This window comes from Populus alba, chromosome 5 (assembly GCF_005239225.2).
Source record: "Populus alba chromosome 5, ASM523922v2, whole genome shotgun sequence".
NCBI classification, from domain to species: Eukaryota; Viridiplantae; Streptophyta; class Magnoliopsida; order Malpighiales; family Salicaceae; genus Populus; species Populus alba.
In genome coordinates this window covers 14,293,074-14,365,162 of record NC_133288.1, presented here as the reverse complement: position 1 = coordinate 14,365,162, position 72,089 = coordinate 14,293,074, and the positions used below count along the sequence as shown (strand labels likewise).

Here is a 72,089-nt window from a genome sequence, read left to right as displayed (position 1 = left end):
CTAGTTGAGAGAGGAGAAAGGGGTTGTCACATTGTTAATGATTATTTATTTATTTATTAGCGCACATAACTCTTAATTTATTTGATTATATATATGCATAAACCGGCAAACCTAATTGAGAAGGGAAAAAAAAAAACAAGAAATTTAAGATAACAGTAACAGAAAATTAAAAAAAAGTCTGATCCTAAAAAACTTCTTGTTGTTAAAAAATTTCTAGACGAAGGAGATGGTAGCTGAGCTTTTTATTTTTTATTTACAGTTTTCTTTTAATTTGGGAATTTTAAATATGATTCTTAACCTATTTATTTACAGTACTTATAATTCATATTAACTTTATTTTTTACAGCATAAACATTTGATATTATAACATAATTTATGAGACTCTTGGGTTTGGTTTTTAGTATTTATAAAGCTCGACTGAAGCCTTGAAAGGGGAATGGTGAGAGGGTTTGATCAGTAAATGTTGATTTGGCTTCTCACGGTAAAAGTTAATGGCATGGGATTTTTTAATATATATATATATATATATATATATATATAGAGAGAGAGAGAGAGAGAGAGAGAGAGAGAGTCATAGACACAACACTTGTGTATTGGAGATTGTAATAATAAAATTACAATTTTGAGTGACTCAAAAGACTCTTGTTATTTGAAAATTATTCGAGAGTTTTATTGTATTTTTATGATATTGATACGTAGTAAAATGTTATTGATATTTAACATTTAACTTTATAACAATGAAATTAATGTTAAGCATGTTTACATATTAAGAATTTTGTATAAAAGATTGAAGTACAAGAAAGTTATCTTAGAATTTATAAATGGGCATAAGATTTATGTTATGAAAAATATGTGAGAAGAAAATAAATTAGAAATCCCATTTAAGTTGAGGTTTGATATAACCTAAAAATGAAAATAAAAGAACATGGATAATTAATTTAATAAAATTAAAAGTATGTGTGGAGAATGTATTTGAATGTTGGTAGTGTTAGGATTATACATGAAAATTTAGGAATTTGAGAACTAGTATTTAAATATATAGGTTAGTGTTTAGTAAATAAATAGTAAAATAAGAAATGAATAAAGGATGACAAAAAAATTAATAAGAAGTAAATGTTTCCTATGGAAAATAATAGGATTCATAAATTAAGAAATTATATAGTTTGATTCATATTGATGTAATAATGTGTCAAATGAAAGCAAATAATAATAATAAATAATGATGATGATTTGTATAAGTGAGATTAAAGTAATGTGAAAATTTATATGATGAAAGTACTATGATACTGATAATGGTATCTTTTTGAATATTAGTAGAGGCATCGAGAATAGGATCGACCATTAGTGAATTATGTGGATTGAAAAAGACAAATAGGTACTTATACACTTTATTCTTCAATTTTACTGCATTTATTCCTTTTCAATTGAATTATGTGTAAAGTGTGATATATGTGAATAAAGAGAAACATGAAAGGATATGTTAAAATGAGAGAGAAATGGCATAATAATTAAGTAATAAGATGAAATGTTGAGAAATGATATGCATGGTGACCAATGATTGAGTAGTTTGTCAATGCAGATGGAAACCAATGATTGAGCAATCTACTATTGTAAATGGAGACCAATGATTGAGTAGTCTACCGCCTTGGATGGAAATGTTGGATATGAATAGTCCTTGTATATTGGATATGAATGGTCCTTATTTTTTAACATGTAAATATATCTACGAATATTTGGGTGTGAGTATCTTTAGTAAGGACATGAATATGATTAGATTGAGAATTATAGCAAGTCTATGAAGATTTAAAGAATCAGAAGTTATGTACAAATACAAATAGTAAAGAGATATAAAATTATCCTAAGAATAAGTAAGTATTATTCATTAAGATTTTGATTATAAATTATCTTAATATATTTATTGTTGTACATGTTGCAGGTCCATCGTGTTCAGATGGACAATGTTCATATAGTCTTTAGTAATATTTAGTTATCTAGGTGTTTTGTTATTTATATACACTTTTTTACGTATATTTGGTTTGACTCACTTATTTTGATCCGCAATTAATCATTTTATAATCACTTAAATTTAGTTCTTTTATGTTTTGTTTTCCTTATCCTTGTATATATTTGTAAGCCACATGATCTACGCAATTAGATAAACAAAGAATTTCATATGTCATTTTAGAATGTTGAAATTTTTTTTACCTAGAAATGATGAGAAAACAATTAATGAAATGGGGTATGCCTGAGGCTACAATGTGATCCCTGTTGGGTAGAGTTTTTATATAGGCTTAGTGGGACAAGATTTTGGATAAAGCCCAAATATAAACAAAACTTTAGCTTTTTTTTTTAAACAAAACATTATTGATCATATAATAGGTTGATAGTAGAAAATACAACAAGGATATCACCAAGAAACAAAATTATAGAATGGAAATATATAACATCATTATGGATAAAAGATCAAGTACTGCGAACATAAATTAAAACATGTTGAAAATACTACACATTGGTTTGATTCTTATTTAGTATTGAATACATTAGAAGTTGTTATGAGAAAAATATTAGTATATAAAAATAATAAAATGTAATAAGAAAATAAAGAATTACAAAGGTTATATATAAAATAAAAAAAAATCCCAACTTTTTATATCTACATGATAAGTGTTTGTATTGTTATGTTTCAAATTTCCAGGATGTTACAAGGAGGGTTGATATAATTTTCTCGAAAATAAATTTCAAATTCATTCATGTTTACACATAATAAGTAAAAAGCCAATAGATATTTGATAGGTATCGTAATTCATGAAATTATACTTTTTTAGTAAATTACTGGATTATTGGCTTTGCGCTACACTGCTGGTCAGATCAATTTTATTTTTAAATAAAAAATATTCAAATATTGTTGACATGTTTTCTAATAAAAAAAAAAACATTAATCATGAGCTCAAAAATATGATACATATTAGATGACATCTTTTAAAATATTGATATGATGACGTATTGGATGACACTCATTTTTAAATATTAAAATAACAATATATTGAATCGACATGGGTTAACATGTCAAATTTGCAACTTGGTCATGAAATTGTGATAACTTTATAGAAAGCAAATCAAAATAAATTATGAAGATTAATTCCTAATTAACCCAATATTAAAGGATGTAATTGAAAAAAAAATATTAAATTAAAAAAAAAAAAAAAAAACTACTCGATAAACCTGATTAACTTGTCAAACTTGTAACCCGGGTTATGAGATTAAGATAATTCCATAGAAAGCAAAAAAAATAAAAAATAAAAAGTTCAGTTTCTAACCAACTACTATTAAAGGATGAAATAAAAAATAATGAAAAAAAAAAAAACCCAAGTCAACATAGGCTAACATGTTAGTCCTACCACCTAGCTTATGAGACCATAATAATTTCATAAAAAGAAAATAATGTTTTTTTATTTATGAAACTTTATTTTCAACAAATCAAATATTGAAGTGATGTGAAATTGGATGGTAAGAGCCCTGGAACTCACAAAAAAAAGACTCAAGAAGGATAAAACCAAATTTTATTGATAATTAGATGATATAACAATTTCCTAAATTGAAATATCAAAACTACTGGAATGAAACCCCTATCTAATAATTTATAAAGAATCACTAATGAGAAAAACAAAACACCATAAAAATAGTTATTTTTTCAGAAGTCAAGATAATTTAATAAAAAACTAAAAGTACAGAAATCTCTCTCACGCAAGCATAAAATAAGTTATAATAATAATAAATATTAATCTGATATGTCTTTTTAACCCTAAAAAAAAAAGTATTTATAATTTATAAATAAAATAAATTTTAATGGACTTAATGGACTAATAGCTGACATCAAACCCCATTTAAAGAGAACCTTAAGTATGTAAATTAAATAATAAAGATTTAAAACTGAAATAATTAAACAAACTGTCATGTATCCCTAAAAAAATCTCGGCCGAAATAATCTCTCTTGCATAAGATAAGATAGTTGAACTTTGTACCCTTTGGAAAGTCTCAACCGACTTGCTGCCTTGGTGTACTTGGGCTATAAGGAATCCAAAACTTGCTGATTATGCAGAAATAATTAATGTAGAAATCCAAAACCTGCCGACTATGAAATTAATTATACCCATGTCGCCTATGTGTTGTCCTTTGCCAGCATGTAGACCTTCTCAATTAATTAATTAATCTCAGGTTCTCGTACGAATCCTTAACAATTACTTAACTCCATGGGTCGCCTTTATTGTCCAACCCAAACAAGGAATCCTTGCCATAATTAATTCTGGTTTCCAACATGAAATCCTTTCCAAAATAATCCTAATTATTTCCATTTATATTATTTTCGTAAAAAATAAATTCTTACTAAATAAAAAGTACACAAATTATATGGAAACAAATAGTAAAACTGCATAGCAATTTCTAACCCGTATTGCAATGTCTTTTGTTCGCCCACACCTTTACGGAACTTCCTAAAATGCGTCTTACTAGTCAAGGTGAGCATGCACTTATAAGGCCCTGGCTCTGGACACTCGTTTCCGATGTGGGATCTTACATAATCTTTAAAAACTTTTGATAAAACTGCAAACTGATCTAATAACTTAATTCAGAGTTATGCTTCTATAAAACTATACATTGTGAAACATTAAGCAAAAAAATAAAATTTGATTGTCCAATCCTTGCAAAATTAGAATCAAGAAAAGAAAAAAACTATATCTATATGATTAAAATAACTCCACAAAAAAGCAAATTAAATAAAATTATAAAGCTTAATTCTCAAGCAACCTAATATTAAAAGATAAAATTAAAAAAAAAAACTAAATAAAAAAAAAGATTGAGATGTTGTAGGGTGAAATTGAAAAAAAAAAATTAATTAAAAAATGATAAAATAAAATAAACAGAGTCAACTTTTTAAACTTGCAACTCGAGTGAACCCGATCAGATAATCCCATGGAAAGAAAATAAAAAAAAATTACGAAGTCCAATTAAAAAAAAACTCAAATTATGTATAGAGTCAACTTGGATCAACTTATCAAACTCACAACCTGGACTAAGAGATCTAAATAAAAACAATAGAAAGAAAAAAAAAAAAAACTTTATGAAGCCTGCGTTCCCAGCAAACCCATTGTCCAATGAATAATGTATGTTCCTAGGATGTTGGACAATGTATGATAAGAAGGTAAAAAATGTGGACTCAAAATACTTGGTGGTCCAAGTAGATTGGTATCCTTCTGGAGAATTTTGTGCTTCCACCCCTTTTCTGCTGAGCAGATAGATGAGTCATCTAAGGATATCATAAATGTAAGTTTGGTGTAAAGTGGACCTTGCATGAATCATCATTCACCTGTTTTAATCAAGCATACGAAAGACCAATTCATGCTTGCTGTTTCATCTTCTGCCTTACCTCTATAGCTGCAGAAATGGGATCGGTTACCGGTGACAGTTCTTAGAACTAATAGAGTGTTTTCTCATCTTAATAGTTGAGGAGCTTTCTAGATGAGTGCAATTAGATTGCTTCGGAGTCATGGCCTGAAAACTCAATCAATATATTCCACTGTCCCTTCTGGAGTAATGTTGCAGTCTATTTAGCTCCGTGGGAAAGCTACTTATTTTATTTCGTGAGTTCTATGAACATGTTCAGTTCTTTGTTCAGAGGTCAATGATTATCCACTCTGCTGGTTTTACTTTGCTTGCCATGAGATTGCCTGCGTAATTAACTATGGCTTGATGTCTGTTTTACTGTCTTGGTTTTATATTCTGTTCTGTATTTGTGCATTGCATTGGGATCTTTCTTCTGACCATTACATTGCTCCTCCAGCTTAGGAACAACCCTGCAGCTTTGCTAGCTTTATGTTGGTATTGGGCTTTTCTGATGGAGTGGGATCTAAGGTACGGATTCCTTTTCCATATTAAAAGCTAGCTTGGCACTATTTAAGTTCTCAGAAATTCAAAACCAGTCACGAATATCAATATTTTTTGCTTGTTCACATTCGACAGGACATGGCTGTGCTTCCATACAAGGACAGCCTATTACTATTTAGCAGGTATTTGCAACAGCTGGTGATGGAATCACTCGGGAAGGAATTTGATCTTGATGGTAATCTGGTATGTGCAATCAGTAAAAAACAAAAAAAAAATCATTTTTAATTATCATGTTGTGTTTTGTTCACAAAGTTTTTCACCTTGAAGATTGCTGTTAGATCAATTTGCTTTATGATTTTCAAGATTAAAGCATGTAAGAATATTGCCGAAGTTGTTACCACTTTTGTGAGGACTCGCAGATGCATCCCCTCTGCAAACAGGATTGTCACTTGAGGTCTATGCACTCTTTCTTGCGCCCTTTACCCATTGAATCACCCAGAAGAATGTTTTAGGTGATCAGGAGACTTGCTGTCTATGGAAATAAAGGGAGCACGAGCCAGTATATAAACACCGACAGTGGTTTTAGTTCTAGACCATGGAGATGCCATTTCAGTTCCGTTGATTTTCTATTAATAAATGCTCAACATGTTCTCTTCTACATCTGTTGGGCCTCTTATTGGGCTTTATGCCTCAATTGTCAACACTAATGCTTATAATCAACCTGGTAAATACGAACTGTTATCTGTTGCCTCTAAATTGCATTTGGTTCTGGAAATGATTGTGGTTGCTTTTGCTTGTCCATCTAGTCCATGTGATGTTTCTATTCATTCAAGCGTATTTGATATCTAAATTTAATTGTCATCTCAGGTGTGGAAGCTGGTAAGAAAGCAGCAGGAGAAGTCCTAGCTCTTCAGAAGCAAGGCAAGTAGATTCTACTCCGATCTGCACTTTTTATCTGATTTGCTAGTGCTATTGCCAAATCTGCATGCATGGCTTTGTCTGACTACTCCCTGCCCCAACCCACAAATAGCATGTGCTCAGACTGACCTCGTTTATTGTAAACTGCTTTTCACAAACAAACTGAGGTCCATCCTCAGTATTTTAGTGGACTCACGTGTAATAAAAATATGGTTAATATTAACCAAACATTTTAATACCTGTTTATTTGCTGGAAAATATTTTTTTTAAAAAATAAATTTTTAAAAAATAAATTATTTTTTAATATTTAGTAGTGTAATGAAAAATAAGTTAGAAAACAATTTCCAGTGTTTAGTTATGTCATGGAAAATGAGCTGGAAAATAACTTATTAATATTTTATTTTTCTCAAGTTTATTAAAATAATGAGAAACAAATCTTACAAATTAAAAAATTAAATGAAAATGAAATTAAAATATATATATATATATATATATATATATATAATTTCATAAATTATCTCAAATAAAATAAATAATGATCAAAATAATAGAGATCAAATCTAAAAAATAAAAGATGAAGAAATTAAAATAATAATAATCCACATTTCATAAATTATTTCAAATAAAATAAGTAATTATCAAAAAGAATGAGGACCAAATTTAATAGATAAAAAAATTCAATAAAAAAATGATAAGGAAAAAGCAAATAACAATTATAAAAATAAAGATCAAAATTAATATAAAAATTAAATTTTAAAGAGATAAAATTTAAAAATAAATATTTAAAACAAAATATATATAGCAATAAAAAATTTGAGGATTAAATTTGATATAATCAGCAAATAATATAACATTTCTAAATTTTTCATAACTTCTAGAAAGTGTTTTCTGCTTAAATTTTCTAGGAAAACACTTTCCTGAAAACCAAGCCAAATTTTTCCTTTAACTGTAAAGTGTTTTTTGTTGACCAACTTTTCTAATAACAAACAAACACAAAAAAATTTAAAAAATTATTTTTTAAAAATTATTTTCTGAGAAACAAACATGGCCTAAACCAACATGGCATAACAGATGACGACCTCAGTTGCAGCGCCAAACATCCACTAAGTAGCTTTGACTTCTAGATCTTAAAAAGGCCTTTTTTCAACCTTTTTATTTTTAAATTAATTTTTTTAAAATAATTTTGATGGGTTATATATATATATATATATATATATATATATATTACTTAAAAAAAACAATATGCACCGCAAACAATACAAGCCCCTTCATCTGTTGCTCATACGCAAAACTATAGGAGCTATACCCAAAAAGATAAAGGATGATTGTAGAGGTTTTCACCAATTGCTTATGAAATGGGCTTCTTAGTAATGGGTTGGCAGGAGCAAGAGCTACAAATTTTCTTCAATAGAACTCTGAATTAGATTCCACGTAAAATGGTTCTGCTAGGAAGACGCCAACATTTACTTAGTTGTGTGACCAAACCAATTTTGTACGTCCAAAACATTCCTTTTTACCACCAAGCAAACCCATCACGCCAGAAAATATGGAAAATGAAAATTCATTATTTCCAACTGAAACAACGTAAGATACATTTCTGTTCATTAAAGCCAATTGTGCAGTTTGGAAGGGGAGTCCAGGGGGACAACTAACGAGATTTCATCTTACCAATGAATTTGAATTGGCACTCGCAAATACTTGAGAAGGAAGAATATTTACAGATTAAATGATGTCAGGGAAATCAATTCGTCTGTAGCATGAAAAGAATGGCTCACAGGTGAAACTCCAAGCTGCAATGGCAGCACAAGCATGACTACAACAGTGGATCCCAATATGTACCAAGGACATCAGAGAAGCTTGGATATAACATGACAGGAAGTCCAGAAGGCTTTTGAGGCAGCCCCGAAGAGTACAGGGTTTTGATATAACCTGTTAAGTAGAGAAACCAGAATCATCGGGAGAATGTCAGCAAAAATTTTCTTTCCAGTTATAGTTGAATGATAATATGCATATCAAAATATCATTCGAGGAAAATGTAGACTTGATGGATATTGTGTACAAGAAAACCAAACATAAAGATAATCGGATGACCAATGCAAGAAGAAAAACCACTAAATTAATAACAATTTAAATTAGATAGCCTACCCAATGGCAGTTGCTCCCCAAGATGCTACATTATAAATGACTTTGCTTCCATCCCAGGCCTTCCGAAGCTTTCCTTTTTTCTTTTTTACTGAGAATGTCTTGCTAAGGGCTAAAAGAAATATAACAGGAAATGTCAGAATTCTTTCGCATTAAGTGCTGAAAAGGAAGCTTATTTCAGCTGAAGAATAAAATGTGCTCGGAACAGGACTAGAAGTTATTATAAAAGCTTTGAACTGACCTTCCTGGAGTTGCGTAGGGGCCAAATCCTGCAAGTAGAAAGTACCCATATAAGAATCTCGGACAAAATGTCTTTGTTAGCACTAAAGACACCGAAAAATTTCCTTGCAGCCCACATGCAGCGGATTAAAAGCCAACTCATTGTGGTGATACAACAAACACAGTTCAGTACTCAAAACATCTTGCATCAAGCAATAAAACAGCTGCAAACTATGGTCAAACAGGATATTTCATTCCAATGATATCCATTGGTTGCATGGACACATGTTATAAGGTTTTCCTCCAAAAAAGATGTAAATTGTACATTCCAACAGCTCCTATTCACTAATATGATTACCCCTCGATGTTCTGTATTTATAAGTGTATCCATGTGTGCAGCAGTGCCTCTGTGCATATGCACATACATCCATGTATTTTATTGTGCTGATATACAAGCAATAGATGAGACTAATTTTATAAATTCTTCGGAATCAACCAGCCTGGAGAATTCGCCTAACAGTTGTGGATCACAGATATAACAGGTAGGGCATAGGATTGATGGCACAAACACCAAAGAAGATCACAATGATTAGCACAATTTATTACTTCAACAATTATGGAAAAGGTACTATGAACTAATAACATCACATACCTTTGTCTGCTTAAGAGACAACAAATAGGCAGCCATGAAGCACGCGATACCCTCTACTATATCTTCTTCCCGGACAAGGACATAATCTTCCTGATCTGATTCATCAATTTCAGCTTCCCAGAGATCATTCTCACTGATCATGTCCCAAGAACTACCTTCTTCTGCCACCATACAAGAGCTCATTAACATCTAGGCTATATAATGAGGAAACTACCATCCTAAATATCCAAGCACTGATGTTCTACATATAAACTTCAACATACAAATAAATCTGCATGCAATTGGTAACAGCAGATCAGCTATATTATGGCAAGAAGCATCTCTCAGCACTTACCAGTAATGTTTTGTGAAACAGAGAGTTGTGCACACTCAAGCTTCTCAAGGAAGTCAGGGCATTCAACTCTCGATTTGAGGAGGTCGCATAACTGCATCAGGGAAAAAAAAACGAAGTGATTGCCGTCTTATTGAACCACAGATAGCTTAAATAACACTCAATTTTGCAAATTAACCAAATAAAACAGCCAAACAAATTCCATCCAGAAAATACTAAATTCTAGCTTCTTCCACATTATCAATTATGTCCATATTATCCAAATAAATTAGTTGTCTATGAAATACTAACCGTATCCTTGAATTATGCAGTTTAAGAAAGAGAGATAGAGATAAAAGAAAAAAGACAACATCTCAGGAGCAAACTTCAACACTCTCTCTTCTACATTTTATTTGTTTAACTCCAATAATTCACAGCATCCAGTTCGTTCTCCTTCTTTTTCCTTCTAAATTCATCCAGATATTAATTATCTAAGGATAGTTATTAGCTAAATAAAGTTTTCTTGTAATCGAAAACCTATAACATCAATTAGAAAACAAGGCCATTAGCCAAAAACTCTACCTCATCGGCTTCTTGATCGCCAAGGGGAGTTGATGAGCTGTCTCGGCTCGGCGACGACTCCACTTCCTTGGATTCCTCTCCGCTGGTATCCTCGTCATCGTCAACCCCGTCAGCGTTATTTAGCAATTCAAGAGCTCTCTGGCACTGCTCCAGCACTACCTTCAAGGTTTTTCTCCTCACGCGCACCTGATCCTTGTTTCTCTCTTCGAAATCCACAGTTGACGTCCGTATCGAACTCGAAACCTCGATTTCCATGCCGTGTAATGTCTTCTTAAGGTTTGTATAATCGTTTGTTGTCTCTCGAAGTCAAAACTCCAAAAGAAATTAAAAAGGTAATTCGTGTTCCATAAGGATCCGAGAAACAGTTTCCGAGGAAGAATTAGTAGTGTTTGGATTCGACATCCTATTGATTGATGTCTGCGGAGGAAAGGGGAAGCCGAGGAAGGGGATTGTAGCTCTCGCTGGAGCCGCCGTGTAGGGTAGCTCTTCCTTTCCTTTTATAGATTTATTTAATATATATAAAAATAGTGAGGTAACGTTAGGTTTTTTGTTCCGTAGAATGGAGTTTTGGTCCCCAATTGCACGGCTCAGTGATATTCTTATTTTATTCCAACATATATATTATATATATAAAAAAACTTATAGCGCGTAAATTTTTCTATAGCAGGTGATATTCTCATTTTTATTCCAACATATATATTATGCAAAAACTTACTGGCCATGATTTTTTTTACTATAACACTAGATACATTTTATTCTAAATTATTATAATAAAATCATCATTTTTTTTTTCTAAAACAAACTGGGTGTCTTTGTATGGGAGATAAATCAATATTTTTAATAACTTATTCGTCATTAAAAAATTATCATGAGTTATATCCATCTTTTTTAACTTTGTTACCTTTATATTAGTGATAATTTGATTTTTTTTCAATGACTCATTGCTCATTAAAAAATTATCATAGAATATATTTATTTTTTTTAAAAAAAATAAATAGTAAAATAACTAATTTACTCTTGTAAAAAATTTATAATTATTGACCAAAGGTATTTTAATCTTTTTATTATTTATAAAAACAGTGAAAATATATATTTACCCTTAAAATCATAAACACAATATGCCCAAGTACATTTTCATCCTTTCAAGGAGATTTTTTTTTCTTAATTCCAAATTCATGGCAGAATTTTTGGTCCTGTAATGTTGATTAATAATTTTTAAATTCAAAAGGTTACTAGTGCATACTCTCCACGCGCTAGAGGATGAGAGGCATCAACACCATTTGAGCAATGCGTGCTATCATAATCCAATTTTGGATTTCAAAAATCATTTTATAAAAAATATATTTTAAAAAATAAAATATTTAAAATCTAAAAATATTTTCGAGACACAAGGAAATAAATCCTCAAGCTACAACAGACCAAAATAACTAGACTGAGATATTTTGACTCGATGGGCTAAATAAAAACTTTAAAGAAAGGAAGTGGAGGTTGAAATCCAACTTGACTAAAATTAAAAGAATTAATTAAGTTTAATGACTTAATTAAACTTTTAATGGTTTAATTGGCTTAATGAAAGACTAATTGAAGACAAATTAAATTTAAAAGTCAATTTGACCAAAATTGAAAGAACTAATTAAGTTTAAGTACTTAATTTACTTCTTTTATGGATTCAATCAAGGACTGAATTGAAGAAAGATCAAGTTTGGAGACCTAATTCGGATTAATTTGCAAAGATTGAAAGATTAAGGACACAATTAAAACTTTAAAAGGTTAAATTGGTGCAATGAATGGTTGAATTGAAAGAAATTTAAAGATTGAAGGCTTATTGAGGGTTATATTGAAGAATTTCAAAAACCAAGAACAAAAATGCATAAATCGAGTGAGTTCGGGGACTAAAATTAATCAAATTAGAGGTCTACTTGAAAGAAATTAAAAGTTTAATGGTTGATAAGGGTGAAATTGAATAACCTGGAAGATAAGGACCAAAGGGAAATGGTCAATCAAATTAAAGGATTTAAATCAAGGTTTCTAGGTGTGTAATTGCTAAAATTGAAATGTTTTAGGGTCAATTGAGGATTCATATGCTTAAGTTAGAAAGACATGGACTCAATTGAAATTTTCTTAAAATGCTATTTAAAAACCCTAATTTTTAGGATTTAAATGAACAATGCATCACTCAGACTTTAATGAAGAAATAAGTGACATGTTATCTGACCATCTTATCATCTCCTTCAGCCTAAAAGGTTGATTGAGTTGTTACTTTCAAGCAAGTGAATGTTGCATCTCTGACCACCTCACAAGCTCCGACCACCACTACATGACTTGAAAACATCTTCTTTATAAGGATCGGTTATTCTCATCACATGTTTGTACCTCATTCGTTTCAATGAGCTCGATAACATTTTGTCCTTGATCAACCACCTCTATATTGACAAATTCAAGTTGATTGAGAGCTCACCTTCCCATCAATGAATGTTGAGTTTTAGACCTCTAAATCCAATATTGTTTGTTTCTAATGACATATCTACATCCCTTATATAAGGTTCAGGTCAATAAATGATACTTTTATGGCTCAATCTTCACAATGATCTTGACAAAATACCCAACCTAATCATTTATGATTAAAGAAAAATTCACCATGATAGAAAAGACTCCAACGTTGTTTTCTCATATGTGATTTTGGTTTACAAAAAGGAAAAAGGAAAGGGATCATGCACCACCTATTTCAAAGAGGAATATTCCCCAACAACCTATAAGAAAAAACCACCGTGGTTTTGAAATTTTTGGTTTTGGTTTGCTTATAAAAGGTCATCTGCTATTGAGTAAAGTTGATGTGGTTTAAGTTCAGCCTTGTATTCATTATAGTAAGGATTCAGTTACATGTTTGAGATTAATTGTTGATATAATTTAGTATAAGGTTTAGCCTTGTTTTTGCATGATGGGTTTTTACTTAGGGATATATTTGATCAAATTGATGTTCTTATAAATGATGGGTACAATCCAATTCTTTTGGTGGGTAATTCAGCTAAATCAGGACAGGCTATGCATGATAATTTTTTAGCAGCAAAGAGAGTTTATTTATAATTTATTTTGGGTCTGGTTTGGTCCCTATTAATGAATATAAGTTTAGGCCATATGGAATCCAAAGTTGGCTTAAGTTAATTAATCAAATCAGAATTGTTTGATGTTGATTTTCTAATTCTATACGGATTTAAATCAACAAAATATTCTTCTAAAATTCAAGGAAATTTTGCTCATCCCCCCCCTTATTATTTAGGATAATATTTATCAACAAAAGAGAAAGTTTCCTAGTCAACAACAGATGCTGGGGGTTGCCAAATTTGATTTCCTAAGCTATGACAGATTAATTAATAATTTTTTTATTCTAGGAAGGAAACTAAATTGACAAGTATAAAAGAGGAAGATTTTCTTAATTAATTTTCTATGTAAAACAAGGAAACTAAGCACAAGAAGACTTCAAAATTAATTCCACATTTAGATCAGATTTTGTAGTTTATTTGAGACTTTTTAGGGGTGACAAATCTGATTTTAGCATGTCTAGGATATTAATTTTGGATTTTTATTATTTTTATCATTTTCTTCTTACTCTTTGGTTTATTTTTATTTATTTGGGTCAATTTTGTAAGTGGGCTCAAATCAACCCATGCATAGGGATCCATTAGGGTTATTTAAAGCATTATATAAGTGTTTTGTATGCTAAAAAGCATGAAGCCATGGATTTATAAAATAAATTTGTGTTTTGCATGATGTAAAATGTTATCTTTGCAGGGACAAAGATCAAATCTGACTTGTCAAGGTATAATTGACCTTGTGGCGTTTTTCGTTTCAATTCCAATAGTGTTGATGCATTGGGACAGGTTTCCATTATGTCACGCTTCTCAAACCTAATTTTTAGCTTTTTTTCTTAGGGAAGTATCATCTATCAAGAGATTTGTATAAATTGGTATTAGAGCTAGGCTCCAGAATCAAGTTATATCCTTCTTGTTTTCGTTATCTATTTGTTTCACGTTAGTTTTTCTTCGTTTGTCTTCATTTTATTTCAGGTTAGTAGTTGTTTTCTTTGTTGTGTTTATTCTTGTTATTTTGTGTTTATTGTGTACTAATTAAAGTTAAAAAAAAAAAAAAAAAAGCAATCAAAAAATGTTATTTGGGTTAAGACACTTCTGCAACACATTTGTAAAGCAGAAGCATTTTCAAAACTTATTTCAATTAACTCAAAATTGATATTCTGGTTATTTAGTGTGAAATCATGCTAAATATCACACTTCACGTCATTTGGACATCGTTAGGCCTAGGTGCTAAATTCAGGTTTTAAAGAGGCTATTTCTTATCCATATGAAATCAACTCGTAATTAGCTTAAAATTTATATTTTGTTTACTGGGGTCCTAATCGCAAAATATATTAAATTTGAGATCATTTGGATATAGTTTTCTTTAGGTTCTTCAATCGGGTTTTGTCTTGTCATGACAGGTCTATTTTGCGTTAGCTTTCAAAACTTATTTTGTTTTTGTTGATTCCGTTTCTACCATTATATTATCATTATATTTGGGATATTTGGCTGTTGTTTGAGTCATTTTTGAATATGTTTCTTTTCGATCAATTTTGGTCCAAACAAAAGTCAGATTTGCAATTTCAAGTCTAAATCAATGTTCTTCTTGTCATAAACTATATTGTTATTGTGTCTTTGTCTTTGTCTTCTTCTTCTTCTTCTTCTTCTTTCCTATTTGTTTCATGTATTCAGCAAGGGAGAGGGAACACATGAGGATTCTAGCTCAAGGATACGAAAAACTAAGTCATGATTTGAGGGTTTTAGAACAAGAAGTTGATAATTGTAGAAGATTATTCTATGAATTTCAAGCTTCATAGGAAAATAAGGTACAATCCCAAAAGAATAAAAGATGAAGGAGAGCCATTATTGTATTAATTTAAAAGTATATACGCAAGTGGTTAGTATGACGTGTTTATTTGAAATTCTTATCAGTCACTACTTCCATTCAATGTTGTTAGAGAAAGGTGTTAACAATAACAAAAGTCAGATTTGCAATTTCAAGTCTAAATCAATGTTCTTCTTGTCATAAACTATATTGTTATTGTGTCTTTGTCTTTGTCTTTGTCTTCTTCTTCTTCTGCTGCTGCTTTCCTATTTGTTTCATGTATTCAGCAAGGGAGAGGGAACACATGAGGATTCTAGCTCAAGGATACGAAAAACTAAGTCATGATTTGAGGGTTTTAGAACAAGAAGTTGATAATTGTAGAAGATTATTCTATGAATTTCAAGCTTCATAGGAAAATAAGGTACAATCCCAAAAGAATAAAAGATGAAGGAAAGCCATTATGGTATTAATTTAAAAGTATATACGCAAGTGGTTAGTATGACGTGTTTATTTGAAATTCTTATCAGTCACTACTTTCATTCAATGTTGTTAGAGAAAGGTGTTAACAATAAGAGAATTCCAAAGGTTTAAACAAGAGGCTAATGAAGTTGTTATTGATCCAATTCAAGACTCGAGGGCAAATCTTCTTGAAGAAGAAGGGAATGATACGGTTCAAGTTCAGCCTTCGATTCCTTATAGTAAGCATTCAATTGTGTGTTTGAGATTGGTTATTGATATAATTTAGTATATGGATCAACCTTGGTTTTTTCATAATGGGTTCTTACCTATGGATGTATTCAGTCAGATTGATGTGTCTTATGGATGATGGGTTTGACCCAATTCTTTTAGTAGGTAGTTCAACTAGATTAGGACAAGTTATACATAGGATGTTTTTAGGTAGCAAAAAAAGTTTATTTAGAGTGTATTTTAGGTCTAGTTTGGTCCTTCTTAACAAATATAGATTTAGGCCATATGAGGTCCAAAGTTGGTTTGGGTTAATTAATCATATCAGATTTGTTTGGGGTTGATTTTCTAATTCTATAAGGATTTAAATCAACAAAATATTCTCTTAAAATTCAAGGAAATTTTATTTATTATTTTTCCTATTATTTAGGATAATATTTATCAATAAAAAAGGAAGTTTCATAGTCAACAAAGGATGTTATAGGGGCTGTCATATTTGATTTCCTAAGCTAGGATAAATTAATTGATGATGCTCTTAGTCTAGGAAGGAAACTAAATTAACAATTATAAAATAGAGAGATTTTCTTCATTAATTGTGCATGTAAAACAAGCAAACTAAGCACATGAATGTAAGAAGACTTCATAATTAGTTCCACATTCGGATAAGATTTCCTAGCTTATTTAGGATTTTTTAGGGGTGACAAATCTGATTCTAACATATCTAGGATATTAATTTTGAATTTTTATTATTTTCTTCTCAGTATTTGGTTTATTCTTAATTATTTGGGTCAATTTTGTAAGTGAGCTCAAATCAGCTCATATATAAGGATCCATTAGGGTTGTTTAAAGCATTATATAAATGTTTTGCATGCTGAAAAGTAGAAAGTCATGGATTTATAAAATAAACTCGTGTTTTATGTGATGTAACACATTATCTTTGCCTTAACAAAGATCAAATCTGACTTATCAAGGTATAATTGATATTATGGCGTTGTTCGATTTAATTTCATTAGTGTTGGTGTCTTATGATAAATTTCCATTATGTCACACTTTTTAAAGCTGATTTTCAGCTTTTTGGGGGAAGTATCATCTTCGTTGGGGGTTATTTGACTACGTAATGAAGATCTTCGTATAAAAAAGAAGAGATAATTTTTTTAAAAGAAATTACAAAGAGAAAAGAGAGGAGACACATAAGGATTGAGAGAAAAACCTTAGAGTTGATTATGAGAGAAAATACAATAATTGTGTGCCAATTCAAGAAAGAAGGAAGAAAGAGAATCAAGGTCAATATCATATCAAAAACAAGCTGAAAATAAAACAACATTCTCAGCAAATAATCTAGAAAACAAAACAACATTCTCTTTACATAGTGAACTCTCAAATTTTGATAGATGCATACCCTCTCTCCTTCTTTCAATGCTCTATTAAACTATTATTTGATTATTGGTTCATACATTATGCTTTGGTTATTAATTTTTTTTTCATTACTATAGTGATTAGGTGCATTTGTTCATATTTAAACTAATATGCATATGTATGTTGAAGTTTGGTTTTGAGGCATAAATTATTGTTTTAAGGTTGTAAATTGATGTTATTAATGATGTTTAAATGGTCGTTCGGGGTGTGAGGAAATGTCAAGTAATCATTTTCATGCAAGTTTTGTCAAATTTGGTGAAGGGTAGACGAATTAAATGCATCTGCAAAATAGTTTTCTAAGCAGTTTTTTTAGAGAAATTAAAGAAGATGAATAGTAACCAAAACAACGTCATTTTGGTAAAGTTCAATTTAGCCCTTTAATTTCTGATTTCTCTTAAATACATATCTGATTGGCTTCAAACTTTAATTTTATGCAATGTCATCTTTGAAAACACTTCAATTTCAACCCCAGATTTACACGCCTTTTTCATTATAGTCCTTAGTTTCATATTTCTGTAATTTGACCCTCAATTGACCATTAAACTTTTAAATTTCTTCAATTTCACTCCTAATTTCAATCAATTAAGCTCCTATAGTTCGACATCTTTTACGGATTTGGCTATGAATTTTTTTCAATTTAACCCCTAATTAACCAAAACAATTTGATTTTTTTGCAATCATGCCTCTAATTTCAATCAATTGACCTGGTAAAAATTAAATTTAGTCTCTTAAAATTTCAATCTTCTTAATTAAGCCCAAATTAGGCTCCTAAACTTATGTTTTCACCAATAAAGCCCCTAATAAAATTAATTTGACTAATTTAAAATATAATTAAGTCCTGCACCTAATTAAAGCCTTTAATTGGACCTAAATTAATTCTTAGACATAATTAATTTTCAATTTGGCTCATGATTAAATCAAATTGTCCTATTAAAAATCTAATTATTTCTTTAGGCTTAATTTTTAAGCAGATTCGTTTGATAATAATTTAATTTATCCTGAAATCTGCATTGTCTCTCTAGTTTTTGGTAAAATGGGATACAATGAGGCTCCAAAATTACAGCTTTATTTGAAACCCTCCTAGGTTGTATTTTTTTTTTTTTTGCTAAAATATCAGTCCTTATTTTTTTTTTGAAAAAAAAAATAAATTTAAGGAATAACCCAAAAATCGGTTATGACATGCCTCTTTACGTTTCATTCCCTTTTTTTTAGCTATTTATGGAAAGGGCAAGGGTTGTTGAGGTCTTAATGGAGACCTCTTTAGTTGTAGATGAGGTTGCACTATAACTTCTTAGAGGTTCCATTTTGCTCATAATACATGATAGAAGGCCAATTGTGGGAAGTTGGAGTTGTTCAATGGCTAGAGGATCATTACTTGAGCTTTGTTCTAATCCATAATCATTTATCTCTAGGTGTTCAGCAAGAAGTTGCTTGGGAGGGCAGGGGGTTGGTGTGTGTGGTTTTATGAGAGTATTGAGGGTTTGAGGCGTGGTTAGCTAGAGTTTTCGTTGGTTGTGAAGGGAGGGCTTATGATTATATGAAATGGGGTTCAACTATGGTAAAAGAGGAGGGATCTAAAGGAGGGAAGATATGAGAAGATTTTCTATTTGGAATGGGACTTGAGACAAGGTAGCGTCTGTACTAGTTTGGCCCTTGCCTGTGGAATGAGGAGCTAACTTTGAGGGGACAAGAATGTCCAAACAACTTATATTGGTCATAACTAGGAGGCTTCCATTCATAATCAACCTCGATGGTGATTGGTTATATGGAAAGGGGGTTTTCAATCGTAAACTTGTAGATAGAGAGGAAGGAAGCTGCAATCTCTACACACACTCTAGCACACTTTAATCTTATGCACCTGTATATTTATTCATCGCAGGATAATGGTTTGCCAACCATGCTTACTGCCAAGCTCAGACCCTGCTTGGACCATAATGGAAATGGCAATCCATGGAGATGAAAGTAGATTGGGAGTGTGGAGATCTTGTTTTTATCAAACTAGAGCGGGGGTGCCATTACTGCAAGATGATGTTTTTTCCTCAAAACATCCATGGTCCTTTCTCCATCACAGCCTATGTGAAAACCAGCTAAATTATAATCTGAGTAAAATAAATAAAGTACCGAATAGATTAAATAAAAGGATTTTAAGTATTGTAATTAGATACAATAGAATAAAATATAAGATGCTATGGTGTGAATTAAGTAAAAAGAAGAGTTGAGTGATAAAAAATAGAAATGAGAAGAAATGAGGGCCAATGTGTAAATAGGTAAAAGTTAGACTATAAATGCTCCATTTTTTTCTCTTTTAGCCGTGAGCTGGAAACAAAAAGAAGGGGAAGAATTGTGTGATTTTTCTACTTAAATTCTCATTGATTACACTAATTAAAGTGAGTATTAAAGTGATTAACTTAATTAAACACCAAAAGGGGGTTGATTTTAATGTGGTGAGTGCATTGGAGGAAGGATTTCAAGCTAGAGTTTGAAGAGGAAGAAGAAGAAAACTTGATTTTTCTTGCATTCTTTTCTTAAATCCTTATCAAAGTGAGGTAAATAACATGCTCCAAATGATTAATTCCTTTAATTTTATGTGTTGATGAAGGATTATGCAAAATTATGATTATGTGAAGTTGTGGATTTATGTTATAATTTATAGGGATAATGCAAATTATGTTTGAACCATGTTAGAAAGCATGAATTATGATTGGGTAAGTGTTTAATTTTAAAAAAAAGAAGCAAAAATTATTTTTCCCCATTTTAATTGAATATTTGGCCAAAAGAGGAATAATTTAGGGGATTTGAGGTTTAATACAATTGTTTGGAAAATATGGGAAGATGAAAGTTTATAAGTGTTATTAGATGAATGGAGTAAGAATTTTTCAAAGAGAAAAGAAAAATCTTCACTTCCTTCCCTAGGTTGTTTTTGGCTAAATAGAGAAGAAAAATTTGAGAATAGAGTGAAATGATATTATTGAGGAGTTTTGGCTAAATAGAGAAGAAAAATTAGAGAATAGAGTTTAAATAATATTACTGAGGAATCTTACTAAATTGAAGACAATTGATGTTGATAGGTTAAATTGAATAGAGACTTTTGTGAAAATAAATAAATAAATGTTTCGAAAGGAGGGGTTTTATCCTCCTTGAATTAAAAGTCAATTAAACTTAATTAAGGTTGTTGGTTTTAATCAGAGAATATGTAATGCGTATTAGAATTTTTCCGGTTCAAATGAATGAACAATGACAAAGTAAATTTTGTTGATACAGAGGAGGCCGTAAGACCTAATCAGTAACAATGAACCTCTTCACACGCATAGACACCAGGTAGGTGTTCGACAGCTTGGAGTAATTAATTAGTTTATATTTTTTTTTTTGTAAAAGGAATTTTATAGATTGTAAATTATAGTGTTGGTTAGTGGAAATAATGCCCTGGTAAATGGGTGAACCTTGAAAATATTTTTCCTAGTTACTGAAAATAATGCCCTGATGAATGGGCAAGCCTTGGAGATCATTTCCTAATAACTTGAATTTATGCCTAGTTGAATGGCCATGTTAAGAAAATTAATTTACAAATTAATAGGATAATCACTTGATGTAAAATGTATTAATTGTAAAAGTTTGAAGTTAAATATGCTGGTTTGTGGGAGGCACTCTTGATTTTTTTTTTTTTTAGTAGATTTATCCCTATGTCTAGAAGAGAATTTATGAAATTAGAAATTTTCAAAAAAGAAAATAAGAAAATTAATTCTATGGTATGAAAGTCACTTTAATGTATATGAATAATTAGTCCTTAATCAATTACTTATTGAAATATGAATTTGTTTTACTCATGTTTATTGCGATTATGTTTTTAGGTACATCGCACCCTTGATCTGGAAAGTAAATGCTTAAATAAATAATTTTGTTATGTGATTAATGGAATTGGAAAAAACTAATATTTTGTTGTGATATACTTCCATGTCTAAAATTGTAATGTTTAATTTATTATCTTGTGTATGATGTAATTTATAATGTTATTATTATTAAGTTGAATTATGGTTGGTCGTATATATATTTACGTACAAATACTTAAAAAAAAAAACAGAGATGATGCATGTTAAGAATTTATTAGTTTTATTATAATTTTCTATAGAAAATGGAATTGAGATATTGAAATATGCTTAAGTTTTTAAAGTCCTAAATGATGGGAATGAATATTATGATTGATATTACAGGTTGAGAAATGATTGAGTCAATAACTTGGTATCTAAAGAATACAAATGAAACTCTGCTGAAATTTCAAGAATATATATATATATATATATATATATATATATATATATATATATATATATATATTGAGTTTTTAAGTTGAGACTGTTACAGTACATCTCTACACTAGTTTTAAAGTGAAAAATCATGAAGCCATTTGATGTGGTCATGACATCTTCTAGACCACATTGCTTCTAAGCTCTTATGCTTTAGTGTTAATCGAATGGTAAAGCATCTTGTAATGTGGGAAGAAGCCTATCATATATCTATTTCATTGCTAAACATTGTTTATTAATATTTCTTCAAAGATCTTAAGTTGGTTTCTAGCTGATTGTCGAGGTAATGGATTATGCAACCATATTATTTGATAATTTTACCCATATTTACCTAGCTTTTGGCCTATGTTATATATATAAAATGCCTTGATTTCTTTGTTTTATGTTTTGAAGGTACTTTTGGTTGTAAGATTCAAATGGAAGTTAATTGGAGATAATTGACAGATTTGACCTCCAATCGATGTTTTGTGTAAAGCTTGAGCTCTAGAGGTCAAAATGAAGTGATTCCAATGGTATTAGAAAATTAACATCCATACCTTTCTATAAATATATGGTAAGAAAAAATAAAAAAATAAAAAGCATGGAAATTACAGCTTTCAAAGACAAACCTCGCATTCTGCTAGTGTTGCCTTCGACCATTTCGACTTGAATATATTGAGCTAGAGAAATCCATTAGATGCAAACTCAATGGTTTTGGCTTCCTAACTCAAAGACCTATCAACCTACCAAATTTTAGCAGAAAAGAAGCTCATATGAGAGATATATGATTTTTCTAAGATGACATATAAATTTAGCCAACAAACAGGTTTTGTGAATAAACAAATCCAAAGTACTTCTCAAAGCATCCAAACCGACATCCAAGTCTTTATTTTGACAATTTAGCTCTTCCAAGTCAAAAGTCAAAGCTTGAAGATTTTATACAAGGCTATTTCTTTTTCTTTTTTGAAAGATAGTTATTAAAATACTTAAATGTAAATTGTCTACTTAGAAAATGATTATTTTATAGGAAAGGGGGATTATGGCTCCCTATCAAATAAAAAGAAAGAGAGAAAGGAAAGAAGGAGGCTATAAAAGAGAAGAAAACACACCCTTTCCTCCAAAAACCCAAAATCATTCATTTTTATTTATTTTTTTGATTAGTTGTTTAATAGATATGCAAGGCTAAGCTCTTTTTTCTTGGTTGCAAGGATAAAGAAACCTTTGGATTTCAAGAACTATAAGATTTATTTCACCTTTTCTTTCCAGTTTATTTGATGAATATGCTTGTTTTCCTATGCTTATTTCTTATGCTTATTTATTTTAATTATTAAGTGGACTCTAAGTTATTATTGTAACAATATATTGCTATGTTTGCTATCAAAATCAGAATTGTGGTATATAAATGTAACAACCCAATTTTTCAAGCCCAAAACAATGATAATTTTATTTTTTTATACATACTTGTCACACATCATATTGGTAATTGGCAAAGCTATTTCCTCACATCATCAAGATACAATCTATACTCCAACAACAATCACATTTCATTCAAAAATGAATCTTATATAAACACATTATTATATTTGTATGATTAGAAGTTCACATTAAAAATATACATGGATAGACATGAGTTTGCATTCATGTCCTACTAATAGTCATCACGAATTTAAACAAAAAGGATCTAATAATAATTATACGTTTGGATGCCATTAGCCGAAGCTAATCAATAATTATACACCATTAGCTAAAACTAATCAACCATTTGTTTTGGTCATTCATTCGGATACCATTAATCAAAGCTAATCAATCATTTGTCAACATTTATGCATTTGACAATCTGATATCTGTACTAACAAAATACAATAACATTCATGATAAAGTATTTCATAATTCAACGTTATGAAAAAGAAAGTTGAAAGTTACCTACCTGCTTCACTTGCAGGTTGTCCTTGTCCTGACGATGGTCCAATTTTGACTGCACCACCTAAGACATCATCGATCACAAATCAGTGCATTTTTATTTTTTTTATCACATTAATCACCATACTTATTTCAAGAGTTCATATGTTCACATTCAAGTGTTTCACATTTTACACCATCATACAATGAAATTGTCACAAGCATTTGAGTCATTTATGCCCTAGAGGCTTATTGTAGAAGTCGGTAACAAAATTGATTCGCAGTTGGCCACACAATTCGGCAGTGAAAACTGATTTGCTGAGGCCATGCAATTCAGCAGTGAAAACTGGTTCGCTATAAACTGTATAATTTGACAATGAATTTTTTTTCACTATAGGCTACATAATTCAGCAACAAAAACTATTTCACTGAAGACACCTCAATTTCGATGGCAAATCATAATTTCATTACAAACAATACTACTTCGACAGCGAATCATAAATTCACTACAGACAACACCATTTCAATAATGAATCACAAATTCACTGCAGCACACACACTTTCAGCAGCAAATGCTAATTCACTGTAGACAACTCAGTTTTGGCAGTGAATCATAATTTCGTTATAGATCATGAATTTCGGCGGCAAATACTAATTCATTGTAGGCAACACAACTTTGACAGCAAATGTTAATTCATTGTACACAACTCAATTTCAGCAGCGAATGCTGATTCACTGTACACAACTCAATTTCAGCAGCGAATCACAAATTCACTATAGAACATACATCTTCAGTAGTAAATGTTAATTTGCTACAAACAACTTAATTTTGGCAGCGAATCACAAATTCACTGCAGAACACACATCTTCAGCCGCGAATGTTAATTCACTGCAGATAAGGTAGCAAATCACAAATTTACTGCAAAACACACATCTTCAGCAGTAAATGTTAATTGGCTGCAGACAACTCAATTTCAATAATGAATCACAAATTTGCTACAAGAAACTCACTTTTGGCAGCAAATCACAAATTCAATGCAAAACACATTTTCGGCAACAAATTCTAATTCGTTGCAAGCAACTCAATTTGGGCAGCAAATCATAAATTTATTGCAAAACACACACATGCATTTTCAATTCTAGCACATAATATATCATCAAATCCCAGCAGAGTTAAGTGGCTTTAACATGAGCACGAACATGCATTCTCAATTACAGAACATAATATATCATCAAATCCTAGCAGAGTTACATGGTTTTAACATGAACACACACATGCATTCTTAATTCCAGTACATATCTGTCATCAAATCCCAATAGAGTTTCATGATTTTAACATGAACACACATATGTATTTTCAATTCCAACACACATTTGTCATCAAATCCCATCAGAGTCACATGATTTTAACATGAACATACACATGCATCTTCTTACACAATGCATTATGGCTAGCCCCATTCCTGTGGCCGGTCCTCTACCAAGTTTTATTCTTTCCATTTTATTCATTATCCTTAGTTAGATACTTTAGAAAGTGGCCTTATTTCATCTTTGTTGCTTATCCTCTTAGTTGTTTTTAGTTTCCTTTATAGTTAGCCTAGGGGGTTGAGGTTAATTTTTCTCAGGGATCCTTCATCATTTTTAGTTACTGGTTTGAAGAACAAGGGGGTAAAAGGAGACTAAATGACCCATACCTTTCAAATCTAAGTAGGTTTGGATATTTTGATAATATTTCCCCTAATTGCATATCATATAACATAAAAAATCTGAACTAAACCTTCCTCATAAGATCGACCCCTTACCTGCTCTATACTATCTTGTTTATTTAAGCTAAGGTAATTAATTTGTGTGACCGCGACATTGCAACAAATTTTGACGTCATTGCTAGGAAAGTGATTTTAGTTTATTATTGTGCTGTGCTTATTATTTGTTATATGATTGTTATTTATTTTTTTGGAAAAAAAACAGTGTTGCTTACATATTGTTTGGTGGAATTAGGCCCTAGCCTCTTCTTTCTTGAAGGAAAACAATGTTCTGAACAAAACTAGTCTCCTTTGGTCACTAGCCCCACCCTCTCGAGGCTAAATTCTGATGTTTTTTAGGGTAATTAATTTATATGGCTGCGATATCGCAACATGGATCTAAAGTGAATCTTATTCTAAAGTCGCTAACTCTAACTCTTTTAGCCCATGTGCTAACAGGGGTGCAATATGGTTACTTGCTTTTATTTAGGTTGTGTAAAGGGTTTGAGGTGGTCTGTGAAATGTAGCTAATGATAGTTTATGGTGAGATATGATGTTTGTTATGTTAGGTGTTTCATGTTACTTAGGAGATAACACTAACTTACTAACTTAGTTGGGAGTAGTGCTATTTTGGATGGTTGATATGAACATTGCTGCAAAGGAAATGGTGTCTTGCATGGAAAAGGGAAAAGAGGGAGAAAAACTAGTTGATTGTAAGGTGGTGAAAAGTTATCTAGTTCACATTTCTAGAGAGAAAAACATTCGGTCAAGATATGAAGGGAGTGGAAGAGATCAAGTTGATAGAGAGTGTGAGGGGTTAGGTTGCTCTAGTAGCTTATTCTCTCTCTAAGTTACCTCCATTTACCAATGTTGTTGTGCTTGTGACTTTTCTTATGTTAATGTTTACTTTAAATATCATTTTTTTTATCCTTTTCTTCATCATTAACGAGCCACTAAATTCTCATGTTTGCCCAATTTCTCTTACTTTTTACTTGTTTCTTGTATTTTAATTTACATAGACACCTTTTAGTGGTAGCATAAAAATTTTTGTTTGTATTAATACCTCAAAATTGTCAGCTAAGCCACATCACCCCGTACTATGAGTTGATCTAGACCTTTATTATTTCTCATGCAAAATTTCCAGCAATGCTTTAATAGGAATATTGTTATTGTAAAGTTGGGATTCCAAAAATGTCATTTGTTGGGTATACCTATTACTAATCTTCTAGGCATAAATACTCTTTCTATATTATTGCCTATTTTCAACATCATTTTGCTTTATATTTTTTTTTTTATGTTTTCTTCTTTGTATAAGTCACTTAATTTTTGTGAAAAGATAATGCTATAGGTGCTTATTTACTATGTGATATACAACTCCACATCTTCAAACACATTTAATCTATTATTAATTAGCTCCCAACATCAAGTACTTTGTTGGAGGAACAACGCAATGAAAATAGGGTGACCATCAATCAAATACTGTGTATGCTTTCGAACACCAAGTACCTTATTCTTTTTTCCTTTTTTCAAAAATATATCATTGTACAATCACTAAGCACCATTTTTCCAAATCATGCGCTAAAAAATTTACTTGTCAAGCACCAGTTATAAACTAAGATTTATTTTGGGGATGATGGCATAATAGTTGTTCGATCCTAAACTACAACAAAGATGGTCAAAACTATTATTCTGCTTAGTTGTTAGTAGCGCCATCGAGCCATCTTTCTTATGGTGTGGTGTGTGTCAATAATAGTGGGGCAATTTGTCTTCAATGAGCTTTTTTTTTTCCCTTTATTTTCTCTCTCCTTCCTAAAAAATTATAAGTTGACCCTATCTGTTTTTGGTATTTTAATTTTAGTCTTTACTTTTTTATTTATATTTTTTATTTTTGACCCTTTTATAAAATTTTTTTTTTTTTTAATTTTTTCATTCAATTTCAATTTGTCATATATTGTTTTTTCAATTTAGTCCTTATTCCCGTGATTTTTAATTTTTTTCCTTAGCCATTTTGTAAAAGTTCTATTGGTTTTTAATTCCATCATTCAATCCAAGTTTATGGTGTATTATTTCTTTCAATTTAATCCTCATTTTTTTTTTCTTTTGTTCAAGTTATTTTTCTTTTCAATTCAACTCTAGTTTTAAAAAGATTGGCTTTGTAGTTTTCTTCAATTTCTTTTCTATCATGTTATTCCAATCTTAAGATTTAGAACACATGTTTTGCTGATAAACCCGGTTCGGCTCGTCCTTTATTACCTATGTTAAATATCTATCACACTACCTCAGGTCGACTCGAACCCTTATTTTTTTACATGTTCGTTTTCTATTACTGTCTATTTTTCTATCATCTGATTAAAACAAAAACCAGCTTATTAAATCCAATTGAAGTTATAACCTGAGTTGATTTTTTTTTTTTTGAAATATGCTTGCGGTACCTGAACTATCATTTCTTTTTTCTTATGTTTTACTCTAATTTTGATTTTATTTTAATCAATACTTCTTTTAATATGTCTTTTTACGTAATTTTTAAATTTATGTTTCAATTAATATCCCTCATCGATGACTTTTTATTTTTCTTATTTAACATTTTTTGAATATTTTTTGAATTATTTTATATGTATTTAAATTTTGAAAATATTGTTCAAATTCATTTATAGTTTTTTTATATTTTATATAGAAAAAAAATATTTTTAAAAATAGAAAGAATTTATTCTTAGATAATATTTTTGATATGTGTAGTCTTGAATACTTTTTTTTTTTATGTAATGAATTTTATGTATATTTATTTTTATTATCATTTGATTAAATAAAAAATTAATTTGAATAAATAAATTCAGTAAACACAACTGGATAAATATCTTATGTTGTGAGATTAAATATCTTGATCTTTATTTATCTCTTATTTTTTAAAATTTTGTTATTAGTTATCGTTAATAATTTTATTTATTTAATTAGATGTTTACATAAAAATTTTAATTTTTACTTAAAATCTTTTTATTTAAGAAAATGCATCAGCCTACATGTCCAGGTTTTTTTAAAAAGAAAATGCACAACCGGTGGCAAGTGCTGATGAGCTCGTTTGGAGGTGTAATTGTAGTTTTTTTTCGAAATATTTTTTATTTAAAAATGCATTAAAATGATATTTTTTTATTTTTTAAAAAATTATTTTTGATATCAACAGATTAAAATAATCTGAAAACACTAAAAAATATTAATTAAAAATAAAAAAATATAAAATTTAATTTTTTTAAAAAAACATTTTTAAACATAAAAATAAAGGAGCAATTATTTCAAGGGGAGGAAGGTGACAAAATTCCTTAATCAAAGGGTGACATGAAAATGATGTTATTCAGGCTTTAGGTGCTCGCTAGTCAATGGGCCATCTATGATGGACGGTTCAGGCTTTTAGCTGGGGGGAACAGGGACATGCTACACATGTGGCGTGACTGTTGCTGCTCTTCAATTGGGAGGCTACTGATTCCAGCAAATATCAACGCCACCAATTATTACACTTCATTCTCCCATGTCCATCGTGGAGGGTTTTTTTTTTTTTTTTTCTTCAGATAATTATATAAAATTTTTGTTTGTTTTAAAAATATTTTAATTTTTTTAAATTAATTTTTTTAGTATTTTAAGATATTTTGATGTATTAATATCAAAAATAAATTTAAAAAAATAAAAATAATATTATTTTAATATATTTATAAATAAAAAATATTTTAAAAAATAATATAATTACGATATATACTAAAAATATTTGAAATAATTTATTGATTGTATATGCAAATCACTGGCATAAGTCAGAAATTTAGAAGTTTTGCAAATCATAAAGTCATAGTATTCAAAATACTTTCGTTGACATCTCAAATGCATTCTTTATTATTTTATAAAATATGCGGGTAAATTTAATTGTAAGATTGCAAATATTATCAATATTCTTTTTAACAGGCACTCGTAAACAAATATTAGATAATTAAGATTTTCTTTTCAAACGGGGCTGTCAGTACTATATACTAGCACCTATATCTTAGGGAAAAAAATAATTACAGGAGGGGCGACCGCTCTCCTCCTTTTTCAGCATGCGTTTGTTATTGGGTTGAAAATGTTAATTTTAAAAAAGATTGTTTTTTTAAAATTATTTTTTATATATTTTAAAATTATTTTAATATATTAATATCAAAAATAAAATTTAAAAATATCTTTTGAATTATAAGAAAGGATGAATTTCCTTGTAAGAAACTAGACAGTCACATTAAAAAAAATCCAAAGTATAATAATAAAAGATCAAAGAGGGTGATCATGTCCTTTCTGATTTTCCATAATTTCCCTCCAACACGTTTCGATGAAAGAGAGGGTGAGAAGAAGAGGGGTGACGTGTACAAGCGGAGCATATTAAGAGGCTCCACTCGCTTTCTTTCTCTTGGACAAGCGGACCTCCTCCCTTTATGCTTGACCACCGGGTTTCCGTTGGAATTTTTTCATCTCTTCCCAAAAAAAATTGCGAGAGAAAAAAAAGAAAGAAAAAGAAATCAGCTTCACCACCATCACAGCACCGTGGGCGACGAAAGATCCCTGCTCCCTTCTCCTTCTCTCTCTCGCTCGCTCGCTCCACATCTTGTATCCTTTCCCTTTCCTTTTTCATTTAATTGATAACAAGGTACATTATGTGATTTCGTGATTCTTGGATGATTAAGTGATGACTACCAACAAACACACAGAGTCTTCTAAGGTATGTATATTTACAAAATTATTTTTGCGTTCTTTCATTTTCTGGTTCACAATGTGATTTAAAATAACGTACTTATTTGTATGATGCTATGAAGGGAGATGGCGGTCCTCCGCCTCCGCCTCCACCTCCAGCACCAGGACAGCTTGAAAATTTGCGTTTTCACGGTGGCAATGCGGTGATTTTTCTTTCCTTTTTTTCACGCTTTTATTTTTCACATGATTAAGATTATAATGATGATGATCAATTACTAGATCATCGTCACCATTACTGATCAGGTCTGTTATTCAGACCATATCAGTTTGTAGTTTGATTTCATGGATCAGACCCTGTTGCTTCTTTTGTTGTAACAATCTGTGTTGCAGATTTTCAAGAGCGGGCCGCTTTTTATTTCATCCAAAGGTATGCCTGTCTTTACGGTTTTTCTTATGCTTAATGAAAAATTAGCGAGATATAATAAAATATTGTTGACTTGTAATGGCCATGTGTTTAAGGTGATCGTCCTTTTCTGATTCTAGTATTATCCCAGTAGGAGTTGGTTTGTTTTTGGTCTACGCTAGAAAGAAATAATAATGCACACAGAGAGAGAAGGTTGGGTTGGAGTTGTTTTTATCTAAGAGGCATTTCTTAACATACTTGATTAGGCTAATCACTGCAGATAATAAAATTGCCACTTTTTTTGATGATCCAGTCAAGAAAACGAAGTATCTGTTTCGTGAGCATTTAAATACGCGTTTCTCTCTGATATTGTTAGGAATTGGATGGACATCCTGGAAGAAAAGGTGGTTTATTCTGACACGGACATCGCTGGTTTTCTTCAGAAGCGATCCGGTTGGTAGTTTTGCTTATGATAGATGTTGTTTCTTGTAATTTGTGTTGGTGGTAAATACCACAATTAAGGAACTTTAGCCCCCACCCTCCCAGCATAGTTGCGCCTTTGTTTACCATGTAAACTTCACACTCTGTATTTTTTACTTTATCAGAGTGCTATTCCTCAAAAAGGGAGTGAAGTGAACCTGACCCTTGGTGGTATTGACCTCAACAATTCAGGCAGGTTGGCTTGCTTTTTCGAATTAGACATTTGTTAATCTGGCTGTCTTCTCATTGTTGTTCAAAACCGGAAGTAATTTACTAACTTTGTAGTACTTCTTTTGGAATTTTATAGTGTGGTTGTCAAAGCAGAGAAAAAGCTCTTGACTGTTCTCTTTCCTGATGGCCGTGATGGACGGGCATTCACTCTCAAGGTGATTTTTCATTTTTCTTGCTTTGTTGCGGTCCCTTTGACATTTCTTTTGCTTGCATTTTTGCATATTTTTCACGTATAATTTCTCCAGGCTGCAAAAGAGTTAAGCTTAAGGGTATTAGCTTGGTCGGAGCTTGACCTAGGCTGTGACTTGGAAAAGAAGTTCAAGCTCTGCAGCTTAGTGTCTAGCTTATTTTTCATTTAATTATTCATTCTTTTTTCACTATTAATTTGAGAATGCATCAAGCTATTTCACCACGCATGATCTCAAAACACAAGCAGGTTTGATCGGTCATTTCTGTAGGTCACAATTGTAATTTTATCAGATGTCCCTAGGTGACAAGGTCACAATTCCAATGCCTTTTGTAAGCTCTATCCATCCCTCTACTACCTCATCCTAAGCATCCTTATTTTTCCACAGTGGCTGTAACCTATATCTTTTCTCAACTTGAAAATCCTATGGCTTCAGTGAGAAGTGGGTGCTCTTTTCTGTGTTCTGTTTTGGTCTCCTTTTGCAATCTTGATAGCATATTTGTGGTTTCTTTGAATTGATGCCACAGGCTGAATCTTCTGAAGATTTATATGAATGGAAGACTGCTCTTGAGAATGCCCTGGCACAGGCACCAAGTGCTTCTCTTGTGATGGGGCAAAATGGTTTCTTCCAGAATGACCAGGCTGATGGAGCTGATGGTTCCTTGGAACAGTGTTAGTATACGTCCTTTTTGGTTGACATCAGTATTTTGTGTTTATTCGGTGTAGTTCTTTAGAACAGTGTCAGAAACTTTGTTTTCATTTTTCAGTTCCTTTTGACGTTTGACTGTTTTCCCTGCAGTGAAGGATAAGCAGCCAGTAAAATCCCTGGCCATTGGCAGACCAATTTTACTTGCTTTAGAAGATGTTGATGGATCTCCATCTTTTCTGGAGAAGGCTTTAAGGTTTATAGAAGACCATGGTGGGTTTCCTTTTCCATTACTGTCATTATTTCCTTTTCGTTGTCCACATCTCTGAAGTACTTTTCCTATTTCATCAATGAATTCCCTTATCTTGAGGTTGAGAGTTGAGAGTTGAGAGAGAATAGTGGCAATACCTAGGACAGCATAGTTCCTGATTTTTTTTCTCTAGTACACGAGGATATGATTGTTTACCTTACCAATAGTGAATTAATTTGCATATGCTTATGGATGTGATTTAAAGATGTTTGTTTTATTTATAGTGAACTAATTTACATGTGCATACGAATATGGATATGGTACTATACCACAGTTCATAGTCTGCCCATTTTCTGGTGCAACTATAAAGAAAGGGTCTGACTACCATCTATACTTCACACGGTGCATTTGGAGTGTTGTAATAGGGATTTCTGATGCGGAGTATAAGGTGGATAAATGGCTCTCAAGCGGTTACATACTTAAACTTAGAGAAATTTAGAGAATAATCTCTAGTATTTAATAAAATCTAAATGATAATCTGATTCTTCGCAAAATAAACTAGATATCTCTATTTATATTAGTTCTAAAATTCTTTAGTAAATAATTTCTAATTAAAACTTATCACTAATAGAATTTCTAACTAGGGTTAGGATTTCTAACTAGTAAAATGCTTATAATTAGAAGTCATAATCTAAATAGAAAAAAGAACCCAAATACAACAAGTTAAATAAAGACAATTTCGTAATAAATAAAGACAATCCCGCATAGTAACTTCTGTCTCTTATTTGAAGACCTTTCTGATATCTTATCACTATAAAATTTTAACGGTAGTGTTGTCAAAGGAGAAAGATGATAAAAAACACCAAGCATGGAAAATACTCGAGGCGCTAGGTGCACGTCTAGGTGCTTGCCCGAATGAACCAAGACACTCAACCTGTATGATAAAAAAAATTTACATGTACAATATTATAAATGATATAACTTAGAAGAAATTCAGCAGCATAATAGAAGAGAGAGAATGAATAACATGCAGAGAGAAAAAAAATTAAAAAGAGAAATTATGAGATAACTTGTTTTAAATATCATAAATCTAATTTCAACAAAGATATATTCATGTAGAATTTTTTAATCTAGACAACTTCTCAAGACCCAAAAAATCAACCTCGCATAAAACCATCTTTTGTGATGATGACAACTTTATTTGACGAGTTTGGTCATTCCTAACAACAATGTCTTGACCCCAGTTGAATGAGTAATTTTAGAAGATTGATCCAACATAGATATGTTTGGTTTGGACAACACATCCACATGCAAGTCCTTTTTGATGTTAACTTTAGCCTCATCAACAATTCGAACAACTTCCGACTTTTCTTTTAGGTCTTCAAGACCTTGAGATTCGCTACATAATACTAATTTAGGATCTTTGATTTCTTCTTCACTATTAGTATATGAAACGTCAACAAGTAGAGCAGTATTTGCAGCAATATTGTTGTTGTTGTCACTATTGTGATGTTGAGACTGTCTACTTTGAGGAGATAACACCTTCTCCATATTTTTCTTCCTTGCTATTCGAGAAGGTTAAAAAAAGGCAAATAATAACAATCTATTCACTTATCTACCTAATGTAAAACATCTTCATAATTATTTTGTATAAATTTCAAAATTAATGATTGTCTCAAATCTTTCTATTATAGAGTTGAAGGCTTACCTATACATGTTCTATATTCTAGAACTCCAAACCACCATTCTCTGACACCACACAAAAGTTTTTATACGACAAACCATAGTTTTTTATAACAAGGAATCTTGTTGAAATAATAGTAAGCTTCCAACTTTGTCAACCAGTTAATAAATCTTTTTTTAGAAAATCTTTCATCATAGGAAGGATTTTCATCGAATTCAGGAATAGGTCTGAGTTAGGTTTGCCCTGAGGTAAGTCTCTATGCAAGTTCCTTTTCTCTTCATGATCCCTATTTGCATCTTTCATTAGTCAAGCTAGACCTGCTATGTTTTGCTCCAATCGATCAAACCTTTGTTCCCAAAGATCTAGTTTCTACTTTTGAGCCTGCATCGTGTCCCAAAGGCCCTCCATTCCTGTATCGCGGAATGAGTTGCTACCGTTTCCATTCATCAAAGAGGTTAACTTGCTCTGATATCGATTGACATGGCTATAACATTGATAAAAGCTAGGGTTCTTAAACCCTAAGATTACAAAACTAAGCTGTAGAGAAATTTAGAAAATAATCTCAAATATTTTATAAAATCTGAATAATAGTCTAAATCTTCTTATGATAAAACATCCTTATTTATAGAAGTTCTAGACCTAAAATCCTTTATAGGAAAGGATTCCTAATTAAAATTTACCTAATTAATAAAATCCATCTAGCATTAGGTGTACTAACTAGTAAAATACTAATTAAATTAAAAGTTCTAATTTAAATAGGGAAAAAAAAAAAAATACAACAAAATAAATAAAGACAATTCTGCACAATAACTTACTTATTTGAAGACCTTTTCAATATCTGATCGTCATGAAATTTTAACCTAGTGTGAAACTTGGCCTTCAGAATATGGTCGGATTAAAAGTTATGTTTGAATTACTAAACTACGTCTTGGATTTTCTTAAACTCCTCAAAATCTAAAAACCTTAACTATTAATCATTAATAGTTTAATGCAATAAACATTATTATGACAAGAATAATGAAGAAAGTTCCCCACGTCAACTTCAATTAGCTATGAGCACTGTAATGAATGAGGGAAGTTCTGTTCTGGCTGACTGGTTGAAATGTGCCCTTTTCAAATCTCAGCTCTTATGTTTTCTCGGTGCCCCTTTATGAATATAGTATTTTCCCATCATATATAATGGTGGTGATCTCTAGGTCACTGGATATCCCATAACCAGGACCAAAAATGGAAAAAATAGCTTGCTTTGCAAGTTGTAAGTACTTTCCTGGGTTATCTGCTTTTAAACTGTCTCATAAGACATACACATGATTTGTTAGTTGTGGAGCGACTAAAGATTACTTTCTTCAAGTGTTATAGGCTATTATGACTTTGAAATGCCCTATCTTAGACAAATGTAATATCTCTTCTACTCTTTCTCTCCCACACAAATAACAAAAGAAATATTTTTGTTAATCCACATGAGTTTTAGAGTTTGGAAGACTTCCATTAACATGGATTGATGCATTCATCATTTTCGCTTTTCTTCTCAAACTGTTTTACCGTAATAATGGTCTCCTATATAGAACTTCTGTTGATCTACATGAGTTTTAGAGTTTGGAAGACATATTCAATTTTTGTTTAAATATGTACTGATATTTTTGTTTTTTCAAACTTGTCTGAATCTGATTGACTGAAATTGGTTAACAGGAATAAAGGTGGAAGGCATCTTGCGGCAAGCTGCAGATGTTGATGATGTTGAGCATCGAATTAAGGAATTTGAACAGGGTTAGTTTATTGAGATATATTATGTCCTTAGTAAACCTCTGTACTTTTTATTTACTGTGGAATTCAGGTCCGGATGGTTGTCTTTTCTAATTTTTCACATTTTAGCGCAAACACAGTTTTAAAGCTCAGATATCCATTTCTTTGACTTCACTTTTAACAGTTGCTCACGAAAAATCAAATTGTCAAGAAAATATAAGAGTTGAGACCCTCTTTACTAATAAAGCAGTATAGACTAGGAAACCAGTTGCATTGAAGTTTCTTAGTTATGTTTTCATTTTTTGAGTTACTCAAAATAATGGTTTTTGGTGTGCCTTAGGAAAAACTGAGTTCTCTCCGAAGGAGGATGCACATGTCATTGCTGATTGTGTCAAGGTATTTATCTTTCCTGCTGCAATAAAGTTTTGATTCCTGTGAATAACAAATTTCACAAGCAATCTTTATGTTTCTTTATTAAATGTCCTTGCAATATGACAGTATTTCCTTCGAGAGTTGCCATCATCTCCAGTCCCCACATCATGCTGCAATGCACTGCTAGAAGCATGTCGTAAGTTTGTTCCTGGATTGTGTGTTTTATTATATTCATCTATTCCTGTGCTGCCTTACACTATAGTTACAAAATTTATACTGAACTGGACGAGTGCATTAAATATTGTGTTAATGCCCAACCATTATCTTTCATATAAAATTCATCACGCACAATTTTTACATCCAATTACACAGCTTGCTCCACAAATTGTTTTTCCATTACCATGTTTGCAGAGTTTTTGAAAACTAAAAAGGTACCGTGACGTTGCTTGTCTGTTGAATTAAATGGAAACCAAGTATACATGTGTAAAGTATGAGCATATATATTCCAATTTCATTCCAACCATGTACTTTCCTAGTTGTCAGCACTATCTTTTGCATGTACATGTTCTAGGTATGCACGTTGCAAGTGTTGATTATTTAGTTTCCTTTATGTTTACCACTTCATTAATCTGGTTATGCTTTTTTCACAAATGGGTTTCTTGTTCTACTTCAGAAATTTTATGCCTGGATGTTAAATATTGGTAATGATGGTGACTGGTAGATGCAGTTTTAAATCCATTAGAAGCTTTATTTACTGTTTGTTATTAATAAACTGGTCTGCTTTAAGGTTAATAAACAATTTTGTGGATTAATGGCTATGTTACTGACTTGGGTCCAAGATCGAGTCTTTTCCCAATTCCATGGCATCTTTAAGTATCTGTAGATATGCTGTAAATGATGAAATTAGAAAAATTAATGGTAATCGTTCCTGTGGAATTATGTTCAACATTTTTTTTTGTACCATAAAATTTCCATAATTCATTAGGTTTCTGATTTTCCATTATTTGATGATGTAATAATGTTTAGGAACTGATCGTGGCAGTAGGGTAAATGCCATGCGGGCTGCAATATGCGAAACATTCCCGGAGCCAAATCGTCACTTATTGCAGAGGTAGATGATTCTCTCTTCTGACTTGAATGTTGGAATTTGACACTCGGTAAAAAGGATTATTAGGATTTGAAGATGTAACAGAATATAAATGAGATTTGTTGACTGAACTTTTTTAAGTCTTGTTGATTTGGAGCATCAAACTATCTTGTTTGTGTTTTCTGTACTTATTATCTTTCTGACCGGAGGACTAAATGTTACCCATCTGCTCAGCACTTCTTGCATTGTTTTGTATCACTTTGCTTCATTTCCCTTTTTTGTTCAGAATTCTTTTAATGATGCAAACTGTGGCTTCTCACAAAGCTGCAAACCGAATGAGCACATCTGCTGTGGCTGCTTGTATGGCTCCCTTACTTCTTCGGCCCCTTCTGGCTGGTGACTGTGAAATTGAATCCAATTTTAATGTGGGTGGTGATGGTTCCATCCAGCTTCTGAAAGCAGCTGCTGCAGCTAATCATGCACAAGCCATTGTTATTACATTATTGGAAGAGTATGAAAAAATATTCAGTGTAAGCTGCAAGTCTCTGTTGTTGTTTTAACTCGAGTACGGTATGGCTTTGTGTAATACAGACACTGGATGTTTAAATTAGGAATCTCTTCTTCCTGATCAGGTTTAGAGCTGCATATTAACTAGGTTCAAAACACTTTCTGTTTACTCTGGAGTCTAAAACGAGTATGAAGTGACCAACAATTATTTGATGCACAACACAAGTTAAAGGATTGTTTCATTCACTAATGATATTCCATAAAGACCATTTAACTGCTTTGCAGTTCTGGTTATGGATGCCTTGGTATCCTTATCATCCCTACCATCAGGTTTACCAGAAACTACCCCAGAATTTCACTCTGTTTCACTTGAGGAATAAGAAGTACAAGAATAGCGTAAAGCTTCAAATGATATGGGAACTTTATAGCACAACAGAACAGAAAATGATAGGTCATAGATGCTGTTGTTAAATATTATTTTATGGTATAGTAAATTCAAAGCTGAATGTCTTGGCCATGCTTTCTCCATTTTATATTGTTTACTTCTTCTGGCACCAGTTTTTATTTTAATGCTTTCTTGAATTTGCTGTCTCTGCAGGAAGGTTCCATGTCCCCAGGACTGTACTCTGACTCAGATGAATGTGGAAGTGAGGATGAGGAGGTAACTGATGATGATGAGTCTTATGTAGATGATGCAACGGAAGAATCTGATGTATATACAGATGAAGATCATGACAATGCATCAAGTGGAACCTGCACTCAGAGTGGTGAATCTGGCGAAGATGATCCATCTGACTATGAGGTACATCCATTGGACTTTAACCTGCATTTTTATACAAAATGATGATCTTGTTTAAACCTAGCAATTATTAAACTTACTGCAAAACTATGGATATAGATATTCTGCAATTTTAACTCTGGACTTCTTTTCAATGGAATTACAGGCCAAAGTCTAATATTTCGTTCTCCACTCATGCATCTTTATAATTTGAAATGCTTCTTGTGTTGTCATCTGCTATGCCTCTGCCCCATTATTGACTTAGTTTCTTTTTATTTTTGGTCTTTCAATTGAAATTTAAGAGCAAAAACTATTCTTATTCTGTGTGCCTTAAAGATGCAGGGCAGTAATGATTGTAGTTCTGGTTCCAAGTCCCCTGAACCTGAAGCAGACAATGATTTGAAAGTTGAACAAAAGCTGTCATCAAGTCCAGTTCAAACCTCATCGCATCAACATGATAATGTAGAGAAGAGGGCGGATATTCCAGATCAAAGTAACAACAGTTTGGCAATGCAGTCAAATAAGTCAGATGACCTGTCTGTAGATGTTTCTACCGAAAAAAGTTTGAAGAATAAGACTGCTGATCACAAGGCATCCCCAGATGCTAAAAAACCTTCAACTATATCAAATGGACCTGTGCCTGGAAAGCGTCCAACTGTTTGGGGACGTACCTCTGTGAGTGCATGTTTTATAGATCTATGATTTGGCTTGCCATTTCCTTCAGTCATGCTCCCCCAAAAGTTTTTGTGACTAAATGATTTCGCTTGCCAAAGGGCATCTGACATCACACAGTCGATCATTATCTTATCTCAAAGAGGGCATATTTGTGCAATATAAGCATCACTAATTATATTTTTTTATCCCCTTTGGCATGAATTCAGGCCAAGAAGAACCTTTCCATGGAATCCATTGATTACCCTATTGAGGATGAGTAAGTATATATCTCCCCTGTATGGATCATGGTTCTGTTTACACAAGCATTCTCTTAGCCTTTTTGCATCTTTTTTATCATCTCTAGCCATGCTGATCATCTGACTTTTTGACTGTGTAGTGTCGAAATCCAGAAGCTGGAGGCAAGTAAAATTGAGTTGCAAAATAGAATTTTTGAAGAGGTAGGGACTTAAAATAACGCCTCTTGATGTCAGTACATGGAGTTTCATGAGTTCTTTTTTCACTTCAATAATTTGCTGTATTTTCCTTCACAGATCAAAGGTAATGCCATTCTGCAAGCCAAGTTGGAAAAACGAAAGAAGGCTTTGCACGAGCATCGTCAAGCTCTCCAGCAAGATGTATGTTCCATTTCCTTTCTGTTGTTACTTTTCCCTCTGTTCCTCCCCTTTCCAGATGATTCTTCCAAGGATGTTTACATGACCTGGGGAAGCAGAGATTCATGTTAAGAGTTTGAGAGTTTAGTACGGTGGTTGTTATATTCCTTTTGCACTGATAAAAATGATTAAAAATATGCTTTTATTTCACTAACACATTCAATGTCTGAAATAGTGTCACTGATTCTGTTAAATATTTTGCTTGTGTGTGAAGCATGCTGGTGATTGTTTTTCTCAATAATTTTAATTTCTCTCTATTTCTTCCTGTTGGGTTGGATATAGCTGGGAGAGGGGGAATAGATACCTGCGTTCTTTTCAGGATAGTTTTACATGAAGGTGCCGGGAAGTTTTCTTTGTTTGGAGGTGCAAGGGGAAGCCCTTTCTGAAACCTTTACATTGGGAATTCAAGATCGCCATAAAATGATTGCTATTGCATGGTTTTTATTTATCATTTTTTTCCCTTACAACATTGTGATGCTACGACTATGCCTTTCCCCTCTTACAAATACTAGATTGATTGGTTGTTTCCTAGCGTTTTTGAACTGTGGGCATTCACTGTATTTACAGGTGGCAAGACTACAGAAACAGCTGCAAAAGGAGAGAGATAAGAGAAAAGTTCTTGAAGCAGAACTTAACACTTCTAAAGGACCCTTGCAAGTTCCAGTTACAATTGATGAAAATGTTAGTTCACCTCTTCATTAACTTGTATAATTGGTCTTGTGTAGCATTGAGTTCTTAATTTTGTTATTGTGCTACAGATAAAGGCAGATCTTGAGGAAATAACTCAAGCAGATGCAAATGTTGCCAATTTGAAGTGGAAGGTCAATGATCTAGGTGCGCAGCTTAATCAACAGCATGAGCAACACTCTGTTTCTATGCATGGTTTGATCAATCAGCCCATGAATGCTTTGATACATGAAGCCAAATGGTAATTTGTTTTTTTTTTGTTTTCATACCCCATATCTGAGTAGTGTTTAGACATTTGTGTACAAAGCCTCTTTGGTGCTTCAAACAGATGAAGTATATGAGAAGCCCTCATTTAAAAGAAAAACCTTTCCTCTTCTTTCTTTCTTTTTTGGGGGAGGACTGGACAATCAGAAAATGATGCTTGTACGTGATAAAAAGAAACTGAATGGATGTGGTGTGTCATGGTGCTGTGGTTCATATTGTCTTGTTGCAGGAATGATGAACAGAAGGATGCTGAAGCTACTGGTACTTCTCAATTTAGACGTCCTGCAAGCAAGGTATGCACTTGCAGCACGTGGCTCGATCTATCTTATTATGTTACTGCGGCCTATTAATTCTTTCACGTACCAGTAAAATTTTGCTTGCCCAAACATCTTTTATACTTCTTTCAATCCAGTCTCACGTATGAACAGTAGAGGTCAATTTGTCTCTCCAAGTAGGAATAGACAAACAGGATTATAAAATTACTGAGTTTACCTTTAAAACCCTAAGGAACCGACATGTGCCATTAAATTAATGCCTCTTTTATTATTATTATTTTTTCATGTTTTCCTCGGTGTTTCTTGGCTTAATTTTTTGAAACTATAATAACAAATTTCTTCAGCTGTTAGAGAATCCTGATTAAGCTGTCAAGGCTGCTGAAAGAGGGTTTTTTACATGTATATATATATATATTGAGATCGTGTTAACAGATTGTGAAAAAATATAGTAAGGCAGCTTCTCCATGCCTAATCGACAACTTGACCTTCAGCCCTTCCAATTTATCCTCTTTGATTGCTTGGATTAAGTCAACTATGGGAGGTTTCTTATGGCAGGATACGTGTATGGATGGGACTGAAACCCAGCAGCTGGATTCAGCACATAGTGGCAACTCCAGACCCGTTTCTTCAACCAATTTCAAGAGGTCCAGTACAAGGAGTGAGGTAGGCTGTTGAACTTTCTAGTTGTGCTGGGGAAATAGGGTACTCTATGCCAAATCAAATTATTGCTTTGGTTGGGTAGGATGTTTAGGAAGGATGGACTTTCGAATCTTGTGGAATAAAAAGCTCTTTGTTTTCACAAAGCTGGCTCAAAGCATGTTATTTCATAAGAGTAAATATTATATGAGATGTATTCATGCAACTTGCCACAACTGTGTGCCCCAATAGGGAGTGAATTCCACCACTTCTGCATTGACAAGATTGACTTCCCGACTCAACTTTCTGAAGGAACGCCGTAGCCAGATTGCAAATGAAATCCAGAATATGGACAAGGGCCGGGGTTCAGATCAAAACCTGGAGAAGAGCCAGGGTTCAGAAACACCTTCTTTTCAAAACCTAGAAAAAGATAAAGGATTGGGAAAAGAGGGGAAACCGCTTCAGAATTCCGAAAAATCTACAACATCAGATGTCCAGTCACTCCAGGACCGAGATGGTGGGCAATATTCGGATGGTGTTCCTCCGCAAAGTTTGCTAAGCGAAAAGTCCTACAATGCAGGCAAAGGCCAACCTCTAGTGCCTCCAAGGATTAATTCAAGATGATATATGGATTATCATTCTGTGCCCATGGGACATAGCTTATGCCCTCAGCAATTTGTTTGAGACAGATATCAGTAAGTAGAGAGCAGAGCTGCAAGGTTGATCGAGATGCCCAAAATTCCTGACAGCACCACAAGTCCATGATGTACACATTAGCAATCTCCTTTATGTAAGATGACTTGATGTAGTTGCTGAATCTTGCTGGTTCAGAGATGATTCAGGATTCATAAAATCCTTTGTATTGTCAAATGCAATTTTTCATGTAGTTAAGAGTCGCTTGGCCTGGGGCTGTCCTCCCTTTTTTATTTTTGCCCTATCACCTCATCATGTAAAAACCTAGATTTTTGCCCTATCACCATCCAAGTTCTGCACTTATTTTAACAGAGTCCTAACATTTTACAGCAGTCTCCTTCATACACCTCACGCTTTTGAAAGTTGATTTACTATGTAATATCGTGGTTTGACATCTGTAAATCTTCGCATGGTCGGTTGATCGTAGAAAATAGGAAAGGATATTAAAACGTTGATGCTAATCACCATGACTAGATGATAACCAGTTATAGAATCATCGTCCCTGTCAGGCAGGATTCAAAATTAATTTTTAATATAAAAGAAAGTTCCGGTATTGTAGAAGTTTTTTGTTATCATAAAACTAGTTAATTAATAAATGAAAATATAAGGAATAATAAACTGAAATTATATATATAAAAAAAAGTTGTGAAAGGATTAAAAGAAAAAAAATCTTTAGTCAAAATCATAATTTTTTTATTTATATATTTTTATTTCTTTTGACGAAACATGTCTTTATTTTTTTTAATCATCAACATGATTTTTGGACCTCAAAACCTAAATTTTTATTTTTTTTTCATAAAAAAACCCCTTAATAACCCCATTTTCATTTCCAATTCCAAAACATATAATCGGTCTAAAATAATAAAAAATCAAACCCATTAAAAAAAAAATTGAACCCTGATTTACATTTACCAACATGATTAAAAGGCAAAATCATTTTCATTGAACTCCCTAGACGCAACGAATAATATTTATACAAGTTAGGGCTCTCAAGCTATAAAGTTATACACATAAGTTGTAGAAAAATTAGAAAAAAACTCTAGTATTTTATTAAAAGTTTGAATAATAATTTTTTTTCTCAAAATAAACTAAACATCCCTATTTATATTAGTGATAAAATACTTTATGAAAAAATGATTCCTAATTAAAACTAAAATCCTTTATAAAAAATGATTTCTAATTAAAACTTATCTAATTAATAGAATTCATCTAGCATTAAAATCCCTAAAGACTAATTAAAAACAAATAACTAAAATCTAAAATTAACTAGAAAAATAATTAAAACAACAATTTCAAGCTCTATATTAGATGCTTCTAGACTTTTTCACAAACTTATCTTTAGGCTTGGTCTTCTCTATCTAGTTCTTAAATGTAGTTGTAATAGCTTCCACATTAGTCATCTCTAACTTTTGCAAAACTCAATGACTAAATTGAACTTTTCTCATTATTCAAGGACTGAAACATGAGAAAAATTGGGATTTAGACCAAAACATAACCACATAAAACTAAAGGGACAAAAAACATAAAATTTTAAAATTTAAGGACTAGATTGAACTTTTTTGAAAACTACAAGACTAGATTGGAAATGAAGTTTTTGGATCAAAACATGAACACCTAAAACTATATGGATAAAAAAAAAAGGAACAAATTGAACTTTTGTAAGAATATAAAGTATAAAATTAAACTTTTCTCAATATCTAGGGACTAAAAGATTAGGAAAATAATGTTTTGGAATCAAAATGTAAACATTTCAAAATACAAAGATGAAAAATGTAAAATTTGAAAAATCTAGAAATGAAATTGAATTTTTTGACGGCTTCACAAACCAAATTACATTTTTTAAAGATTTTATTGTTAAAAACAGTGTAATCCATTATAAACTAAAACTATGTCTTGTTCACATTATCATCTGCTATGATAAAAATGACATGTTTTAGTTTACATCTTAATTACTTATTTTGATAAGAAACTAACGAGGGGAGACAATTTGAATACTCCAACCCTTTGTTTACAAATTAAACCAGTGTAGGAGGGAAGGATTTCATGCATGCCCTTGAATTCTTGGTAATTGAAAATTCTTTCCAAGTGGTAACATAAAGAATAATTGGAATCGTTCTTTTTCAAATGCTCCGTAAATTAAAATAGGGAATTGAAGCACCGCATCTTAGAAATAACAGTGGAGGTGTGCCTTTTTTTGACGCTAGCATTCAAATGGACGGAGGGAACCATCTTTAGGAGTTTTTTCTTTTACTTTAACAATAAAAAATATTTGTGAAAATAATAAAGTTCATAATGGTCTCACTGTATTTTCAATGGTTCTTTCTGTTTTGAAAAAATAAGCTTGCACAAATAAATTAATAACTGAAATCACACCTCAAGAAAAAAAACAAGTTAAAGTTCCTTTACAATAACTGAGGTCAAACCTCTTATAATTAATCAAACACTATATTTTTTATGAAAAAAAAAAAAAAAACACAAACTCACTTCCAACGGCTTCTTAATCTTTTTCTTACCTAACTACCAATTTAAAGTGATGTTTGATATTACTGTTTAATCACATTTAAAAAAAATAATTAAATTTATATTAGCTTTATTTTTTTTTAAATCGTTTTAATATATAATGTTAAAATTAAATTTTAAAAAATAAAAAAATATTTTACTCACCATTTTGAATGATTCTTCTCATCAACAAGAATAATAGAAAAAAAAATCTAAGATTAAAATTTTTCAAGAATAAAATTATTACCCGATTCATCATAATGTGAAATGAAAGATTAAGAAAAACATATCTCGTTGATAATAATAATAATAACAACAACAAATAGCACATCAGATAAAATTTGTTCCTATGATTATACCATCAACCCAATTATACTATGCTTTTCGTCGTCGTCGTCGTCGTCCTCGTCCTCGTCCTCGTCGTCAATTAGAAATCTTTGAGCAACTCCCTAACCTGCTCAAGAGTCACAAACAAAACCACAGTAAAAGGACCCTGTCTTGAAATTGTAGGTATAAAGCCCTTGTAAAGGGCCATGATACCTTCAGCTTTCACTGTCTTCATTGCACAATCAATTGCTCCACTGTAAGGCGCAACTTTCCCTGGCTCCACTTTCATATTCATGACCCTGGTTTTAATCACATCTACCGGGTTCGACGCCGCCGCCGCCACAAAACCCGCTGCAAAACTCGCCGTCACATGAGTCCCCAACCCATCCTTCATCGTTCCATTCTCCAAAATCATTTCTTTAATCTGATCATACGATGCCAATTGCGATGCTGTCACGATCATCGCGCGGTTCACCGTAAGAGATGACCCTCGCCACAGGCTAGCAACACCTTCCTGCTTCGACATTCTCGTAATGGCGTCAATCACACTGTTATAGTTCCGCCGTTGGGACGAAGGTAAACGCCCGTCTGCTTGCATTCTAACCATTGCCACATCAGCTGGATTACCAACAGCAGCTCCGATCCCTCCGGCGATTAAACCGGCTGTTATTTTGCTCAACAGCGGCATGTTTCCTGAGTCCGGATTGGTCCATTTTTGCTTCAGAATATCATAGAGTCCCATGCGCGTGGTGGAGTAGAGAGTCTGGCGGAGGACCGTGGCGGAGACGCCGGAGAAGAGAGCGGCGACACCTTCGGACTGGAAGATGCGGACGCCGGCAGAAATTGGCCCCACACGCGGTAGTGGTGGTGGAGGGATGTGGACGGAATTATGAGGGATTGCGGCGGAGTTGAAGGCATAAGCAGGGCGGAGACTGTGAACTTGTTGTGGGTTGGGTAAACTTTCGCCTTGGAGTTGCATACGGACCTTGATGAGATCCAAAGGGTGAGTGGAGCACCCAGCAACAATTGAAGCGATACCTCCTTCAACAAAACCCTTGACACCCATGATTATCAGCAAACTAAGTATCGTTTGGTTGGGTTAAAAAGAATAAAAGAATATTTTCGTGTACGCAAGATTGGGTTTTTGTTGTTCTTTTATGTTACCAGTTGGGTTTCAAGTCACTGGAGACGCGGGCTAGAAGAATGAGGGACGCTAGGTCTTCGAGACATGCTAGTAGAAATAGGGCAAACAAGAAGATATATATATATATTTTTATGGTTTAGGGAGCGGAGAGGGAAGGAGGCTTTAGAGGGTGGTGGAGGAGGAGGAGGAGGAGGGAATAGGGAATAGGAAATAGGAGAAAATAGAATAGTACAGTTGTCTTCGATGCTTGGAACGGGGCGTGTGGAAGGTGTCCTGTAAGAATAAAATACGCGGGTTGATGGGATCCATCTCTTCTAGGTTTATGAGGGGGAGGGGGGTCAAGCCTCAACTGCCCTTTCCTGCAATGACCTGACTCTAGGTTTGATTTTTATGATTAACAGCAAGCCTTGTTTTTCTTTATTTCTTCTTCTTCTTCTTCTTCTTTATTTTCCTATCTTCTACGAGCTCGCTAGCCAGCCAGCCAGCACCTTTTTTTTCCTATCTTCCAGGAGCTAGCTACCTAGCCAGCCAGAACAACCTTTACTGTCTTCCTTCTTTATTTTTTCATTTCCTCTTCTTTATTTCATGTATTTAGAGGTTAACATAGAGTATGGTAGCGGTAGTATTTTCTTTTTTCTTTTTAATATTTTTTTTATTTATAAATATATTAAAATAATATTTTTATTTTTAAAAAATTATTTTGATATTAATTCATTAAAACAATCTAAAAATATAAAAAATTTAAATTTCATAAATACGGTCTACAAACACCTAGCCATCAGGAGGGTTCATAGTTTCCCTTTATATCAAAATCCTATAGAGGGCTGCATGATTGTGCCTAGCCAACCCCTTACCACTTGCTAAGTTCATTTTGCATGAATGGCACTTCGCAGCCATCAATATGTTTGTTATCGAGACTTTTTCCAAACTATCAAAGTGAATAAAAATAGTTTTCAAATTAATATGGTAAGAAATAATTTTTAACACAATTTAATTAATTGCGCAACTCACATGCCAAAAAAAAAGTTTCTTTCTGTTTTCTAGCTCATTTCTTTATTTAATCCCTCAATTTTTGTTATTCAATTAATTTTTGTTTTATTATTATAATCTTTTCATATATTTCTTTTAGCAAAAAAATAATAATAAAGTTAATATTTATTTTTGAATAAAAATGCTAAAAAATAGTTATTTTTCCCTAACTTAAATAAAAATAAGTTTAATTGATAAAATAATCATAATAACATAACTAAAATTAACTAAATATAAGACTTGAGGGACTAAATAAGAGAAGAAGAAAAAATATAGGTTGGCACAATAATTAAAGCGGGAGAGAGAAAACATAAAAGAAAAGGATAGAAGAAAAAATGTGAGACATCAGGAATACATCATAACTCTGATTACGACAACCTAATATCATTACAAAAATCTTGACGAGACGATTCTATAGACATTAAGGAATGCTATTTATGGAGCTTTAGAGTTACACGTGTCACCTAAAAGTGACAAAATGTTCACCTATTAGCCTGTGTAATACACGCGCCAACATGTAAATTTTGTTTTTTTGTTTCTAGTGTGTGAAACATGTGTACCAAATAAAACAAATGTTTCAAGCAAGTCTATTACACATGCCAAAAAAAAAAGATAATGGCGGGTCGCACAAGTATGACCTGCGTGGGTGAGTATGTTATATTAGTTTGGGAACTTTTTTTATAGTTGTGCTAGTTTGAGAAACCTTTACCCTCCATTGTGATATATTAGAAAATAAACTCTTTGTTGTTAGCGTCCTAAATTTTAGGCTATGGTTATTTTTGGATTTTTTTTTCTAAAAAATTAGCATAATGAGAAAAAATAATGGCATGTCGCACATGCATCACCTGCGTGGGTGAATATGTTATTATAGTTTGGGAAAAAAAATTTAGTTGTGCTAGTTTGAGAAAATTTTTCTCCATTATTATAGATTAGAAAAGAAACTCTTTATTATCAGTGTCATAAATTTTAGACTATGATTATTTTTGGAGTTTCTTTTATAAAAAAATTTAGCATAATGAAAAAAATAAAATAAATAACACAGTCTATGAAATATTTAGGAAAATAACACATTTTTACAAGTCACTTGCATTATCTACAATTTATAAGTCTCATGTGACTTCAAACAAATTAAAACTCATCCCTTATTTTTTGTTTGTCCTCCTCTCCCTCTACCACTATTGCAGCCCCACCAATCCCTCTGTATTCCAACCATAAAACACCATTTCCACCCCCTTGACCCCCCCCTCCCCCTCTCCCCCCTCCCTTATCTCTCTTTCTCTCCACCAACTCATGATATTTTCTCTTTCCTTGCACTGCGTGTTCTCATGGATTTTTGGTTGCCACCACAACCACTCGCTATCAACAATTTAAGGTTTATTACACAATGCTCTTGTATTGATTTTATAGTATTTTTGAAAATTTTTTATTTTGATTGATTTAGTTAAGGTTAGGGGTTTTTTAGATTAATTTAGGATTTTATTAAATTAGGTTTAAATTATATTAATTACCTATAAAAGACATTAGTTTGAGTTTATAATTGTGTTATTTATGAAGAAAATTGAGGAATTTAGGTTGTTATCGATTATGTTATTATTAAGGTTTTTAGGTTAATTTACATATTTTATTGAATTATGTATAAATTATGTTAATTAGTTATGAAATATATTAATTGAGTTGATAATCTCGTTATTTATGAAGAAAATTGATAAATATGGGTTTTTACTGTTTATGTTATTGTTAGGGTTTCGTTGAATAAGCTTTTGTTGAGAATTTGTACCTTGATTAATTTGCAATATTGATAAATTAGGCTCTGGTTTGTGTTATTTGATAAAATATCTCGTAGTATGAGAATACTATGCTTTTATGGTGATATTATTGTCAATACCAACAATAATATCACTTATAATGGAGGAAGTAATGAGTTTTTAACAATATGAGAAAGCTTGGTTGAGGAAGATGAGGAAGCTCAGTTGGATATGAAAGCTTGCCAAACTATGTAGATGTTATACCCAACTTTATCAATATAATGATCATTTTATCATCACTTGGTTTGGATTCTCCACAACCATATGAAGTAGATGCCATATCCAATCAAGCTTTCATATCTACAATTTATGGTGTCAATGTTAGGTTCATTACATTATCACCTAAAATAGAGGAACATGCAACTTGTAATGCTTATATGGTCATTTGAGTATAACCTGGCACCCTAGTGAGCTCTATATTATATGAGTTTTCTCGTTTAGGTTATTATCCAAGTACAACTCTAGAATTCACAATCAAATATCGATGGATAACCCAAACATTAAATTCACACTACCTTCATTAGAGATGGGTACACCGACATAACAAGTTAGACGCACCCTGGTTTGCATCCTTCAAGTAATTTCGATGACATTGCCAATCAAGATAGCTTGGTAAGAGACATATCTAATGTAACAGTTAGGAACTTGATACTTCCTTTATTATAAGTGATACATTATCGATATTGACAATAATACCACCATAAGAACATAGTATTCACATACTATGAGATATTCTATCAAACAACAAAATCTAAGTCTAATTTATCAATATCACAAGCTAATCAAGGTACATAATTTTGATAGAAGTTTATTAGATGAAATCTTAACCATAACATAATCACCAAAAATCCAAATTCATCAATTTTCTCTATCAATAAAACATTATCAACTCAATTGATGTATTTCATAACTAATTAACATAATTTATACATAATTGGACAAAATACCTAAATTAACCTAAAAAAACCCTAACCCTAACCATGATATAATTGACAACAACCTATATTCATATACTTTCTTCATAAATAACATAATTGATGCAACCATATTATTAGATAGTTTCACCCATATTTAACTAGTGTTTTGCCTATGTTTTATATATAAAATGCCTTGATATTCTTTGTTTTATGTTTTAAAGGTACTTTTGGATGAAAGATGCAAAAAGGAGTAAATTGAAGGTAATTGGCAGATTTAACGTTCAATCGATGTTTTGTGCAGAGCGTGAGCTCTAAAGGTCAAAATGAAGTGATTCCAGTGGCATTAAAAAGATAACATCCATACCTTTCTGGACATCTAAGGCAAGATAATAAAATAAATAAGAGCATGGAAATCACAGCTTTCAAAGTCAAATCTCGCAATCTGCCAATGTTGACCTTTGGTCATTTCGACTTAAATATCTACAGCTACAAAAGTCCAATTGATGCAAACTCAATTGTTTTGGATTCCTGACTCAAATGCTTATAAACGCTCCAAATTTCAGCTAAAAAGATGTCATATGAGGGAGATATGATTTTTCAAAGATGACAACTGAATTCTGCCAACAAACAGGTTTCGTGAAGAAACGAGTCCAAATTACATTCCGAAGCATCTAAACCAACATCCAAGTTTTTATTTCAGCAATTTAGCTCCTTTAAGTCAGAGATTGAAGATTTCATGCAAGATTATTTCTTCTTTTTTTAGGAAAATAGTTATTGAAGTACTTAAATGTAAACAGTCTACTCAAGAGAGGACTATTTTGTAAAATAGAGATTAGGGTTTCATAGGATATAAAAAGAATGAGAGAAGAGAAGGAGAGCAGCCACCCAAGAGGATAAAAACGCCCCCCTCCTCTAAGAAACCCTAAATCATGCATTCTTCCATCTTTTTGATTAGTTGTTCAACAAACATGCAAGACTAAACTCATTTTCTTGGTTGCAAGGACACGAAAACCTTCAGATTTCAAGAACTGTGAGATTTATTCTTCCATTTATTTTTAGTTTGTATTATGAATGAGTATGTTTGTTTTCCTTTACATATTTCCTATGATTGTTTATCTTAATTTGCTAGAGTGGACTCTAAGTTATTATTGTGAACAATCTATTGCTAAGTTTGATATCAAAACCGGAGTTGTGGTATATAAACTTGTGAAGCAACTAAGCTTGATAATTGTAGCGGAATTACGTTATTAAACTTAGGGAGAACATTCGATCAAAGCAACATAAGCATACAACTTGGTTGTTAAGATTAATGAATTTATCTAGATCTTAAGGCTGCCATTGGATTAAATCATTAGTGCGGACACTGTGATTATTTGTTGGTTAGGGTTAGTTATACGATGGATCCGTTAATTAACCAACGTTACGAAAAGATAAAAATTCAGAATATAAACTGGAGTTTCGTTTCAAGGATCAGTTCTGATTTCTATAGGTGGATGTGTGATTACAACCAAGGTTTGTTCTCTTGATATTTTTCTGATTTTATTAAATTTTGTTTGATAGTTTTCTGTTTTATTTTGCTTTAGCCTAGATAACGTCCAACCCCTCCCCCCAAATTACATATCATCTAGCATAAAAATCTGACTTGAACCTTCCTCATGGGATCGACCCCTTGCTTGCTCTATACTATCTTGTGTGTTGTGTTTGAAGCTAGGGTAAATAATTTGTGCGACCGCGACATCGCAACAATAATTATCAACTCAAATTAATTTATTATATAGTTTAATAACATAATTTAAAGCTAATTAATAAAAATCCTAAATTAATCTTGATATGAAACAAGTCGGGTTTGGATTTGACTTAAAAATATTTGCTGATCAAATTTGTGAGATCAGACGTATCTTTAAAGTTGTACATTGGAATAAACTGAAATTTTTTAGGGAAATACTAGACATATAGAACTATATTTTGGTAAATTTTAAGATTAAATGGGGTTCAAGAACATATTATTTTAGATTGTCAAAGTTATTAGACAAATATTGTCAAATATGCTAGATTAGACTTTTATATACTGTTTGGGACATATCTAGAGCTACAAATGGAATTGTCTGATGACTTAATTTGCTATGAAAACTAGAAAATCTCAAGCTTTCCAACCATATATAGTAGGCCTATTAATGCATCCAAACAAGAGAGAACGATATATTTGAAGTCAGGATTCAAAATCTACCAAGAATGCGGAAAAATTGGTGATACTGGGAGAAAATTTAGCATGGAGACTTTTATTTTTATTATCCTGTTTTATTTATTTATTTAATGTAAAATAATTATTTTTAATTTGGGTTTGTTTTGGCCCATTAAACATTGTTTAGGTCTACATTTCATTATTAAACTTATGTTAGTTAATTACTAGTTTATTCCTGTTAGCTTGCAACCCAAAAGAGGTCCATTAGGGTTAGTTAGAGGAGATTGTATTATATTTTTTTTTTAATTGCAAATATCAGTAGTAAGTTGGAGAATAAACATGAATTTTTATTTTATTTGTTTGCGACAAAACAACATTTTTTTATGGGAACAAAAATCATACACTAGCTTATCGGAGATTAATTGGTTTTGTGACGTTATTTGCATACTTAGGGTTCTTAAATACAGGGTTATCTCTGGGTTCCAGTATTTTTCAAATACCACTGTGTAACAGTTCAAATTTCTAGGAAAACACATTTCAGGTAAATGGAAATTTCATAAATTGCTTTTATACAAGTTCCACCAAAATTTCGACGGAGTCTCCCCTATACCAAGAGGTCTTAAGTTATCAACAAAATCATATTACACTTTCAATTTAATTTCACAACCTGATCCAATCATCCTGGATCTCAACCCAACCCATCTTCATCAACACAACATACCTTATTCAATAACATCATACAATTCAAGTTCACAAAATAATAATGCATAATTCAATTGTTACATAGTATCATCACATAAACTATATTGTGCATAATAACATCATATAATGTAATGAAAGTGAAGAATTCGATTTTAACTATAAACATGCATGGTTAAACAGGTATGTAGAATTACATACATTAGATTAAAGTCAAACATTCAAATTTTCGGGTTAATATTACATTTCAAGTTCTTGGAGATAAGTCTCTTAATTTAAAAAATAATTACATGCAAAAAAACAAAAGGTGACTAAACTAATATCACTCTTGACGTGACGCCCTTGGACCTGAAAACAAAAATTAACATGTACATATAAATAAAAAAAAGTAGTAACAAACAATAACAATGACATGTAATAATTTCCATAGCATTTCTTTGATACATAAAATTAGGCATCAACTTCTTTTACAACATATATTTTTCATCTATTGCCAATAACTGTCTAATATTTAAACATATTTTCCGAGAATAATTTCATCCTGAAAATCTCAACTTAACTCAATGGTTTCAAACATCATCTCCTTATAAATCAATTCTTACTTGATACTAAGATATTCATCTCTTGGTATCATTAGCTTATCAAATTCTTTCTGCCACTAGCACCAATAGCACCTCCACGAAGCCACCTCAGACAGGCAAGAACACAGTTGACAGGAGGAATAAAAAATAGAGGAAGTAGACAGCACGGTGAAATAGAGGAGAGAAGAGAGAGAAGCAACATTTGTCACCATAGTTGGCTGTGAGCTACAAGCACCATAAACAACAACGCCTCCATTCCAGGTAACTCTCTTCCCTTTGTCTTAGTTTCTCACTTCATTTTCTTGCATACAGAACATGTACTGTGCACATTTCTACAAGCAAGAAGAAATAATTACCCTGTTACTATGCTCATGCACAGTAACAAGTAATTGTGTTTAGGGCTAGTTATTGTGCATGGGCATAGTAACCAATCCGAGTTTACTCAGCCTAGTCCATGTACTAGGCTGAGTCCAACCCAATATGTGTTAGTTTGCATTTTATTTGGGCTGATCTCGGCCTAGTTTCTTTTTTTATCGGGTTTGGCCCATTGAAAAAACAATTTCATCAAAAAATTATTTTAAAAAAATCTATGATTTTCTGTAAAAAATTTTACTGCATTTTGATCAATATTGGTGTGTATTTTTATACTATAAAGATACAAATCTGGTATTAAAATACCTAGTTTTCATCAAGACATTAAAAAAAATATATATATATATTTTTTGTTTTCATGCATACAACCAAGTCTCTCAAAAACAAAAAAACAAATAAAAAATCATATTGTATTTTCATACAATAAAGAAAATTTCAAAAATATGTATTAGCATGCATTTTGGCTTTAATAACCAGTTTATTAAAGTCGCGAGAACTAGGTCAATATTTCAAAAACAATTAAAAAAATTATTTTGTTTTCTTTTAATAACTAGGGTTATGACCTTATACGTAAGACGTATTTCGGATATTAAATTCTTTTGTTTATGTTAGAACGGTTATGTTTTACCTGATAAGTGAGGATCTCCTTACCGAGGAGAACTTTCTTAAACCATAGACGAACCAATAACTAGAAAACACGAAAAGACCTTGGATTTTATCAGACAATAAAACAATGTAGCCTATAAAGTAAGCCGTATTTGGGATGCTAATATCTTTCATTTGTGCAACTAATCCTTGTACCCGATCTTAGAGACTAGTTAGTGTTCCTAATGACCAAAATATTAGATGGCGATTCCCATTCTATTTTTCCATAGATAAAAGACAAGAATTCCTTGTCTCTCTATATTTTCCATATTGATAAAAGATAACAGAATTTGAGGGTGAATGTTTTCACCGCGACGCCACATACTTGTGACAACGAATTCCATTAAATTTTGCTAGGGTTCACATCAGTTACTTCTTCCTTGTTTGTATGAATTAACAGGTCTAGCATATATCACCAGAAAGGTATGAATGTCTACTTTCCAACCTGATTGGAATCTTAATGTAATCCTTCTATAGATTTGCATATATTCCAAATAGTATACAAAAATCTAGATAGACAGATTTGATACGATACGTCGTAACTTTGACCCCCTGAAATAATCTCTTACAAAACTCTAATGTACCTGAAATTCTAACCTAATGTATAAAAATATGTCTAGAAATTCCTGTAAATATTTCAGCCTGATTCAACAATCGAATCAAAAGTTATGCTTAATAAAGTACAGTAAACCATAAAAGATTTTATTTAAAAATCCGAATCTGACCTTACTTAGATAATATTATGACCGGGTTGACAAATTATAAAATATCAAAAGTTAGATTGATTATGATTATTAATCTAAACCTGACTGGATATTTTATACAAATCTTTTATCATTGTAATATTTTATATAGTGATCTTATCAAAGCATTATGCTAATTGATATGATTGTTTTTATTTGTATAAATCTTTGTCATTTTTAAAATTAAATTTTTTTTTGGAGTGATATTTTGTCTTCCGCTTTGCAAAATTGGGTATTTCGACAGTTTCTGCAATTATTTTGGTATTTTTTCTTCCCTTCAGCTTCTGTAATTTGGTATTTACGTTCAGTTTTTACAAATGTATTTTGTGTTTTGGAGTAATTGTATAATTTCGAGAAGAAATTTGTTTAGCTTCTGTAATCTCTGTTCAATTTTTGCAATTTAGTATTTTGTTTTCCGCTGCTTTTGCATTCTGGTTATCTGTGATTGTTGATTATGGCTACTGAAAGAGATGATTCACTTCAGTCTATGAGTGTAAGGTTAGATGGGAAGAACTATTCGTATTGGAGTTATGTAATGAGAAATTTTCTTAAGGGTAAAAAGATGTGAGGGTATGTTAGTGGAACTTATATGATACCTAAGAATATTGAGGAGGGGGATGCTGGTTTGATAGATACATGGGAAGCAAATAATGCAAAGATCATTACTTGGATCAACAATTATGTTGAGCATTCAATAGGTACGCAGTTGGCAAAGTATGAGACAACAAAAGAGGTTTGCGATCATCTGTAAAGGTTATTCACACAATCAAATTTTGCAAAACAGTATCAATTAGATAAGGACATACGAGCTCTTCATCAGAAGAATATGAGTATTCAAGAGTTTTATTCTGCTATGACAGATATTTGGGATCAATTGGCTCTTACAGAATTGACATAATTAAAGGCATGTGGTGCCTATATTGAGCGTAGAGAGCAACAACGATTGGTACAGCTTTTAACAGCACTTCGTAGTGATTTTAAAGGACTTAGAAGTTCAATTCTGCATCGTTCTCCACTATCTTCTGTTGACTCTATTGTCAGTGAGTTATTGGTTAAAGAAATACGTCTTCAGTCTTATTCTGAAAAAGGAATTCTTTCTGCTTCAAATCCTTCTGTACTAGCAGTACCTTTTAGGCCATTCTCTAAACATTAGAACAAGTCTCACACAAGAGTTGGCTTCGATGAGTGCAGTTTTTGTAAGGAGAAAGGTCATTGGAAGGTTCAGTGCCCTAAGTTGAGACATCAGAATCAAGCTTGAAAGCCTGGCAATCAATCACAATCTAATGCTCATAGACCACCTCAAGGTTATAAACCATCACACTATAATACAGTAGCAATAGCTTCCCCAAGCTCTATTACCGATCCTAATGTTTTAGCTGAGCAATTTCAGAAGTTTCTCTCAAGCAATGTCCACTTCTTCTTCCATAGGTCAGTTGCCTTATAGTTCATCAGGTATGTCACACTCTGAATGGGTCTTAGATTCTGGTGCTTCCCATCATATGTCTCCAAATTCGTCATCTTTTTCCTCTGTGTCCTCTTTGTCCTCCATTCCTGTTTTGACTGCTGATGGCACTCAAATGCCCTTAGCAGGTGTTGGTTTTGTTATCACACCTCACATATCTCTCCCTAATGTTTATCTTATTCCACAACTCAAATTGAATCTTGCGTCTGTTGGTCAAATATGTGATTCTGGTAATTATTTAGTCATGTTTTCTGGTTCCTTTTGTTGTATACAGGATCTGCAGTCTCAGAAGCTGATTGGGACAAGCCTTAGGGAGAATGGACTATATATTTTGGATGAGTTAAAAGTGCTAGTTGATGTTGTTACCGCTGCTACTACTACTGTTGATTTGTCTTCTTTTCGTTTAAGTCTTTCATCTTCTAGTTTTTATTTATGGCATTCCCGTCTAGGTCATGTTTCGTCTTCTCGTTTGAGATTTTTGGCATCCACAGGAGCTTTAGGAAGTTTGAAAACTTGTGACATTTTTTATTGTAGTGGATGTAAACTGGCAAAATTTTCTGCTTTACCTTTTAATCAAAGTATTTATGTTTCCTCTTCCCCATTTGATTTGATTCATTCTGATGTATGGGGACCTTCTCTTGTTGCCATAAAAGGAAGGTCTCGATATTATGTCTCTTTTATTGATAATCATACTTGTTATTGTTGGGTTTATTTAATGAAACATCGTTCTGAATTCTTTGAGATATATGCAGCTTTTCGAGCTCTTATCAAAACTCAACATTCTGCTGTGATCAAATGCTTTAGGTGTGATTTGGGCGGGGAATACATCTCTCCTAAATTTTGCCAATTGCTTGCCTTAGATGGCATCATCCACCAAACTTCATGTACAGATACTCCTAAGTAAAATGGTGTTGCTGAAAGAAAACATAGGCATATTGTCGAAACTGCTCGTTTTCTCTTGTTGTCTGCTTTTGTTCCTAGTGAGTTTTGGGGAGAAACTATTCTTACTACTATAAGTTTGATTAATACGATTCCATCTTCTCATAATTCGAGTATATCTCCTTTTGAAAAGTTATATGGGTATGTCCCTGATTATTCATCATTTAGAGTCTTTGGTTGTACTTGTTTCGTTCTTCGTCCTCATGTTGAACGTAGTAAGCTATCCCCTCGATCCGCTATTTGTGTCTTTCTGGGTTATGGTGAAGGGAAAAAGGGATATCGTTGTTTTGATCCAATAACTCAGAAACTTTATGTGTCTTCCTTGAGCATATACCTTTCTTTTCTATTCCATCCACTACCCATAGCCTGACTAAAACTGATCTTATTCATATAGATCCCTTTTCTGAGGATTCTGGCAATGATACCTCTCCCCATGTTCGATCAATTTGTACTCATAACTCTGCAAGTACCTGTACTTTACTCTCTAACACACCTGAAGCTCCATTCTCATCTACAGCCCCTCAAGCTTCATCTGAGATTGTGGATCCACCTCCACGTCAGTTCATTCACATTCGTAAGTTCACAAAACTACTAGATTTTGCTTATTCTTGTTATTCTTCATCTTTTACTTCCTTTTTAGCTTCTATTCATTGTTTTTTTTAGCCCTCTTCCTATAAAGAGGCAATTCTTGATCCACTTTGGTAGCAAGCTATGGATGAGGAGCTTTTTGCTTTGCATAAGAAAGATACTTGGGATCTGGTTCCTCTACCTCCTGGTAAGAGTGTTGTTGGTTGTTGTTGGGTGTATAAGATCAAGACTAATTCTGATGGGTCTATTGAGCGATACAAAGCTAGGCTGGTTGCAAAAGGATACTCTCAACATTATGGTATGGACTATGAGGAGACATTTTCCCCAGTTGCAAAAATGACTACTATTCGTACTCTTATTGTCGTAGCTTCAATTCATCAGTGGTATATTTCTTAGCTTAATGTTAGAAATGCCTTCTTGAATGGAGATCTTCAAGAAGAAGTTTTTATGGCACCCCCTCCTGGTATTTCACATGACTCTGGATAAACGTAAGCTTAAGAAAGCATTATATGGTCTCAAACAAGCCCCCCGTGCTTGGTTTGAGAAATTCTCTATTGTGATCTCGTCTCTTGGCTTTGTTTTTAGCAGTCATGATTCTACTCTTTTTATTAAGTGTACTAATATATGTTGTATCATTCTGTCTTTATATGTTGATGACATGATTATTACTGGTGATGACATTGATGGTATTTTAGTTTTGAAGACAAAGTTGGCTAGATGATTTGAGATGAAGGATTTGGGTTATCTTCGATATTTCCTGGGTATTGAGGTAGCATACTCACCTAGAGGTTACCTTCTTTCTTAGTCGAAATATGTTGCAGATATTCTTGAGCGGGCTAGACTTACTAATAACAAGACTGTAGATACTCTTATTGAGGTTAACGCGAGGTACTCTTCTTTTGATGATTTACCTTTGATAGATCCTACTTTATACCGCACTATTGTTGGGAGTTTAATATATCTCACCATTACTCGTCCAGATATTGCACATACTGTTCATGTTGTTAGTCAGTTTGTTGCCTCTCCTACTATTATTCACTGGGCAGCTATTCTTCGTATTTTGCGATATCTTCGGGGTACAGTTTTTCAGAGTCTTTTACTTTCATCCACCTCTTCCTTGGAGTTGCGTGCATACTCTGATGTTGATCATGGTAGTGATCCCACAGATTGCAAGTCTATTACCGGGTTTTGTATCTTTTTAGGTGATTCTCTTATTTCTTGGAAGAGTAAGAAACAATCTATTGTTTCTCAATCATCCATTGAAGCAGAATATCGTGCCATGGTAGCTACTACCAAAAAGATTGTTTGGTTACGTTGGTTACTTGTTGATATGAGAGTTTTCTTTTCTCATCCAACTCCTATGTATTGTGACAAACATAGTTCTATTTAGATTGCTCACAACTTGATTTTTCATGAGCGAACTAAGCACTTTGAGATAGATTGTCATCTTACTCGTCATCATCTCAAGCATGGAACCATTACTTTGCCTTTTGTTCCTTCTTCCTTGCAAATTGCATATTTATGTACAAATGCGCATTCGATCTCTCATTTTCGTTTTCTAGTTAGCAAACTCTCGATGCTTGTAGCTGTCGCATCGTGAGTTTGAGGGGAGATGTTAAATAATATTTATGTAGTTTTATTTATTAAGGGTAAAATAGTACTTTCAGTTTAATCTATATATACTTCATTTGTATTTAGGTTAAGACATTGCATTCATAATAATATACAGATTATTCAGAAATCTAGCTTTTTTTTTTGTGTTTGATCTCAATTACTTTAACATTGAGAACTCAAAATCATTGGAGGGATTCAGTTAAATGGATGAATGAGTGGTTGTTGACTGCATTAAGTGCGCAAATCCATTCCAACAAAGGACCTGCATTTGTCATCGTTAGAATTTCTGTCCAAGATAACTAATAAAGAAAATTGCTACTCCTACTAGAAATAACTGATTGCATCGAATGCAATTGTATCAGTAATATTGCCCATATGCTTAATTAAGGGACTACAGGAACCAATAAATGCCATCTCCATTTGATTTTCAACATCAATTAATGGAAACATGCTATTCTAGCAATAAATGCTAATAGTCGAATGAATTAATCTCGAGTGGCACTAACTACCTTTTAATAGGGGCCAAAAGAACGACAGCCCATCACAAGCAAATCAGAATGTAGATGCTCAACAACTTCACATATCTTCTCCTTCGAATCCCCCATCACCCCATGTGTTTTCACATCTTCCTGAGCATTAAAGTAATTCTCAACAAAATAGCAAAACGAATTAAGAGAGATAGCAGCTCATGAAGATGATACGAAAGAAACAAAAGTCACTTTCTTTTCATGGCAAATCTCCAAGGCATGTTCTAGAATCGCCTCCGTAATCTTCCTTTGATGCGCTTCAATCGCCGCCTTGAAGGCAGGTACCTACAGATCACCTTAATTAATTTCAAAGCAACCATTCAGTAATCATAAATCGTGACAGTCAAACAGTATCGAAAGGCCGAAAGCAGAAAACACAGGAGTTTAATACTTAACTGAATCCACCGAAAGGGATGGCACCGAGATTAAGTCCAGCAGCGATAGAAGGTGGTGATTGGAAAAGGCGGATGAAGAAGGAGCCAGGGGATTCAGTGGAGTCAGGAGCAGGAGATCGACGCTAGAGGTTATCAAGGGCCCATCATGGGCGTACAGGCTCCCCTCGCTTCCATCAACTGCCATCATCAAGCATCCAAGGTCTGCAGTCATGCCTGATTGATTGACTGAATTTTACTCACTCAGCTCAGCTGCCAATTACCCTGTCGAGTATCGAGTTGACCTACGAATCCTTGATTTTATTTTCATTTTCATTTTCATTTATAAAAAAAACGTGGGAAACCAGTGAAAGAGAGAGAGAGAGCGTGAAGGAGACGGCTCTTGGATGCGCGCAAATAGAATAGTCAGCCGTGGGCCGAATGACTATCTTTTCTTTAAATTCTGTTCAACAAAATACTTCCAAGTAATTAATTTATTATTTGGTGAATTATAATAACCACCTTAGACATATATTATTTAAAAGTTTAGTGGTGTATAAACCCCTCTTTAAGATTTAAGAAAATATCCATCTCCAAAATGCAATATTTATACCAAAAATGCCTTTCCAAGTTCAAATTTTGCTTTTGTTCATACAATGTTCCTTTTAATTACTTTGTTGTTATTAATTTCAATGTTTTTTTTTAATATTGAATAAATCATAATAGTTTTTTAATTGATTTAAAAAAAAAAAACAAGAAGAAGATAAATAGATTTTAAAAACAAGAAAAACTATTCGGTTGGGTTTGATTTCTAGTTTTTAAAAAAACTAAAACAGAATGAACGGGTTACATCAAAATTGATTCAAATGTGAAAAAGAAGAAGAAAATATAAATAAAAGTTTTCATCTTACTCTAAATCACTACTGTCAATCACACCCCGCCCCCTCATTCTCCCCGATATGATTGTAGTCCTGTTATAAAACCTCAAGAAACCCGAGCTAAAAGATTGGAAAAGCAAGCAAGCAAGGAAGAAAGGAGGATGTTGTTTCAGGTAGGAGGACAAGGAACGCGCCCCACATTTTTCAAGATGGTTGCTGCTCAACAACTCACTGCCACTCTCCGTGCTGCCCTCACCTACTCCATCAGTATAAGTTTGTTTCTGCATATACAAATATACATACCTATATATCCACATCTCTTGTTTTGTGTATAATTGTTTGCCCACTTCATTTTTCAAGTTTTTAAGGGATGGGAAGCTAATATTTTCGTGAAACACTTGAGATTTTCATTTGGGTTTCTTTTAATTCTCTCATTTTTGTTTGCCTTTGGCAAATCCATGTGCTAATCAAGTCTTTTTTGTTTTTTTTTGTCAAGTGTTTTATAAAAAGGTTTTTTCTTTTTTCTTTTATGTGCTTGGTAAGATGGAGGCCCACTTAATTTTTTTTTTTGTTGTAGACCTGGTTTTTTAGTGCTAGGTAGAAATGTTTTTTCATTGCTTTATCTGGAGTTGATTACCTTTCTATTCATTTGGAGATTCGGATGGAACAATTCAGGTGGACAGGAGAAATGATGGGGGTTTTAAAGGCTCTGATGGTATTGAATTCAGCTGGACCGGGTCGGTTTGAGCCGATTCTTGGTGAACACATTTTGTAAAAATTAAAGAACTTGGTTTGGTTGGATTTTTTAGCTCATGCCAATACGATCCGGATTTTAAACACCTCTAGTTTGGTGTTGCAATTCGGAGGGTTATGTTACTATTCCTTTTTAAGGGTTTTTTTTTTTTTTTGAAATTAAGGGGTTGGTTTACCGTAATATCTCGTGGGGGATCTGGAATTTCTTAAAATCCAAAAAAACGAGTTGGCTAAACCGAGGAATAGAGAGAAGATGTCTCTCTAGAGGCTCAACTAAGATCTTACCTACTTGGTGACCTTTTTCCTGTTTTTCATGTCTAGAGATGGCTTGCAGGTGTGAATCACACCGTGTGATGCATTTGTTTCAAATCCCAGCTCATGTTGTGCATTATAAAGGAGAAACAAGATGCTCTTTTGCTATCACGATATTGCTAATGGCTTGTGTCAAAACGAAGGAAACACAGTTACCATGATTGTGGTGAAGAAATTTCCCCGCGATCGCCACCCAAGCACCGTTATCTTTTAAGGCTGTTGCCCGTCTAGAAGTTGGAAGCAAATGGCAAGTAAGGAGTCGAGATATTGGAAGTTATGCATCCAACTTTGACTATTCATTCAATTGTCTAATGAATCCACCCTCATCACCAAATTATTCTTATTCCTTCCTCTCTCTTACTCGATTTTGAAACTGGCCTTAAAAATTTCAAATAGAACCTGAGGTTTTTTCTTCAAGATTTCATCTCTATTATCTTTATTATAATTTTTTATTAAAAATATTTTTTGAAATTAAGAATTTTTTTCCTTCAATTATATCCCTATTATCTTTATTAAAATTTTGTTTATTTAGACTAATTTATGAAGTTAAGAATTTTTTTCAATTTTATTCTTAATAGATATTTTCATCTATAAAATTTGATTTTTATTCTTTTAATTACTATTTATTTTATATAAAATAGTTTTTGTAATTTTTTTTATACAATTTCATACTTTTTGATTTTTTTTCCTATCAAATCTAATCATTTATTTATTTATTTATTATTATTATTATTATTATTATTATTATTTTGCCTTGAAAGGTTTCTATAGATTGATTTTTTTTTATTATTATTTTTCCCCTAGCATTTAATTGGTCGTGTGTTTGACTTCTTAGTTGAGTTTAGTTATAAAATTTAACGGGTTATGGGTTTAAAAAAATTAATCTTGTTTTACAAAGTTGACACGGGTTTTTTTAGTTTTGTTTTTTTCATCTTTTAGCATTTTGTTATTTTTTTCTTCACTTTCTATTTGAAATTTTAGTCATTTTAAGAATAGCACGAGTTGCCTCGTTTTATTATTATTATTATTATTATTATTATTATTATTATTTATCTTGTTAAATTTAGTTTTTCTAAAAGAATTTTATTTTCAAATTAAATTAAATTAATTAATTTTATTCTTTAATATTTAATTTAATGAATTGTAGGTTTAAGAGTTTAACCCGACTTTATAAGGTTCACTCAGGCTTTCTTTATCCCCCCTTTTTATGTTTTTTTTTTATATAATTTCATCATACAATTTTTTTTTTCACTTTCTATGAGATTTATCTTTTTTTTTTTTTATGTTAATAACAAGGGTTGCCTCGGTTTTTTTAGGTCTTTGTTAGATTTAGCTCCTTTAAAAGGAATTTGGGTTTTTTTAATTAAATTGTTTTTTTATTTCATCTTCTAACATTTAATTTTGTGGGTGTTGAGCTTTTTAGTTTAATCTAGATCTACAATTTAATGGATTGCAAGTTTGGGAAGATTAATTCGGATTTACAAAATTTATTTGAGTTTGCTTGGGTCTTCCATCTTTATTTTTTTTTTTAATTTTTTTTGTTTCATCCACCAACATTTTGTTATTTTTATTTATTCAGTTTCTATAAGTTTTTTCTATGATTTTAAAAGTAACAAGGGTTAACTTGAAATTTTCTTTCTTACTTTTGTTGCGTTTAACTTTTATAAAATAAATTTTATTTTTTTAATTAAATTAAATTAATTGCATAAGAATAAGCATAAGATGCTCAATTCATAATTTTTTATTTTTGTTTATTTTCTAGATCATTACTCTAATTTTTTGTTATCATAATCTTAAATTTTATTTACTCCTTTTAATATGTTAATATCATGTAAATATTGTTTTTATATTTTGATATAAAATTAACCTGGCTCGTAGAATAAGATAACGTATTGCTATTATCAGTCGTTCTTATAAATGAAACAAAAACCCCTAAATGAAAAAAAGAAAAAGAAAAAGAAGTAATTATCCAATCAATTTGAGTCACGGCTTGTGGCCATCAACAGCCAAAAATTGTGACTTGTGACGAGGACTTCCACACTCCTTATCCTGGAAGGCATTTAATTCCACACACCCATCGTCGTCGTCATCCTCAATGTAATCAAATCAACAAATCGCCACCGTCGGATCCCAGATCCGGCCTCAACCCATTTCCCATCACATGGCCGGCTCCATCAGACAAGCGTCCAGCATCTTTTGACAGAGACAACCATCAACCATACACGTAACCTTAAAAAAGAAAGAAAAAGCCATTAATACCAACAGTAACTAATATTATAAAAAAATAATAATCAAACAAGAAAAATAAAAATTAAGAACAAAAAGGTTACCTTCCTTCTTATTTCGAAAGTTCAAACCCCGGCTGGATGAGTTTTGGGTGGGTTTGTTATTCTGTTTTGAAAGTATTTTAAAAAAATATTTAATTTTTTTTTATTTTAAATTAATATATTTTTGATATTTTTAATGTATTTTGATATATTAATATTAAAAATAATTTTAAAAAAATAAAAAAATATTATTTTCTCTAAATAATTGGAAAACTAAGACCAAGTGGGGGCCACGGAGGCCCGAATATTTGATGGGCAAAGAATTCACGCATCTCAATGTCCCTTAAAACAAAATTCCTTTCCCTCACCCATTAAATTTCTTTATTTTTTTATTTCACAAAACAATATTAAAATAACACATAAATACAATTTAGCCTCCCCCTTTTCGATTTTCTCCTTCTTAATTCCCTCTCTTTGAAAATAAACAAAAACAAGAAGCCCTGAAATCTCGATCTGATTGTCCGAAAATCCTCTAGCTAAAAGACCACTTTTTTTTTTTTTTCTTTTTAATTTTCTCTCACTAGCTCGACATCAAAACCCAGTTAAGTTAATTTTTCCTCAACCACCGTCGGCTTTTTAATCAGCGGCTCCGATCTTGCAATCAACCGATGCAAAATCGTCCACGAAGACATCACTACCATCTATGTACGAGATAAGGAGGTTGAAATTGTGAAATTTGGTGGATGCTGCTCATTTTTATAAATGCATGTCGAGGGGGATCTAGGGTTTTCGAGCCTGGTGGTCCTTGTTTTCTGTGTAGTGATTATTCCGCTGGGCTGTTTTATAATTAGGTGTAAATGGCGAGGTGCGGTTGCGAGAAAGGAGGAGATCAAGAGGCTGTTGGTTTTGGCAGCGGAGGAAGCCGCTAGGGCTGAGTTTGAGGCCGCGGCTTCATACGGCACCGTTCCGGTGGTGACAAATAACTATCAATGTGCTGTTTGTTTTTGCTCGACAACGACACGGTGTGCCCGCTGTAAAGCTGTTAGATATTGGTATGTGAATTTCGTGTTAATGCTTGATTTTTATCGGGTTTTAGTCCTTAATTGAGTTGAATTCAGGTTTGGTTCTGGGGAGATTTGAAGTTTTTGTTTTTTCTTTTTCTTGTAATTAAGTGAATGAGAGATAATTGCTGATGATAATTTGTAATGTTTTTGAAGGGAAGCTGTTTTAACAGTAAACTTTGAGAAGAATCTGATTCTTTACTTCGTGTTGTTCCAGTTAAACAGGGAAAGGGAAAAAAATGTGGAATTAGGTGCTAATTGATGAAGGGAATTCCCAAATAGAGGTTTAATCTGCGTGGAAATCCTTAGGGATTTTTGACCTACTAAACTAATTATGAATGTTTTTTAATTAGATGCTAAATGTGGGATTTAAGAATCTATGCAGAATAGTTTCTTGTTTTGTGTGGGTTGTATTAGTGTTGTTAGGTATATGGGAAACTAAGGAAAAGACTTGTAGTGCTAACTGAAAACATTTTAGTTTGTTAAAAGAGAGTGTGGTGAGAGTCAATACTTGAAGGAATTTGTAGAGATTTTGTCTCATATTAATCATTATCTGTACAACTGGTTTCATACACGTACAAATCACTACTTGTTTAACTACAATCTACTTTTTTATCGTTATATGAAATTAAATTCCCAAATATTGCAAGTTGGTAGCTTACCTTGATTAGTATGAAATGCTTGTTTGCTATAGGTAAATAGTGTTTAATTCCAGTATTATTCTGTTATAAGATTGTTTGCATAATCAGGGGTATTCTAGAATTTAATGTCATTTAGTGCACTAACTTTTGATGAAACATGTTTTATAAGGACCTAATAGAGATCAGCTAACTTGTGTGTGCTCTTCTCTACAACCTATAAGACTATTTTTTCACCTTTTTCCTCTGTACTTGGTAGGCGTCTGTTATTTGTATTTGTATATTGACGTCATAATATGGTCTGTTTCAGTTCTGGCAAGTGTCAAATTATCCACTGGCGACAAGGTCACAAGGAAGAATGCCATCCTCCTACCACTAAATATCACATTAACGATGATGGAGGTAATCCTGGGCAGAGGGCTGCAAAGGGAGACCAACATGATATTTATGATGGCAGATATGAGAAAAGACCAGTCGATACATTCCTTGTGGAGCCTGTAGTGTCTGATTCCAATTACTCTCCTGGAGTTTCATTTGTAAAGGATGATGATATTAAAGTTGATTCTGTTTTAGATACAGAAGGAACAGATTCCATATTTGAATCATCAGGCACCTCATTTTCTGGATTTTCTACTCCTACTGGCTCTTCGTTTTCTGAATTCTCTGCTCATTCAGGTGGTGAATCATCTGATAATGTCTCTGTAAGTGAGAGCATCGGTTCAAATGAAACTGAGGGATCAGATGGACAAATGCCAGCTGATACTGCTCCTGACACACCGAAGTCCAGTTTGAACAAGGTGGATGTGACCAAGCCATTGTCTCCAAAGTTTGCTACTTTGGTTGATTCTGTAGATAGTTTTAATAAATTGAGTAAATCAAATCAGAGTAAACCTCATGGAAATGACGGGGAGAGCCAGTGCTCATCTAGCTCTTCTGGTCATATCATCAGTGCCAGGAATGATGATTCAATCACAAAGCCAACTAAAGTTTCTTCTGGTTTCTGGGGTAGAACCCTGGATTCTGCTGTCTCCAGCAGTGATACCATGGACAGATCTGCTATGTCGAATTTAACTGGTCCTGTTAATGGCAAGCCATCAAATGATGAATCATTCCTACATTTCAAGTTCAATCTATCTGGAAGTGATGCTCCTACCCAGCATGCAAAAAGCACAAGGGTGAATGACATCATACTAGATGATGCACTCCCTTCCGCTTCTGATAGAGCTCTTTCATCAGAAAAGAATGGTGTTGATGCTCAAAAAGTCAAGAACTCCCCATCCATAAGCCGTAAAAAGTCCAGTCATATTGATGTTAACTCTCATGGTGATTTGAATGTTTCCAGTGAGCGTAAATCTGTATCATCATCCTCTTCTTATGGTCATGTTTTTTCCAGTTCTGGAGGAGTTAAATTAGATGCAGGTGCTTCAAAAGTATGCAGATCTCAATCCTTGATATCTGAAAGATCAGATGTTGTTGTTAATGACCCTGTTGGTGCTTTACATCTATCCAAGTCCAGATTATCGTCTAATGCTTCTCAGACCCATTTGACTTCTACCATCGGTGGGCACTCAGTTTCAAGTGTGCAATATGGAAATGTTGAACTGGGTGCTGGAAGTTCCTCTCAAATGGCAAGCTATTCTCCTAGTTCTATTAATGGATTGAAGTCATCAGTGCGGAAAGTTGTTGACCAATTCAGAGGACCTAAATGTGGCAGATATAGTAAAAAGGTTTGGCTTATATGTTGATTCTTGTTTGCATCTCCAACAATCTTTTTTCTTTGGATGCAATGAATTTACCATAAGTTTATTTTTACTTTCCAGGGCCTTTTCCCATATGATTTATTTGTAAAGTTATACAATTCGAGTAAGGTGGAAATGCGACCATGTGGTCTTATCAACTGTGGAAACAGGTATGCAATATGTTTCTTTTCAAATGAAAGCAGATTGAACTAGCTGCAGCTGTGATTAAAAGGGCTTCACTATCCATTATTTAGAATTATGAATACTACATGCAGTTGCCTTAATGTTAATTATGCCTGTAACTATCTGATTGCATCTACTTTTATATGTTAGCATTGCATAAACTACCCCAAGATGTTGATAACATATCCTCTGTTCCATTTCTGCAGCTGCTATGCTAATGCTGTTCTACAATGCTTGGCATTTACTCCTCCTTTGACTTCGTTTTTCGTGCAAGGGCTCCATTCCAAAGCATGTATGTTTCTCACCATGGTCACCTTATTAGATTTAACATGTTGAGTTTTTGAATAGCATGTTTTGGTAACATTTTCAAATAAGGTCATCATTTTGTTTCCATACCAGGTTTAAATAGAGAATGTTGCTTCTCTTGTGAGTTTGAAAGTATAATTTTGAAGGCAAAGGAAGGGAAATCTCCACTTTCTCCCCTTGGCATTCTATCCCAACTACAGAATATCGGGAGTCAGCTTGGTAATGGGAGAGAAGAAGATGCACATGAATTCCTAAGGTGAGCTGGTTTCCTTGCACTGCAACCAATGAAATAGGAATTTCTTTTGTTTTTATGATTTCATATTTTGGAGAATTTCATGGTAGATAATAAAGGAACAATAAACAGGTATGCAATTGATGCAATGCAATCTGTTTGCCTTAAGGAAGCTGGGGTAAATGCAATGGACTCCTTTGCAGAAGAAACCACTCTCATAGGCCTTACATTTGGAGGCTACCTTCACTCAAAGGTAATACATTTTTTGGAGATTAATGACATTCAGGTATTGAATGCAAAGCAATTCTCCTTTTATTTTATTTTATTATTTTTCATACCCCTAACACATTTGCATCTGAATGCTCTTTTGGGAAAAGTTCAATAATTTAGTTCATGCAAACAAAATTTGCTCTTGTTTGTAGATAAAATGCATGAAGTGCCATTACAAGTCAGAGCGGCAAGAAAGAATGATGGATCTTACTGTTGAAATAGAGGGGGATATAGGGAAGCTTGAAGATGCACTAAGACGATTCACGAGTGCTGAGATTCTGGATGGAGACAACAAGTACCAATGTGGCAGGTCAGTTTATGTTTTCTGATTAAACTCCTGAGCATATTTTTGAATGGGTTTATTCTTCAACCTGTTTTTCTTTCTTTTTTTCTTGTGCGTGTGGTTGGGGCCCAGCAGGAGAGAACCATTTTGACTTTTTTGTCAAAGCATGTTTTTAAATTGTCTTCATCAGTGTGCTGGCTATTTGTTCTTACAAAAATTCTATACTGCAGTGGGACTTTGCAGACTTAACCAAGTTATTTCAACCATAAATAGTTAAATCTTGGTTTTATATCTGAGTTTCTTTGCATTTGGATCAAACTGTTTGTTACTGAAAACAAACTGAGATGGGATGCTTTGTGATATGCTGCTTTTACACCATTTTGATGATTGCTCTGCCAGTCTTTACTTCCTAGGAAATATCATTTTTTTCGAAGTATATTGAATTTTCTTTTTATTGGAGTTGTTGATTTTGAGCTTTCAGAGTTTGTTTACACCATCTTTCTGTTCAGATGCAAATCTTACGAGAAGGCTAAGAAAAAAATGACAATATTGGAGGCTCCCAATGTCCTTACAATCGCATTGAAGCGCTTTCAGGTAGATCTTGAAATCAAAGATGGTATTTTATTCCCATGTTACAGGCAAATTCTTATTTTTTTCATTACTGTGCTTGATTTTCAGTCTGGTAAATTTGGAAAGCTCAATAAATCTATCCGGTTCCCAGAGATCCTGGACTTAGCACCATATATGAGTGGAACTAGTGATAAATCACCCATATACAGGCTTTATGGGGTGATTGTTCACTTGGATGTCATGAATGCTGCATTTTCTGGTCACTATGTGTGCTATGTCAAAAACATCCAGAACAAGTGGTTCAAAATTGATGACAGCACAGTATGTTCTCTATCTTAATATGCAATGCAAGTTTATTTGGTTATTTGATATGTTTTTCCTGAAATTGCTTACGCTTGATTAATTGGGTATTTTGACATGCTTTAACCTGGCATCTCCAGCTCCCTTGGCTAAACTAAAAAATAACTTTATTGTTAATAATCTCCATTGGAGCATTACTAGAAAAGTTAGGGGTTTGTGGCTTTGTGCTTTAGTCAAGGAACCTTTGACATTTCTATTTTGTTTAGGATTGTTGTCTGATTAAATTTTTTATTTAGATGACCAAGCCAGTGTATTGTGCATATTTTTTGTCTCTATAAAGAAGTCCAAAGCTTGATTATTGGTGATAAACCCGTGTTTTACCCATGTCCGTGAGGTAGCAAACCATATAGAGAATCAAAGTTTGTTTATTGTAGCAGTATCTTTTAAGGCTCTGGTTGGTTTTCTTTCTGGAAGTATTTTCACTGTAAGACCTATTGGTAGCTGGGTCCCAGTTCTTCTTAGTCTCAAATTGGTACTGTTTTGGTGTTAACACCTTCTCTGCTATGCATTAATTTTTTATGGATATAATAACTGCATGTGTGTTTGTGCATTTGCTATTTTAAGCTTTTGATCATGGTATTGGCAATGATTGGCTAGGTTACAGCTGTGGAACTGGAAAGGGTTTTATCAAAAGGCGCATACATGCTACTTTATGCAAGGTGATGGATCTCAGGAGATTAGTTCCATGAAGATTGAAATTTCTTGGGTGTTTTTTTTTTTTTTTTTTTTTTATTGCGATGTTTGACTCAATTTAATATTTGCAGATGCTCCCCAAGGGCCCCAAGATCGATAAGGAGCAGAATAATATCTTCTGATCCTAAAAATAAATGCAACACCTCCAAAATCAATGCAACGAACACTGCATTGGATTCAAGATCCACATCCATGCAATCAAGTGCTTTCCAATTGCATCCCGATTCAATTCCTCCAGATAATTTGGCCAGTGTTGAATCTTTCTATATGAAGTTCCACCGGCTTCAGAGGATTTTAGAAGAGGACTCATCAAGTGACAATTTCTCTTTTACAAGTGGCAACTCCGATGAAGGTTCGTGCAGTACTGACAGCACCCATGATTCTACAAGTACTGATGACCTTTCTGATTACATTTTTGGAGGTTGGAACTCTTGGCAGAATACATCTGATTCGGATACTTCTTCATCTTCCCCCCCGTTGTACTCAAGGCAATCACCTCATGGTGAGATGAACCAGCATGGTTCATATGCATAT

General features: G+C 32.6%; 4 protein-coding genes and 1 long non-coding RNA gene across 9 annotated transcripts in view; 2 read left to right on the top strand and 3 right to left on the bottom strand.

The window, feature by feature from the left end:
• Positions 1–8,343: 8,343 nt before the first annotated feature.
• On the bottom strand, positions 8,344–11,242 carry LOC118036699 (uncharacterized). The gene is made up of 6 exons (XM_035042491.2): positions 10,704–11,242; positions 10,146–10,236; positions 9,812–9,972; positions 9,182–9,209; positions 8,944–9,052; positions 8,344–8,727 (listed from the first exon to the last, which is right to left on the bottom strand). Exons 1-6 carry the CDS (start codon positions 10,956–10,958, stop codon positions 8,646–8,648), a joined length of 726 nt encoding a protein of 241 aa, XP_034898382.1. The 5' UTR covers positions 10,959–11,242; the 3' UTR covers positions 8,344–8,645.
• Positions 11,243–30,004: 18,762 nt separating this feature from the next.
• Positions 30,005–42,877, top strand: LOC118036698 (rho GTPase-activating protein REN1). Of its 3 annotated transcripts, none has more exons than XM_035042490.2 (23): positions 30,005–30,346; positions 30,441–30,521; positions 30,709–30,745; positions 31,098–31,174; positions 31,327–31,397; positions 31,509–31,587; positions 32,147–32,291; positions 32,419–32,538; positions 35,889–35,966; positions 36,283–36,338; positions 36,441–36,510; positions 37,341–37,425; positions 37,688–37,931; positions 38,507–38,710; positions 39,029–39,361; positions 39,568–39,617; positions 39,738–39,798; positions 39,892–39,975; positions 40,579–40,692; positions 40,770–40,939; positions 41,192–41,255; positions 41,793–41,900; positions 42,126–42,877. In XM_035042490.2, the coding sequence occupies exons 1-23, from the start codon at positions 30,314–30,316 to the stop codon at positions 42,495–42,497; spliced, it is 2,736 nt and encodes a 911-aa protein (XP_034898381.1). In that variant the 5' UTR covers positions 30,005–30,313; the 3' UTR covers positions 42,498–42,877. The 3 variants fall into 3 exon arrangements, with proteins under 3 accessions (XP_034898381.1, XP_034898380.1, XP_073265606.1); XM_035042489.2 differs by having other exon boundaries at positions 30,006–30,346; positions 39,023–39,361; XM_073409505.1 differs by lacking the exons at positions 30,005–30,346; positions 30,441–30,521 and having other exon boundaries at positions 30,530–30,745; positions 31,327–31,393; positions 39,023–39,361.
• A 2,387-nt stretch (positions 42,878–45,264) lies between these two features.
• Positions 45,265–46,980, bottom strand: LOC118036697 (mitochondrial uncoupling protein 5). Its single transcript, XM_035042488.2, has one exon. The coding sequence runs from the start codon at positions 46,456–46,458 to the stop codon at positions 45,493–45,495; it is 966 nt and encodes a 321-aa protein (XP_034898379.1). The 5' UTR covers positions 46,459–46,980; the 3' UTR covers positions 45,265–45,492.
• A 13,457-nt stretch (positions 46,981–60,437) lies between these two features.
• On the bottom strand, positions 60,438–61,500 carry LOC118036696 (uncharacterized). Its single transcript, XR_004685415.2, has 2 exons — positions 61,036–61,500; positions 60,438–60,935 (listed from the first exon to the last, which is right to left on the bottom strand). It is a non-coding gene; the product is annotated as an uncharacterized lncRNA (long non-coding RNA).
• Positions 61,501–65,611: 4,111 nt separating this feature from the next.
• Positions 65,612–72,089, top strand: part of LOC118036695 (ubiquitin carboxyl-terminal hydrolase 16) — a 6,833-nt gene continuing 355 nt past the window's right edge. The window contains exons 1-12 of one of the 3 annotated variants that reach the window (XM_073409297.1): positions 65,612–65,925; positions 66,072–66,272; positions 67,230–68,646; positions 68,740–68,828; positions 69,048–69,133; positions 69,241–69,403; positions 69,512–69,632; positions 69,802–69,959; positions 70,442–70,526; positions 70,611–70,823; positions 71,460–71,521; positions 71,627–72,089. The exon at positions 71,627–72,089 is cut by the window's right edge and continues 355 nt beyond it. In XM_073409297.1, the coding sequence (XP_073265398.1) occupies positions 65,924–65,925; positions 66,072–66,272; positions 67,230–68,646; positions 68,740–68,828; positions 69,048–69,133; positions 69,241–69,403; positions 69,512–69,632; positions 69,802–69,959; positions 70,442–70,526; positions 70,611–70,823; positions 71,460–71,521; positions 71,627–72,089 (3,060 nt within the window). In that variant the 5' untranslated portion in view covers positions 65,612–65,923. Of the gene's footprint in view, positions 66,273–67,229; positions 68,647–68,739; positions 68,829–69,047; positions 69,134–69,240; positions 69,404–69,511; positions 69,633–69,801; positions 69,960–70,441; positions 70,527–70,610; positions 70,824–71,459; positions 71,522–71,626 lie in introns of all 3 variants that reach the window. The other 2 variants (XM_073409296.1, XM_035042487.2) reach the window with 2 other exon arrangements.

Excerpts from the sequence above, each read along its gene's own strand:
- LOC118036698 (XM_035042489.2), top strand. The coding sequence starts at position 30,314 with ATGACTACCAACAAACACACAGAGTCTTCTAAG. Across the intron at positions 30,746-31,097 it reads GCTTTTTATTTCATCCAAAG|GAATTGGATGGACATCCTGG; the intron begins GTATGCCTGTCT and ends TGATATTGTTAG. Across the intron at positions 36,511-37,340 it reads TGCACTGCTAGAAGCATGTC|GAACTGATCGTGGCAGTAGG; the intron begins GTAAGTTTGTTC and ends AATAATGTTTAG.
- LOC118036697 (XM_035042488.2), bottom strand. The coding sequence starts at position 46,458 with ATGGGTGTCAAGGGTTTTGTTGAAGGAGGTATCGCTTCAATTGTTGCT.
- LOC118036699 (XM_035042491.2), bottom strand. The coding sequence starts at position 10,958 with ATGGAAATCGAGGTTTCGAGTTCGATACGGACGTCAACTGTGGATTTC. Across the intron at positions 9,973-10,145 it reads TGTTTCACAAAACATTACTG|AAGAAGGTAGTTCTTGGGAC; the intron begins GTAAGTGCTGAG and ends GTATGGTGGCAG. Across the intron at positions 8,728-8,943 it reads TGGGGAGCAACTGCCATTGG|GTTATATCAAAACCCTGTAC; the intron begins GTAGGCTATCTA and ends TCTACTTAACAG.